A 62,172-nucleotide genomic window follows, 5' to 3' on the forward strand; every position below is an offset into this window, starting at 1 on the left:
TCCACCAGAACTTTCCCATCATGGCATTGATTTCTCTGGTCAAAGCTTTTGGGAGTCGAAACACACTCATCGTGTAAACGAAGTGGCCTCACCTTGGAGGAGTTCTCCGTCATTTAAAAAAATAAATAAATAAATTCCCCAATAATTTTTTTATTTTTTATTTTCTTTTTCTTTTTCTAAAGTGGAAAAAGAGAACGAAAGTTAGCTAACCTTTTAGAATCTTATGATTATATTTTTCTATCTGAACTTGTGGAGTTATGAATGTGGGAAAATCTAACATTCAAAATCACATTTTAGAAGCGAATGATTAATGCATGTTACTAAAGACATTAGATATCATACGTTTACAATTTTTGTACAATTCTAACAATTTTTTTTTAAAATCAACAATTGAATATGTAGGACCAACACGTAGAAAAACAGATCTAATGGTTAGTTTTTAAAAAAAAAATTGTTAGAATTGTATACAAATTATATAAATTACAAAGTTGCAAATATATAATGTTTCCAGTTCATACACATAGTAGCAATAAGACATTAAAGAAAGGGGTACCTAATGAAGCAAATGGTTCAACAATATGAAGTAATTTCCATTTAAAGAAGCCTATACACCACCTTCCCCAAATCTAGACAATGTTGGGGTAAAAATGCGATTACAATTTGCGTTTATTGCCTCTAACTACTAACCGTAATCTTCTTACACGGTTATTTTATTTTTACAACTGCAACCGCCTCACCTTACGTGATTAGCGGTTATTTAAAGCTATAACAACACTACATAACCGCTTTTAAATTTAGACATATTTTTGAGTGTTTGACCTGCATTAGACCTATTTTTTGGGCTTTTTTTAAATGTTTTTTGTACATTTTTTTTGCCATATGTAAGGTGTAATTTTTTAAAATTCCATATAAAACAACATCATTTTATTTTATATATATATATATGGGGGGTTAGCGATTAGTACTCGCTTTTGCCTTCCCTTAAAACCGTTAACTCACCTGTCCTACACGATTAACAATTTTTTTCAACGGCCTAAACAAACAATTAGACAAATAACGATTATCAACCGTCTACCTTTTCACCCTCTTAAACCGTCCCTCATCAGGCTCAACCGGTTTGGTATGAAATGAAGGCTCTTTGTAAACAAACTTGACCTGAATTTACAGGTAGAAATAAAAAGCCCACTTAGGGTTAGAAAATGGGCTTGCAAAACCCCTTCACAGAAAGACCACACTAGAAAGCCATTTTCGTTTGGACAGCACTACCTCACACTATCCATTTGCGACGACAAAAGGCAAGAATTTTCGCAATTTCTATATTGAATTTGATACTTTCAAATCTCAAATTTACCCATCTCCTCCGCCACCACAATAAACTCCGTCCATGTCGATTCTCCCGCCGGAGATAATCACCGACATACTTCTGCGATTACCCGTCAAGACTCTAGTACGTTTACAATGCGTTTCGAAGCGATGGCACGCTCTAATCAACCACTCATTTTTCATCAACAATCATCTCAAGCTCTCCATCGCGGCCAACAGAGAACGCAAGCTCATAGTCCTGGACAGTGAAGTAGATCCGCCGCTGAATTTCTTCTGGGTGGACTTTAACGACGACGACCGATTCGGAGCCCTCGTGAACATCCGCCAGCCACTGCGCCATCCAAGATATATCAACGACATCCTGGGCTACTGCAACGGAGTGGTTTGCTTTGACAACTGTGACGGAGATATTTTGATTTGGAACCCATTAATCAGACGGTACAAGAAGTTGCCGTTTGAGCCGATTGAAAAACCTTCTGGTATAACTGACTGTGAGTCTGGGACGCCTGATTTGTCCTTCGGGCACGACCCGGATAACGACGACTACAAAGTGGTGAGGGTTGTGCAGTTCCATAGAAATTTTGATGATATAAGGGCCTTTGAAATTAAGGTATATAGTCTGAGAAGGCGTTGTTGGAAGAAGGTTGAAGAGGAATGGCCTAAAGAGTCCCGTTCTTATTCGGACTCGGTGTCCTTAAACGGTGCTTTCCATTGGTTGTTTGATACTTTGAGTGGGACCCCGGACGACATGGGCACCATTCTGGCTTTCGATCTAGCCACTGAGAAGTTCCGGGAGTTTACAATTCCGGTTCTACCGGCGTACGAAGATTTTAATCTTGGTTTGGAGGTCTTGAAAGGATGTTTATGTGTTTGCGTGAATGTCGGTGTGACACTCAACGATTTTTGGGTGATGAAAGAGTACGGGGTATTCAGCTCATGGGCTCGTCTTTACACCATTGTGCAAGGGGCAGTACCTTGGACTTTTGAGTACTGTAAGCCTTTGGTGTATTCCAAGGACGGCAAGAAGGTTCTGATGGAGGAGGTTGCTGACGATGATACGTATCACTTTTGGTATGACATAGAGGAGAGAAGGGGCAGGACGGTTCAGTTTTATCCTATGCCAAAATTGTTTAAGACGGCCATTTGTGTGGGAAGCCTTGTTCTTCTCGACGGTGATAGCGTGTAAAATTTTAACTGATTTGAGTGCAATTTTTTGTTTGATTAATTCTTTGGCTTATTATTAAGGACTTAGTTTTTAACTCATGTTGGTCTATGTTTGTGTCAGGAATAAAAATCCAGCGGAGGGCCTTAATCTGCTGGTGGAAGCGATGGAGGAAGTGATACATGAGGAACAAGCTCTTTGATATTAGATTGCAAGGAAAACTGCTTTGGAGCCCGTTTTGGTATCACTCATTTTCTTGGGAATTTTATATCATGTAGAATTTTTCTGCTTCAGCATTTCGAGTTATGCACATCTCTACTTGAGTTCTCTAGACTTACTAAAAACTATTTTAAGTTCTGCGGAGGCAATTTGATTCATAAAATGCAAGTTGGCAATGTCTTTGATTGTCTTCCTCTTGCCATTGGCTGGAATGTACATTTCTTTCGAAAATATAAGGATGCAGATCTTGCTAGTATAGTAGCTGCCAGCAGATTCTGGAGATGGATTCTGATTTCATTGACTGAGATGTTTTAGGACAGCATTCGTTAGAAAGTTGAGGAGTTAGGATCCAGGAGAGTTGAGGAGCTTCAACCTTGCGGGAAAAGGCATAATTCTGACTAGCAAGCACAGGGAGAATAATCTTTGAAGTGCTATTTGGATAATCTTTTTCCCTTTTCACTCAGTTTTAGCTATGATGTCAATTTATGTTATTTCAATGTTATGAAAGACTATCTTTTAGATGCTAGGTAGTAGGTACCTTTGACTGCCTCTAATACCTATTGACTATATCATATGACTTAAACAGGGTGAATTCATTCCTGGTTGCAGAACAAGGGTGCAAGAGTTTTCTTGTTTGTATAAATGCTTTATATTGCTGCATAATAGCAGTTATAGAAGCTAAATTTATATGAATATCATTAATTTTTGCATAGTTTATAAATGAGGTTAGGGTTTGGTGACTTAAATATCAACCATAATTTCCATTAGGAGATTTGAGATGAATCTATTAGGGCTAATGGGTTTACAATTGAGTTCTCGATATGTATGAGGAATTGGCTTACCCATGGAAAAGATGTCTGGTGATGACTTCTGCCTTTTCTAGGAACACGATGATTTCAGGCTATTTTCATCACTCTTTGATCATGCATGTTCATTTATGCTTATTATGGATGGAGATGATTTATGCATGTTCATTTATTTATTTGTTTTTGTTCAAGCTTATTTCTATACCTGGTTTCACTAACTTTTCTCATGGATGCATTTGTCTTTCTCTAATGGGTGGACATTTTTTTACCAATTTTATGTGAGTAGTTGATTTCTTTAGTTTTTCTGGTTCTCTTAAGAGTTCGAGTTTGTTTAACTTGGTTCATAAATTGATGAATACGGCCAGTCTAGTTCTTTAATTCTTACGAATTACACATGATTGTTATGGCATCTTCTTATTTTTGTTTTCGTTCAACTTACTACTTTAATGTCATTGTTTTGCAGGGATGAGTTCATGTCAAAGCATAAAATTGGCCCAAAGTGATAAGTGGTAAGGCAACAAACTTTACCATAATATTTCAATTAAAGACTACTAGAATTAGTTTAATTTAGCCAATCAATCTTAGCGGACAATTTGTTTTTATAGAGACAAAAATAAGTTATTTGACACAACAAGTACGCTGTTTTCCCGAGGACTAACAAATTCTGTCATTTTCCTTAATTTATTACCATTTGTATTGTGTAGTTATTCTTTCATGTTCTTTTTTTAACCCTCAGGATTGATAAAGGAGGTCAAAGGTTACAATTTAAAATATGAGAGTCCAAGGAAAAAATAGTAGAAAAATACCTGTTACAATATTGATTATTTATCATGCTTTTTATTTATTTAGGATTAGTTTGATTTTTCCTGGGCCATATCATGTCTATAATATCTTTCATACATAGATCATGTAAGGGGATTTACACCAATGTTTGTATGCTTTTTTGAAGGGTATAGGCACTTTTATGATTGACTAAATCAAGGCCATTGCAAAACTGCTAATTTATTCTATCTTGAATAAATTTTGAATGGAATGTGAATGGTCTTTGTGGATTTAAAGAATTATGTCTGGTGAAATTTTTATTCGCAAATCATGGTAGTGAATTATGAACTGTGGAGTGAATTCTACCAAAATTCAGATAGAGTTTCTAGTAGAACTAACTTTTACCAATTGCATTGGGTACTTTCCAAAGTCTTTTTAACAGATCGCTTTTGGTTCAAAATGATTGTAGACCTCTCAAACTGCAAACTTTTAATGACTGTAGAATCTCTTACGACTGTTAATATGTAGTCACATTTGTGTCCTGTTTATCTCTAGTATTTTGTTCTATCTTTGATCATTTCAATTTACCCAAGTGATAATTGGTTATTGTTTGCGTGAAATAGTCATAAGGTTAAAAGCATTGTGAATGTGATGTCATCTTTACATTTAAATTTTTGTGCTGTTGAATAGTTGCAATCCTGTGTTGCGAATGGCCTTTTCTAACAGAAGAAAGATTTCATTGTCTAAGCATGGTTATGGATCTTCAATGAACCCTTAACCTTGCTTGATCCAGAACTTCTACTAACGTATATTCAGTAAAAGCAAATCATCTCTCTGTTTTGCTAGCAGTATATTTGAATATTAGCCAACTTTTCGAAACAATATATCGGGGATAAAAATCGGGAGAGAATGCCTGTTTACGTAGTAATTATCCTATTTGGAGCAGCTCAGAAGATCGCTTCATTCGTTTTCTATTTCGAGTTTTGATTCAGTTTAAAGTATGTGAATTTGTTGTGTTTGTTTACGTGGCCATTTTACTTATATTTAAATTTCTTGTTGCATACAAAACAAAAGGGTCTGTCATGTTGGAACCTAAATGGCTTTTGAGGATGAGCCGTTTATGTCTCTGTAGTGCTAATTAAGACTCTTTTCTTGCTTAACGGATGAACTTTTTTGTTTGGTTGGTAACAATAGATTTATGCGTTTCAAGTTTGGCTGCTTTGATTATGTTTATCGTATGCATCAGACAATTTCTAAGAAATAGACCTCTCACATGTCCCTGTACAGTAAATGGTACTTGAAGAAGCATCCCATCAAGAAGGAACCGTTTCATTGTGGGATTGTGAAGTGTTTAAGCATCTGCTTCTTGGGAAAATGGCTCTTTGAACCTTGACAGCTCCACTGGCATGAGGATTTTCACCAAACCAGAATATTTGCACAATTCTGTAAGATTCTCCTGAATTTTACAATTTTGGATGTAAGATTCTACTCACATATTTCAATGTTAAAGGGTTCGAAGTTTATCAGGGACTTTGTTTTACTGTAAAGGGCTTGCAAATCGAATGTTTTTTCATTTTTCGTCGATGCTGCTTCTGCCATGTTATATATGATCGATGATCAGCACTGTAGATCCATCTTCACAGGACAAAATAATGTGATGATGTGTCACGACATGCAACAACGATGGGTGATTTTCCCAAATCGTTGGACAGAATGTTTTACTACATAGGTACCAAAGGTCAGCTGCATATTGATCACTTCATAGAATCATATTTGGTGAACATCAAAATCATGATTCCCTTCAAAGCATCTTCAGGTGGAAGCAGATGTTAATTAGTTCATGGGAATTCATAAATATTCCAACAAGGTTTATAATAATGATGAAACTACTGAGGGCGGACTAGAATAAACACTTACTAAAAGTTAGAAAACCGGATTGAGATTTAGTATTGCACAAGACGAAATACATTTTATTTGAACCTGTTCATTTTAAAAAGAGTTCTTTGGTGGCCAAATCACCCTCTTAGGTCAAGAGTTGGTTTGGCCATGTCAAAATTGGCCAACAAGTGTTGTTGTGGCAAGCCTTGATGGCCTAAGGGTGGTCGGTTGATCTAGTGGGTGCTACCACGTGGGTGGTCGATGGCCACACTCATGAATGGCCGACCATCCTTGTGGCCAATGTAGTGATTCTGGCAACTCTGATAGCCACTCTCATAGACCAAGGGGGTGGTTCAGCCACCTTCAAATCATCTCTCAAGAGTTGTCAAATTATTCATTAGGCATTCTTTCTATCTTTTTTATTTGTTGGCACGATTGAGGTTGTTCATTTAAAATTAATGGCCCAAATAAAATGAACTGCATCCAGTATTAGGGTGTTGCACTGATTCTAGTAGTTGAATTTTGATTGGGTGCAATAGAACAACCTATATGAAAGCATGGGACGAGTCATATATGCTTGACCAAGTGTTCGAACAATCGGTGCGTTACTTGTTCAAATTGTTGACTACCTATCCGAGCGAGTAGGGCTTACCTCTATTCTCATGTAGGGTTGCCCTGTTCTCATACGAGGATGTCCCACCATTAAGAGTTAAGTTGAACTATACTTATAAATAAAAAAGTGAATTACTTTTGGATTGGTCTCAAAGTATTGACATGTCTATCAACAACCGCGTGGCATCCTCACACTCATCAGCATAAGCAGTCACGTGACATCCTCACTCTTATTCTCATAGGCTAATGATTTTTTTACATCACCTTAGTGTTGGTGTACACCAAGGTTCGAAAAATGATATTTTGCCAACCAAAGACACAATTATTGACACAACTATTGACTTTTTTTTTTTGTTATTATTATTTCCTATGAGGACACCCCACCACCGGGAGCTTAGCTGAACTATATACTGATAATTAAAAAGTAAATTACTTTTGGATTGGTTCTGGGAAGCTAAGTGCTTGCGGGATTTTTCTTTCTAAGCCTGCTTAGTGTTTTATCTTATGCTTCCAAACTTTCTATGTCCCCCTCTTAGCAACATTAACATTGTTTCCTATGTTATATCATATGGGATATCTTGTGGGTAAAGTTTTCTTTTATCGGCAATGCTACATACATTTTTGTGCCCTTCTCCAGAACTTTTTTCTTTCAAGTGCTACTTGGATCATGTTTTTCCCTTTTCTCTCATTTTCAGCTATGATGCTAATTTTTGTCTTTTCAATGTCATGAAACACTATCTTTTAGATGCTAGGTACCTTTGACAGGCTCTAATACCTTTTTACTATCATATGGCTTAAACAGAGTGAGTTCATTCTAGGTGCAACAGTTTTCTCCTTTTTCTTATGCCATCAAAATATAATTATGCCATTCAAATTTTATTGATTTATTTATTTATTTATTTTTATTTTAAATAGAACCACTTAACCTAGATGGTGATTTAGCTTCATTTTTGCAGCTTAATCAACCTTCCATGGATTAGGGGGCAACTAGTCCACATTACACTTCCATATTCCTTGATCCACAAATCTTAGCTTAACCACATGGTAGTAGGTTTTTTGAGATTAGGACTGCTAACTATTGGTGCTTAAGAAAAAACATTTTTTTTTATTCTATTATTTTCTCTCCTCTCAATTTTTTTTTTTTTTTTTTACCCCTTTTTGTTGCTCTCTTTTCTCCTCTCCTGTTCTCTTTCTTTCTCTCGTTTGAACCATACTCTCCCTCTTTGCCCGAATTTTTAAAACATATGACTATTATATATATATATATATATATATATATATATATATATATATATACATAAATTTTGAAAAATATTAGTGTTAGGAAAAGACAAATTTCTAAAAATGTGACAATTAAAAAGAAGAAAAAAATTTATAAAAAGTATGACAGTTAGATAAACAAGCCAATAACATGAAATTTAGACCATGGCATAAACGTTCGTGACATAAAACTTTTTTCTAAATGGTCCATTTGAGTATTGAAATTGTTTTAAATAGCCCTTTAGCCAATGTTAAACCTAGTACCAAATTAACTAGTCTTTTTGGATGATAGCGTAGATATGACTGACGCTTTTTTTTGAGTCGTTACAAATGGTATCAGAGCCACCTAGTAATGTCAAGTCATGTGGTGGAACTGACAAGGACCCCAAGAGTTTAAGATGTGGAGTTTGTAACACTCCGGTCCCATATAAGAACGATATGGGTGGCCCATATAGAGTGAGTGATTTATAAAGATAGTCATGAGTGTTAAGTCTCATATTGTCTAATTACTATGTAAAACTGAGGTTTATAAGAAATTTTAGAGAAGTTTCAAATTGAATAGCTCTTTTGAGGTGATAGTGCAGATGCAGCTAGCGTTTTTCTTTAGGTTGTTACAAGAGTTATCTCATGGAACTCATGATTTATTTTTTTTATTTTTTTTAAGTGCACTAACACAAAACATACATTTTATGATTAACTTTTAGTTATTGGATATTGATGTTATTCAGGCCAAAATGTTTCCACATTTATTCAAGTTTTAAACACTATTTTCTTCTAATGTCCTTTGAGAGCTAGAACAAGTTAGCAAATCTAGTCCTAACTGGCTAGAATTTGGATCCTCTCCAATTCAGTTGAACGGGAGAGTATTCAGTTATTTATAGGCTAGGGCAAGGGTATATTTGTCAAAAAAATGTGAAATGATAAAAATACTCCTGATATAATAACTAATCGGATACTCTCCGGTTCAATTAAACTGGAGAGGATCCTATTCAATTGGCTAGGTGTGTTAAAACCAAGATCTATCATTGGCGCAAACTTTTGCGTTGCCTCAACCAAGTTTTCTAATAGCAAATATTCTCTCTTATATTTTTCCTCGACTGAGTCTTCACCTTAATCCTCTCCAACTTCTTTAATATATTTTTTTCTTTCTGTATTTTCTGTTTCTTCTATATTTTCTCAACTTTTGCCTTGCTTCAACCAAGTTTTCTAATAGCAAATATTCTATCTTATATTTTTCCTTGACTGAGTCTTCCCCTTAATCCTCTCCAACTTCTTTAATATATATATATATATATATATATTTTTCCTTTCTGTATTTTCTGTTTCTTCTATATTTTCTCATCTATGTATAAAGCCCACATTAGATGAACATCTAATTAAAGCAATAAATCTAAATGTACATTAAATGTGTATCAATTGTCCATCAAAAAATAGGTAGCTTTTAAAATTAATATTTGATCAAAATCACAATTTGGTCAATCACACGCACAATGGTGATTTTAAAAGCCACCTCATTTTTTTTTTTATAGATACTTGATGGATAGTTGATGTACATTTAAAATTACTCAATTAAAGTAATATAAAGAAACAAAGTAATTCTAAAAGTACATTAATTAAGTGTCCATAAAAAAATAAGATGGCTTTTAAAATCATCATTTGAACAAAATCACCATTTGATTAATCACACGTTCAATGGTGATTTTAAAAGCCACCTCATTTTTTTTATGGACAGTTGATGTACGTTTAGGATTACTCAAAGAAACATGATCGAGTAATTCTTCATGTCATATAAATGTTCATCAAGTGTCCATCAAATAATGATGTGACTTTTAAAATTATCATTTTATCAATCACATGCCCAATGGTGATTTTAAAAGCCACCTTATTATTTGATGAACGTTTATACGACATATAGAATTACTCGTAATTTTATATGTATATTAAGTGTTCATCAAGAGTCCATTAAAAAATGAGGTTGCTTTTAAAATTGCCATTTGATCAAAATCACAATTTGATTAATCACATGCTCAACGGTAATTTTAAAAGTCACCTCATTTTTTGATGGATACTTAATAGTCACTTAATATATATATAGAACTATTCAAGAAACAGATTACAGCAAAGACGCTTAAAATAACATATTTATTATTGGGATACGTATTAAATTAACAAATGTAAATATAATCCAACCGTAAACCAAGTTGACTCGTTCACATTTGCTTCAAATAGGCCAGGATACGTTGATGACTTCAGTTTCTTTTTTTACTTCTTCATCTTCATCCCATTCATAGTTTTCACGCACTATATATATATATTCAGTAGTGCGCGAGTGCGTGGAAGCCATTTCAAAGTCATTCAATTTCTTTTAGAAAGCCGTCAACAAACAAGCAACATCATGATCGCATGGAACAGAAATGTAACAAGGTTGCTCCTAATGTGGCTTATGTTGTCTATGACTGGGTTTAACATTGCCCCGGCAGGTGCGCAGGTCGGGATACATAGACCAGTAACCGTCCAAATCTTGAATGATTTATCGAATGGCATGGAGCTTACCCTTGACTGTAGATCAAAAAACGACTATCTTGGCGTCCACAAACTCAAACACTATGAAGACTTCGAGTTCAAATTTAGGCCAAACTTTTGGGGGAATACTCTATACTATTGCAGATTTGAGTGGAAGAATAACGACCACACGGTTACCGTCTTCAACTATCAGGACGAGTTTGACTTATGCCGTCACTGCTATGTCAAGATTACTGATGTTCAGATGTGTAAATTCAACTATGACACCAAGAAGTACGATAGATGCACTAAGTGGTAGGGGTGAACAAACGGAGCAGTTATATATTAGCTGCTTATAATTGCTATTTTTTTTTCAATATATTTTATGTATTTAAAAAAAATATATATATTAAAAATTTGAATTTGTAATAAATTATTATTATTATTATTGGCTTAATTGTTTCAAACTTCAATCGGGGGAACATATGGGTAGAAAATTCATATTCGTAATTCGCATTGTTTGCCTGTTTGGGATGGAATATGTTACCGAGTTCTAATCTTCCATGTAATTCTTTGAATGATTTTTTTTTTTTTTTTTCCTCTTTTGATAGTGGATTATTCCCATGTCGAATATTATTCATTTCCATCCAAATAGGCAAATGGCCATAGATTGAAGAACTCACATATAATCGAGCCAAAGTAGCTTTTAGAGTGCGTTTGGAATTGCGATTTTGTAAACAAAAAGTGTGATTTTAAATCAAATCGCAGAAAATGAACCATTTAATAATTGCATTTTTAAAAAATTGCGATTTGAAAACACAAAAAACTGCTTTTCAAATCGCATGCAATGAGTTTTTTTTTTAAAACACAGAATTTTAAAAGCTAACTTGAGAGTTTAAAAGTCAAACTGCATTTTTAAAAATTATTTTTCAAGTTGTAGATTTTAAAATCACACTTTTTAAAATCACAAATTCAAACAGACACTTAATCCTTTGCTTTGCCATATGGTAATATGGTTGATTAGTAATATGGTAAGAAATAGGAAAAACGAAGTGTAGAAAGAGTCATACAAATACCATTGGTTTATGAGATGAAATGAGCCACTTTGACTCTGCGTATAACAATATCCCTTTTTACAAATTTTTTTATTAGATTTGTGGAACAATAGATCCATCCGTCTACATACCGAAATTGATAAAAAAAAATAATAAAATAAAAAATAAAAAATTGGAAAATAATTTTTATTTTTTTAAATATATATATATTTGTGGAACAATAGATCCATCCGTCTACATACCGAAATTGATAAAAAAAAAATAATAATAATAAAATAAAATAAAAAAAAATTGGAAAATGATTTTTATTTTTATTTTTATTTTTTTAATATATATATATATATATATATATATATATATATATATATATATATATATATATATATATATATATATATATATATATATATATCAACTCCTAAACAACTACCGGCCCATGGACTCAATGTATGACTCCCTGAGCCCATATCTGATGAAAGCCCTTGGCCCATGTAAGACCCCAAGTCACCGAACTGCCCTCTCTCCATCCCTAACTACAGAACGCACTGTTTGAACCCAAAACTCGAAACACAAGTTTACAACACAATGAATCTACAAGCATCATATTCGAAATTCAAGCCGCAAAAAGAGACGAAGAAGGTATTTCCGCTAGAGCTCATCACCCAAATACTTTTCCTGCTACCCGTCAAGCCTCTGGTACGTTTCCAGGGCATTTCAAAGCCATGTTTTGCCCTAATAAACGACCTAGATTTCATCAAGATGCAATCCACTTTAGCATTTGGGAATAATAGAGTTTAAGACAGCAACAATTGATTGTAAATTGTCTTACAGAGCCCTTACACTTGTTCAGTATTTATAGAGGTTAATATACAAAGAAGGAATATAAATAAAATACAAGCATCAACTATGGGACACGTTAACAACAGAGCAAACAACACGTTAATTGCAGAGAAACAAAACACGTTAGCTTCAGCAGGGAATGGCATGCAGATTTGCGAAATGGCACGTCTTGGAATCAGGCCCACATTTCTTGTTGTCAGTACTTATTTTGGCTTGAAGTTTGGTTGTCTTAGAGTCATGACCTTCATTGAGATTTTCTGCATACTTGATTGGAGGTTGACCTTGTTGCACGTGGTTACCGTGAGATGTGTCTCTAATACCCCGCAATCAAAACGGGTTGGCACAGACCGTGAGATTGGTGCGAAGAGAATTGAATCTGGAGGAGACAAGAGGCTTCGTCAAGATGTCAGCGAGCTAGTCTTTGCTGGACAAAAATTTAACAATGATAGCTTGGAGAGCTACATGTTCCCTAAAAAAATGATAATCAATATCAATGTGTTTTTTGTACGAGCATGGCGAACTGGGTTATAGGACAAATAGGTAGCACTAATGTTGTCACAAAACAGTGTAGGCGGATGAGGAAGGTAAACACCAAGCTCATGAAGCAGATATTGTATCCAGTGTAATTCTGCAGAAGCATTAGAAAAAGCTTTGTATTTAGCTTCAGTACTGGATTGGGAAACGGTAGGTTGTTTCTTTGAAGTCCAAGAGAGAATATTTGGGCCAAGAAATGTGCAATAGCCAGAGGTGGATTTGCGATCATCAAGGCAACCCGCCCAATCCGCATCCGAGAAGACAGCAAGGCGAAAGGATTTGTAGGGCCAAAGGAGCAGACCATGTGAAATAGTAAGCTTCAAGTAGTGTAGGATACGCTTGACTGCTGTCCAGTGGAGATCGCGAGGAGCATGCAGGAATTGGGCACACTTGTTGATTGAGAAGGCAATATCAGGAGAGGTAAGAGCAAGATGCAAGATACTGTAGCACTCCAACCGTGCTTCGGTAGAGAGTGGGATCAGTGAGAGAGAGAGGCCATCAAACTGGCTAAGAGAGGTGGAAGCTGACATATGAGAGGTGACAGGTTTGGCTGTGGCCATGTTGGTGCGGTTAAGGAGGTCAAGAATTTACCATTGTTGAGAAAGATGCAAACTAGTGGCAGTGTGGGAAACTTCAACACCCAGAAAATATGTTAAGTAGTAGTGCGCTAATCGACTACGTGGATTTTAAATTTATAAGTTTACCACTCGCAATAGTACGTATCGATTGTACTATAGTAAGGGTGATCGAACCACAAAGATTATGGGTTGTTTTGTGTAACGGGATATTTAAAAAGTGTATTTAACTTAACTTTGAAGAAGAAAACAAAAGTAAAGGTTGTAGAATTGAAGCTACAACAAGGTAATAAAGACGGAAAATGAAACAAACTTAAAAGAAATTTAGGGTATTGATCTTATCCACTTCTCAACCAATGAAATGCTTAAAGTCTATATGGATCTTCCTAACATGCATGATATGAGCGCATAATGGGCGTCAACCAAGGCCAAATCCTAACCCTTTATATATATTTAGTTTTTTAATTTTTTTAATTGAAAAATGACACGTGATAGGGGTATTATAGGCATATTTCGACAAAATAGATTTTTTGGAAACTTTTTGGTAGTTTGGGGGCCATAGTCAAAGGGTTGGTAGTTTGGAGGGCCGCTTTCAAAACGGTTGGTAGTTTAGGAGTTTAAATGTAATTTGCCCTTAAATATACTTGCATAGTTTAAGCTTATTATTGGAATTAAGAGCCCTAAGTAGGAAACTTAATCAGTAGAAGGTTCAATTGGACTATTGTGACATAATTTACTTAATAATTATATTATTACAATTTTCAAATTACTTCTTTAAAAAAGAAAAAAGAAAAAGGAAAAGGAAAAAGGAAAAAGGAAATGTCAAAAATGTCAAGTTTAAGGAGGACCGACTTCTAATGAAGGTTTATATGTTTAACTTATGGATGATGTAGTTAAGTTTTATCAGTTCAGGAGTGTAACAATATCGGTCAACCTATTTAGACGCAGTATCGAAGATTTTTAAAGAAAATGAATTTATATCTGTGTATAAATGTTGAGAAGTGATGATTTCATCTGGTTTTAAATAAGAAAGTATTTTAAAGAAAATGAATTTGATTCTACCATTTTACAGTTGGAGATTTTCTTACTGAACTTTTTTTTTTTTCGCTCACCCCTTTTTGTTATGTTTTCAAGTTATGTGCAACATGGGTTAGGAGACTTGAATAGGGGCTTAGGAGAACATTAGAGTTGTAATACCTCGATCCCATATAGAAAAGATATGGAGTAGCCCACAAAGAGTGGGTGGTTTATAAAGATAGTCATGCGTGTTAAGTTTAACATTGCCTAGTTACTATGTGAAGCTGGAATTTATAAAAAATTCAAAGGAAGCTTCAAACTAACTAGTCATTTTGAGGTGATAGCGTAGATGTGGCTGACACTTTTTTATGAGTTGTTACAAATGATATCAGAACCACCTAGTAACGCAGGTCATGTGATACTGGAACACTACCTGACGAGTTCGTCTATACGGAGGACGAGGGTCAGACCCTCGTCCGACCCTCGTCCTACGTGGCACTATTTTTTTTTTTTTTATTTTAAAATCAAAGATTAAAAAAAAAAAAGAAAAAAAAAAGAAAAAAAAAAAGACGCGTGAAAGCTTTTCACGTTTCCCCCATTTCAGAAAATACATCTTCCACAAACTTTCAAAATCCCCCAAGCCTTATCCCTCCATCTCCACCGTCCCCCAACCCACCCACCTCCGACCGCTGCCGCCACAAACACGCCAACCAAGCTGATCGGCGGTGCTCGTCGTCAGCTCTGGCGCAGCTTCTCGTCGGACCTGGACGGAGATCCGCAGTGCTCGTGGGCCGTCGGTCTGCTGGGTCCGAGAAAGAGACAGAGAGAGCTGGGAGAGGGATGGTGTCGGTAGGTGGGCCGGTCGTCTAGGTGGGAGGCCCTCGGTCGGTGGGCGGCGATCGGTCCGTTCTGCTGGGTCCGAGAGAGAGAGAGAGAGAGAGAGAGAGAGAGAGAGAGAGAGAGAGAGAGAGAGAGAGAGCTGGGAGAGGGATGGTTTCGGTCGGTGGGCCGGTCGTCTAGGTGGGAGGCGCTGAGCTGGGAGAGGGATGGTGGTCGGTGGTCGCTCGGTCGGTGGTCGGAGAGGGTGAGAAATGGGGGGAAATTTTGGACCCCATATTTGTCTGTAAGTCTCTTGTCCCGCGTTTTCATTGTTATTGTTTTTTTTTTTTTTTTTTTGATTAAAAAAAAAAAAATGACGAGGGTCGGACGAGGGTCTGACCCTCGTCCTCCGTATAGACGAACTCCTACCTGACATAACACTGACAAGGACGTCAGGAGTTTTTTAAGAGGGGTGAGTTTGTAACACTCCAGTCTCATAAAGGAACGATATGGAGTAGCCCACATAGAGTGAGTGACTTATAAAGATAATCGATCATGACTCATGAATGTTAAGTCTCACATTGCCTAGTTCCTATGTGAAACTAAGATTATAAAGAATTTTAGGGAAGTTTCAAATTGACTAGTTCTTTTGGAGTGATAGCGTAGATGGGGCTGACACTTTTTTCTGGGTAGTTACGAATGGTATCAGAACAACCTAGTAACGTAGGTCATGTGGTACTGACAAGGACGTCAAGAATTTAAGAGGGAGGAGTTTGTAACACTCCAGTCTCATATAGGAAGGATATGGGTAGCCCACATAGAGTGAGTAATTTATAAAGATAGTCGATCATGAGTGTTAAGTCTCACATTACCTAATTACTATATATGTGAAATTGAGATTTATAAGGAATTCTAAGGAAATTCTAAATTGACTAGTTTTTTTGGGGTGATAGCGTAGATGTGGCTAACGCTTTTTTTTAGGTCGTTACAACAATCATCTCATGAAACTCACTTTTTCTATTTTTTTTTTTTTTTTAAACAAGTGCACTAACACAAAACATACATTTTTATTATTAATTTTTAGTTATTAGATATAGATGTTATTCATACTAAGATGTTTCCACATTTATTCAAGTTTTAAATTGACACTAATCTCTTCTCATGCCCTTTGAGAGAACAAGTTAGTAAATCTAGCCCCAGCTGGCTGGGAGTATTAAAATCAAGGTCTATCATTAGCACAAACTTTTGCGTTGCTTCAACCAAGTTTTCTAATAGCAAATATTCTCTCTTATATTTTTTTCTTGACTGGGTCTTCCCCTTAATCCTCTCCAACTTCTTTTTTTTTCTTTCTTTCTTTCTTTCTTCTATATTTTCTCATCTATATATAAAGCCCACATTAGATGAACATCTAATTAAAGCAATCTAAAGAAATAGATTACAACAGAAACGCTTAAAATAACATATTTATTATTGAGATACGTATTAAATTAGCAAATGTAAATATAGTCTAACCGAACACCCCCTTTTTGGGTAAGTAAATCAAGTGAGTAATTCTACATGTATATTAAGTGTCCATAAAAAAATAATGTAGCTTTTAAAATCACCATTAGACGTGTAATTAATCAAATAGTGATTTTGATCGAATAGTAATTTTAAAAAGCACCTTATTTTTTGGATGGACATCTCATTTTTTGACTCGTTCACATTTGCTTCAAATAGGATACGTTGAGGACTTCAATTTCTTTTTTTACTTCTTCGTCTTCAACCCATACATAGTTTTCACGCACCATATATATATATATATATATAGTAGTGCGTCGAAACCATGTCAAAGTCATTCAATTTCTCTTAGAAAGCCGTACGTCAACAAACAAGCAACATGATGATCTCATGGAGCAGAAATGTAACAAGGTTGCTACTAATGTGGCTTATGTTGTCTATGACTGGGTTTGACAATTTCGCGGCAGGTTCGCAGCTCGGGATACGTAGAAAAGCATCCCTCCAAATCTTTAATGGTTTATCTAATGGCGTGGAGCTTACCCTTACCTGTAAATCAAAAGACAACAATCTTGGTGCCCACACACTCAAATACAATGAATACTTCCTGTTCAAATTTAGACCGAACTTTTTGGGGACTACGATATTCTTCTGCAGATTTCAGTGGAAGAATAACGACCACTCGGCTGAGGTCTACAACTTTGAGATCGATAATGACATATGCCGTCATTGCCTTATCAAAGTTACTGATGATCAGTGGTGTAAATATAGCTACGACACCAAGAAGTACGATGTATGTAAGAAGTGGTCCTAAATACATCGTTAGGCGCCCGTTGATGATTACAAGCCCTCACCTGCACTATTCATTTTTATTTTATTTTATATTTTTTAGTTTTAAACATGTCCACATAAGAGGGGAAGGAGAATTCGAACTAATAACCTCCGTTTCATGAAGCGTAATCACCAGCGGAATGAACTATCCTTTGGAGACCTATTCATTTTGTTATGTGCACTATGAAAGACAAGAGTCATTTCGATTTATCTTATAAATGAATAATAATAATAATAATAATTATTATTATTATTTTTGGCTTAATTGTTTCGAACTTCAATTGGGGGAACATGGGTAGAAAATTGATATTCGTAATTCACATTGTATGGGATGGAATATTATGGTTATATTGCTGCGGAATGGCAATAATTAGAAGCTAAATTTATATGATTATCATTAATTTTTGCATGGTTTGTAAATAAGGTTAGGTTTGGTGTGGGTTTAAATGAGTTCTCGAAATGTGTGAGGAATTGGCTTTATCCGTATTGGCTAATTGTTCAACATGATCATATTGAAGAACTTCAAATTTTCATGAAACTGTGGACCTTTTACTTGGAAATAGAAAACTCAAAGTTGTGCACTTGCTGTTGTCTTAGGAAAGCAGAAGTAATCACCAAACCTCTTTTCCAATGGGCGAAGAGATGCTAACCAGCTTAATTTCCTAAGACAATAGTAGGTGCACAACTTTGAGTTTTGCTTATATATGACTTTTGCTTGGTTGACGGGAAAATTATGGGAAAAAAGAAAAGAAAATCAAGAGAATTAAGGAAGAAGACTGTGTTTGTGTTATTGCTTGAGAGAGAGAGAGAAAGGGTTCGTTGTGTCCTCCATGTGAGTGTCAGATTCCCATTTTACCAGTAGGTTTATGCAAAAATTTGGAAAGGCAGCAATTATTAGTTAACCTTTGACCGGGTTGATATAAATAGCATTTGGTTTTTATTGATTTCTTGATATGTAGTCTCTCTATTGGAGTTGCAATTTATGATTTCCTTATTATATTGCCCAACTGCTCAAGGAAGTAGTCCAAATTGATAATATATGAATTCATTTTAGTTATACAACTAATGCTCTTCTTTCAAAAAAAAAAAAAACTAATGATATGTTTGTTTCAGCGTAAAACGATTTTTAGAAAATGATTTCGCTATTTTTTAGTGTTTGGTAGGGGCAAAAATATTGGCCAACCGAAAAATAATTTCCGTTTGACAAAAAATACTTAATAAATTTCGGAAAATGATTTACTCTTTTTAAAAGCGTAAATCATTTTTCGTAGATGGTAGATGCAGTCGACTCTCTTTTAAATAACGCAATCGACCTTTATGTTTACTATCGCTAGATTCCAACAAGCCAGATTCCGACACCGATTGGTACCGAAATCAGACAAATTAGGCCGGAATCCGGCAACCGTCGCCGAATTTCGGAGGTACCATGCCAGATTCTGGTCAGCCTGGCCGGAGCGGCTGGATCTCCGGCTATCTGGCCTGGATACTGGCCGAATTCGGCTGGGATCTGGCCAGAACGGCCGAATCCCTGGTCATCTGGCCGGGATCTTGGACGGATCCGGCCATTCTGGCCGAATCTCTGGCTAGTCCCGCCAAGATCCTCCCAAAACGGCAGGATCTCGGCCAGCTGGCTAGAATCTGGCCAAGACGGTTGGCTTCCGGTCAACTGGCTAGGATCCCTCCGTTTTGTGCCAGATTCCAGCAAAGGTCACCTGAATCCGGTACAAATGGCCTGATTCCAGTTATGTTTGCCGGAATTTGTATGTGCCAAATATAAAAAAAATAAAATAATAATAAAATAAAATAAAATATATATATATTATTTTTTATTTTGTGAATAAAATTTAATTTTAAAAAAAATTAATATGATTAAATTAAAATATAAAAATTATTTGTAATTTCTCGTGTGCGCCAAACACCAAAAGAATAATTTCGACGAAAAAATATTTTTTTTAAAAATGGCTTCCCTAAAAATATTTTTCTGGAACTAATTTGGGACCGTCTAGAGAAGATCTGTGAAGATTGAGAAGCAGATGAAGGAGAAATGATAGACAGGGACATAATATTAAAATAATATATTATATAAACAAAAAATAAAAAAATCAGAAAGGATAAATAAAAAAAATATATAATATATTATTTTAATATTAAAAGATGGTCAATGGACGGTCAATCATTTCCCTCAAACCTCCACCGTAGATTGCGTCCCCCAGCGCACCGGCACCACCTCCACCACCACCACCACCATCAACGCGATCATCACTGCCGTCGATCAGCCGCCGCTCTCGTCGAAACGCAAACTGGACGACTTTGGTGACGACGAGAACAACGACGTTTTCTCCGAGTTTGTCCAGACCGAGTTGACTCAGTCCTCGTCGCGGTTACAGTTCTTCATAAGGATGATTTCCGAGGGGAAAACTACGGTAATCCAAGCCAACACGCACGACACCGTGCAATCGGTCCACGATCGAATCCAATTGCACACCGGGATTCTGGTGCACGAGCAGAGACTGATATACCGAGGAAGGCAGCTCCAGGAGGAGCAATCTCTCGGCGAGTGCAACATCCAAAACGACGCCGGACTGCAATTGGTTGGCCGTATGCGCAGCACAGAGCACCCCCACGCCTGGCAAGTCATCAACGAGATCGTTTCGGTGGTGTGCCGCCTCTGCCGAGGCGAACCGTTCCCTACAGCTGCGAAATACATCAACGTCAGGATGCTTTATATTTATTGTGCACCTATAGTTTTAGAGTTTTGTAAGTTGCTTAGAAGAGCTGCAAATGAGGATCCTTTATATTTATCGTGTCGGAGTACACTTCGGTCGTTGTTGGAATCGATTGCGTCCCCGAAGAGCACTAAGGGAGTGATTGTGATGCAGGAGATTTTCCCGTTTGTTAGTGAACTGGCCAGTAATTTGTCTAGGGACTTAGGTTTGAGTATGGGATCACCCACAGGCATGGGGCCGCAGTCGGGTGATGTTAGCGATTTTGCTGCTTTCTTGCTCCCTCTGCGGACTGCAATCACAGAACTATTGGGTCCGAATCCCGTGTCGGCGGGTGGTACAGAGCCTAAGCATCCATCGTATGGGGAAGAGATTGAGTTTCTTCATCTTTTGTTTATTGATTTGTTGAAGAGAATGGGGGAATGCCTCCACAAGATGGAGGAGTGCTTGGCTGTAAAACACGAGGAGGAAGGTGAGAATATTTATTCTGGATGGTCTCAATATCTTGCCATATTGAAGGAGCTGCATAGCATTTCCAAAATTTATCAGGGCGCTGAAGATGAATTTTGCACAGTTTTGAGGCTAGGAAAGTCTTCGCTATGTGCTCTGATTGTCAGATATGCAAAGCGAACTGATGATCTCTTGAGCGAAAGGATGTGACTGATTTTGAATCTAGGAGGCATTTGGCGATGATGATGTTTCCATAGGTAAAAGAAGACCATGAGGAGCTGCATGAGATGCTCATTGACAGGTCTCAATTGCTGGCAGAATCGTTTGAGTATATAGCACGGGCAGATGCTGAGTCTCTACATGCTGGTCTCTTTATGGAATTCAAAAACGAGGAAGCTACAGGTCCAGGTGTATTGCGGGAGTGGTTTTTGTTTTGGTATGCCAAGCTATATTTAATCCACAGAACCCGCTCTTTGTGGCCTGCCCAAATGATCGTTGAAGGTTTTATACGAGTCCAGGTAAGCTTCAGTTGGCTTTTAATAGATTGTGTAATTGTTGAAAGATGATATGGGCATAGACTGAAGAATTTGGCATTTAAAAATGAAGATTTGTACACTCCTCCATGCTATGGCTGTGGAGGTGGGGCCGCCGCCTACCTTGGTTTTCTAAGGAAAGTATCCCAATTATTTTTTATGGGCCTGCTGAATCTGAAGTGGGATTGGTTGATTTCTTAGAACGGTGTAGTTTACTTAAAGTTTTTAAACAGATACTGGTCTATCAAATAGAGTAGTATGTCTTTTTACTAGGGTGTTGTATCTATAAGAGAATTTTTAATCCGTTATGATGTTGTATAATCCCATAGAGCCACATAAAATCATAGTCATACTTATTTGTTAATCTTCATCTAGCTCAGTGGCGTTTGTTAGGAGCAAAGTGTGTTTGACATATATGGTTAATTTATGGGGAAGTTGGAATTACGACTGGTACTGCAGCCAGAAGACTAATTATGGGCATGTTTTTTATTATAAGTTGAATCTTTTTGTGTTCATTTTCATTTGCTTAAGTTCTATGTATGATTAGAATCATATGGAGAATGGAGATTATATAAACGTGAGTCTTGTGGAAGTCCTTTGTTTGTAGTGCTAGGTGCTATGGTTTTTTTATGTTGACAAAGGATTGAAAGATGATAGTGACGACTATTAGAGAGGTTCTTAGTAGATAGTGGTTATGATATGTTCTAGTTCTACGAGTTAATGTAAACTTGGGGTAGATGATACTTTATTGATACACAAAAGCAATGCATCAATGTCACGATTTAAGAAAAGTGTTGGTTAAATTTGCATTATTATCTTAAAAGAACTAGTCAAAGTTATAATTAGAGCTCTGCAGAGTCACTTATATAGCTTAGTCGCATCTAATAAGGAACTAATGTGGGATGTAGCGCCCATATAGGGTGAGTTTATTCTTTGCAACTTGTGTGTGCATATGCTTATATTTGTAGTGCTGCATAATAATGCAAGTTAGAACCTAAATATATGATTATCATTGATTCTTGCATGGTTTACAATATGAAGTTAGAGTTCGATGAGATGAATAATAATCACAATTTTTACAATATGAAGTTAGAGTTCTATATACAACATTTTTACATACCTTCTTAAGGTCATGTCGTTGAGTAGGAGGTTCCGTTGTTGAGGCTATTCGCAGTTGAAGTAGGTCATGATTGATGAGGTTGAGAAGTACTTCTAGAAAATCTTGTGACATATTTGAGCAACATATACATTTAAGGACACAGGACTGATATGAAATTCATTGCTATCACAGCTTTTTTCTTGTCGTGCTCAAATTATCTTTTACACAGAGGTCTGCAAGGAAGTTTTTTCTTAACCATATTTGCAGTAACTTCTTTTTGTTGGGTTTAGTTGGTTGTGTTAGATTGGCTCCTTAATAAGAGGTTAACTATATGATGGACTTGATGAATGTGTTGTGGTTTGCTATAGCCTGGAAATGGTAGATCACCTTGGAACCATTGTTCTTTGCCTATCAGATCTGAGCTTCTTGTTATGCCTGAACGACATGACTTGGGACCTTCAGTTCATCCAATGTTGATGGTGAAAATTGTGAAGAATGACTACCTGAACCTTTTTTTATTTTTTAATTATTTGGAAATTGACTTTTTAAAGATTGAAAATATTAAGGTGGTACCTTAGGCTAATGGCCATTGGCGCCAAATGGCATCTCCACCCCCATAACAATGGGGGTGGTGGGTGCAATCATGGGATTATGTCCCGTGGGTGTGTTAGGTTCTTATCAATAAAAAAAAGGGGTCAAAATATGTGATTGAAGTTTTAAAGAGGCTTTAGTGGCACCCTTATGTTGTTTTATTGTTGCTACTAAGGCTCCATTTGTTTCGGCATAAAATGTTTTCCGTATTTTTTTGTGTTTGGTGCAACTGAAAATGATGATCAATAATTAATGTAGCCTAACTCACGTGCTTACCATTAGATAATTAAGCGTTTATGTGCCTGATAACTAGGGGTGTGCACGGGGCGGGGCGGGGCGGATTTCCGCCATTTTTGCTCCCGCCCTACAACCATACGGGTGTAGAAAATCTCACCCGCAACCGCAAATTTGTTCACTGTATCCACAAGGTCGCGGGGGGCGTGGTGCGGGTTTTGCGACTTTTGCAAATTTAGAGTAGATCTACTCATATCAGTGTAGATATGATGGGGTGGGCTTGAAGAGAAATGAAGAAAAAAGTGAGGGGTGACTGCTTTATTTCGTGGGTGTCTGCTTTCTCGACGTTGTCGCCATCAATTTGCGCGAGGAAAATGCCTTTCTTGGTTCCTAAAAATGAGTACCTTACTAGAGGAGAAGTCAAATACCTAAAGAGAAGACTCTGGTGAGGGGAAGAAGAGGGGGGAAAAAACTAGAAAGAAGGAAGAGAGGGGGCGGAAGAGAGGGGAAGAATTGAAGAGTGAAAAAGCTTCAAGAAAAGAGAGCGGCGTAGAGAGGGGAGTGTCAGGGTTCTTTTTGTTCTTAATTTGGGGGTGCGGGGCGGGGCAGGCATTCGGGGTTTTTTAAAACCCCAATCCGCAACCCAACCCGCCCCAAAATTCAACCCGTGTCCGCAAAAAAACACCTAATATCTGGTGTATGCGAGGCGGGGATGCAGGGCAGGGCGTTTGTGCATTTTTTAATAGCAAAAAAGTCAAATAAGTATTTTTAGAGTTTTTTTACCAAACAGACATTTTTATTGTGCACAATTTTCTGTGTTCAAAGTACTTTTTAAGTTTCTTAACGCAATCTCAAACATGTCCTTAGCTCCCCTTCTGACTCTTTCTTTCCTTGGAAGAGCAATGGAAAAATGAGACTCCTTCGAGAGTAGCGTTCTTTGTGTAGACAACAGCATGAAAGAAGATTTTGATTATGGATAACTTGAGAGGCATGTCATATTGATGGATTGGTTCTACACGTGCAAGAAGGGCGGGAAATCTATTAATCATTTGCTTCTCCACTATGAAGTGGCTAGAGATTTGTGGGTTTCAGTTTTCTGTCTTTTTGCGATAGAGTGGGTCATGCCCTAAAAGGGTGGCAGAGTTTTTGGTTGGTTGGAGTTATTAGTTTGGCAGCCACTGCAAAATGGAAGTCTGGAAGATGGTTCCCTTGTGCTTAATGTGACATATTTGAAGAGAAAGCAATGCTTGAAATTGGAGATTGTGAGAAGACGATGATAGAGTTAATAGCTATTATATTTAAATTTATTTATATTTGGATGACTTTTCTCACTTAATAATTTTTTAGATTTTTTGAATTTGTATTCTTTTTTCTTTTTGCTAATTGGTTGTCTTTGTTATATACACCTTGTACTTTTTTTCTTTTCTTTTTTTCTCTCTCTCTCTTAAGCAATATTGAGAAAGGGCTGGGGGCAGGGGGAATTACTACATGTGTATTTGGGTTGCACCCTGATGCACTTTCTAAAAAATAAATGCAATTTTGTTATGATAATTAAATCTTCTCATGCTTTGCCTTTTTTTTTTTTCTTTTTTTTCTTTTTTTTTTCTTTTCTTTTGGGTCGTTACAAATAGTATCAGAGCCACTTACTAACGCAAATCATGTGGTACTGGAGCACTACATGACGGGACACTAATAAGGACGTTAAGAGTTTAAGATGAGGAGTTTGTAACACTCCAGTCCCATATAGGAACGATATGAAGTAATCCACATAAAGTGAGTGATTTATCAAGATAGTCGATACTGACTCATTAGTGTTAAGTCTCACATTGCTTAGTTACTATGTGAAATTGAGGTTTATAAAGAATTTTAGAGAAACATCAAATTGACTAGTTCTTTTGGAATGAAAGCGTAGATGTAGCTGACGCTTTTTTCTAGATAGTTACAAATGGTATCAGAGCCACCTAGTAACACAAGTCATATAGTACTAGAGCACAACATGACATAGCACTGACAAACAATGATGTCAAGAATTTAAGAGAGGGGGAGTTTGTAACACACCAATCCAATATAGGAAGGATATGGAGGAAGCCCACATAGAGTGAGTGATTTATAAGATAGTCAATCATGAATGTTAAGTCCCACATTACTTAATTAATATATGAAACTGAGATTTATAAGGAATTCTAGAGAAGTTTTAAATTAACTAGTTTTTTTAAGATGACAGCACAGATGTGACTAACGCTTTTTTTTGGGTCGTTACATCAGTCATCTCATGAAACTCTTTTTTTTTTCTTTTTTTTTTTAAACAAGTGCACTAACACAAAACATGCATTTTAATTTATTATTAATTTTTAGTTATTAGATATTGATGTTATTCAGACCAAAATGTTTCCACATTTATTCAAGTTTTAAATTGACACTAATCTCTTCTCATGCCCTTTGAGAGAACAAGTTAGCAAATCTAGCCCTAACTGGCTGGGAGTGTTAAAACCAAGGTCTATCATAAGCACAAACTTTTGCGTTGCTTCAACCGAGTTTTGTAATAGCAAATATTCTCTTTTATATTTTTTCTTGACCGAGTCTTCCCCTTAATCCTCTCCAACTTCTTTAATATATATATATATATATTTTTCTTTCTTCTGTATATATGTTCTCATCCATATATAAAGCCCACATTAGATGAACATCTAATTAAAGCAATCTAAAGAAACAGATTGCAACAGAAACGCTTAAGATAACATATTTATTATTGGGATAAGTATTAAATTAGCAAATGTAAATATAATCCAACCGAACAATACCCTTTTTTTGGTTAAGTAAACTATCACATTTCCTTCAAAAAGGATACGTTGATGACTCAACTTCTTTTTTTACTTCATCTTCAACCCATATATATATATATATATAGTAGTGCGTGGAAACCACGTACGTCGAAGTCATTCAATTTCTCTTAGAAAGCCGTCAACAGGATGTAGCTAGAAAACAGGTTGCAGTTCAATTTACCACATGGTGAGCACAAAAATTTGTACTTTGATTGATTTTACGAGCTGCCCAACTACTAGAAGGTAGAATTGTGGAATGAATAACAGAAATAGTGGAAGCAATTCTTCAATCTTGAGTAATGGCGGGCAATTGAAGAGCTTGTGTAACCATAAGCAAATCACATTCCAAAATAAAGTTGAATAAGCAAAAAAAAAATCGTCAATCGAACTGCAAAGAGAATCTTTTACAAATTTATTATTAGATTTGTGCGACTCCCACAAATCTAATGATAGATTCTTCCGTCTACGTACGGAAATTGAAAAAAAAAGAAATAAAATAAATAAAAAGGTAGGAGAATGAATTTAATCTATTCTCTTTGAAAAAAGAATAAAAACAAACAAACAAACAAACAAACTTTTCAACTCCTAAACAACTACCGGCCCATGGACTCAGATGTATGACTTCCTGAGCCCAAATATGATGAAAGCCCTTGGCCCATGTAAGACCTCAAGCACTGAAGTGCCCTCTCTCGTCTCTCCATCCCTAACTGCAGAACCCACCGACTGAAGCCAAAACTCGAAACACAAGTTACAGCCCAATGAATCTACAAGCATCATATTCGAAATCCAAGCCGCAAAAAGAGACGAAAAAAAGCATTTCTAGTAGCTTCATCAAATTTTACTCATCAAAGTAGTTAAAAATCATTTTTCTCTATTTTGGTGAGCCACTTTTTTTATCTCAGCAGCCTCACCATTTTAACTATTTATTATCACTATTCTATTTAAATAATTTTTTCTTTTTTCATATTTCTTATTCTTTCTCTATTTAATCTTTTTTTACAAAGAATCCTTCGTATCCATGAAATAAGGACATTATCATGTGAGAGAGATGGAAAATGGGAGAAGAAAATGAGAGAAAAAAAGAAAAAAGTGTGCTGATCATGCATGTGAAAGAGAAATGTGAAACAAAATTTGGTGAGTGAGTTGGTGAGTGAATATCACTCATCAAAATTGGTGAGTAATTTCACTCATCAAAACTTTTTGGTTAAAATGGTGATGCTGCTGGGAAAAGCTATTTTGATGAGGCTACTAGGAATGGTCAGATTGGATATTTGATGGTGGTATTTGTAATGAAATAATAATAAAAGACAATAAAACTAATAGTTTTGACACTTCGAGGGGTTAAATTCTCATTTTCACTCTAACGTGCAGTTAAGAGATGAACCTTTGGATAATTTTTGAGGGAAAATGATACTTACACATCACCCTTACAGGAAATGATAGACAGGGGACTGTCCATTTTTTAATATTAAAATAATATATATATTTTTTTTTCATTTATCCTTTCTAATTTTTTCATTTTTTGTTTATATAATATATTATTTTAATATTAAAAGATGGACAGGGGACGGACAACCGCCCCTTGTCTATCATTTCTCCACCCTTACAACAACTACACTCACATAAGACATATTGAGGTGGGGTGTGTCTTGTATGAGTGTAGTTGTTAATGCACAAGAAGTGTAAATATAATTTCTCATTTTTTAGTTGCCGAATTAAATACAAGAGACAATATAAATTAACTAACTATCAACTAACCCATTACTGCATTACATAATAACTGCTAAACTACCCACTAAAATCTGGCCCACTACTCAGCCCCGTCTACCACTACCCTTCAGCTAGAAAGCAGTAACATAATATTCATTAGCTACTTCAAGTCTCCCACACGTTCACTTCAAGTCTCCCACCTCCACTTCACATATTCTCCACACACATCTTCCACATATAGCTCATGACAACTATGCCCATAACATACTCCCATTCTTCAGAAGACCTTGCCCACAAGGTCTGAAATTTAAGATTTGCAAATGAGTACTTTTGCAAACCAAAATTGTCAAACATCAGCATTCCAAGATAATCACCACTGAAGTAATAATCTATCATGGACTGAGAACCCAACTACTTGAGAACTGGACTACAACTTGCATTTAACCATGTAAATTCTTCTATGTTCTGAACTTGGATTGTGGCTTTGCCTGGTGGATTTACCAGAAACAACATCCTCATTGCCGCATAATTGAGCCTGTCTGTAGCAATGTGACACACATGCTTCGAAGGGTGCTTACCGTGTGTAACAGTTGAGTTTACAACAACTGCTGCTGCCAATACGTTAGCATAGTGGTACAACTGGGAGTCTTCTATCAACACTGATGGTATAAAGGCAGCATGGATGTACAACAGTGGTACCTTCCCCATATCCTTGATTACTGTCCAATGATACCATGATGCAGATTCCCAGGGAAATGGACAAAAGAGCCTCCTAGGGACTTCATTGGGGACCTTATTGAGTACTGCATAAGACAATGCTGACCACAACAAGACCATAAGGGGAACCCCATATGCTGCAACAAAATCACGGAACCATCCTGTGCCATATCCCTATGATCTTGCTCTTCTGTTTTTAAGGGCAGTGAAAAGTAGGCCAAAAGAGAAAATGATCGCCTTCAACAATTGTAAGATTCCTCTGTTGTCTATCTCTTCTTTTCCTGGTGTACGACTCCCCTTCCTTCCCCCAGTCTCAGGCCTCTTAGACCCCGGTTGCACCTCCTTCGCTGCAACTTCATCCTCTTTTTCCCGTATGCTAGCCTCTTCTTCCATCATCATAAAGAGTTTGGTCTCTCCAATCTGCGGGATTTTTTATTTTTTTTTCTGCACTGTGCAACAAGTTCTTCGCTTTGGACCACTGGATGTTCCTTGGTTGCAAATACTGGCTCTAGCTCTTGAGCTGTTTCCTTTTGAGTTTGGACTTGGTCTTTTCGTTCTTCAAGCACTTCTACACTTTCTTGGATCTTATCATACTTTTTTGAGTTTTGGTTTCTCCGTAGCACCTCCTCTTCGTGTAATAGTGTAAACCCAAATTCCGCTTGCAATGAGGTTGGCTTCAACACAGTGAGCAGTACTCTGATCTCCTCATTGAGTCCACTGATGAACGTATTAACGCAAAATTCATTAGTCAAATATTTGAGGATCCCAATGGATACTACCTGGAATAGTACCTCAAACTTTCTTTCTTTTTTTTTTTTTTTTTTTTTTTTTTTTTTTTTAACAAAGAAGCATGTGCTCCTTACATTTCTAAAAGCCCATAGGCATTACAGAGATAGAATGAGAGATACAAGACACCCCAACATTCAAAGTCAGACACAAATCTGACAAAACAGTTGTCTAAACAATACACAAATATTACATAAACAACCCTTAAGCTCCACCACTACAAATAAGTCCAGTAAGTATTTGTGCACTACAAAGACACTGTGAGACACACAGTCAATAAGAGAAAATATACAAACAGCACAGAAAAGACTCAAAACAACAGAGCCACCGTCGGGGAGGAATTCCGACGCCGGAGAGACAGCGCGTGGAGGCCACGCGCCATCCCCGGAGTAGTCCCTGCACGACTGACCACCAGAGAACACCGGACAGCACCGAACGCAGCCGGAAAAGCAGAATGTGGCCCACACGCGCGGCCCAAGGCGGAAACCCCCCTGACGAGTGCAAGCCATGCGCCGAGCAAGGAGGACCCACACGGCCGTGGTTGGTGGCGACTGGACCGGAAGAAGACTGGGAGGCCAGTGGAGGGGCGCGTATCGTGAAGAAACCGGCAACAAACTGTAGATCTGACTTGGAACGCCGGAGACACAAGAAGAAAAACTTCCCCAAAAGCCAACTCTTGATGAGCTTTTCTGCCATAACAACTAAGAAAAAACAAAGAAAACAAACTTAAGAAAAGCTCCATAGTCCCAGAGGACTAGGAGGAGATCAACTCCACTGGAGACAAACCAAGGAGAACAAAACTCCCCTGGAACAACCAGGAGAGAACAAAAGCCTCCATAGCCAGAAGGGTTAGGAGGAAAAAACACTAGGGAGGAGGGAGGCGTCACGCCTCCCCCTTCACTGTGAAACCGAGGCCTCTTCCCCTTTGAAGGAAAATTTCTCGAGAGCTTCTCTCTCTTCAGCAGAGAGAGAAGCTTTTTTGTACTGCAAAACGGACCTGGTCAACTCAGTACCTCAAACTGTGATAGATACTTCTCGACTGATGATGTTTGTTTAAGATCAATGAGAGCACTAACAGAATTATCAAAGACATTGTCTTCTCTGAACATAACCATTGCTTCTACTAACTTAGAAATTCGTGTGCCTTTCGCCATTCTCGCAGGAACGCGATTCTGATACCACTTGTTATGAGCCTGAATATTTGATGGTGAGATTTGTAATGAAATAATAATAAAAGACAATAAAAGTAAATGTTAAATAGTCCAATGGTCCCTGAGTTTTTGAAACTTTATTTTTTAGTCCCTAAGTTTCAATTTGTATCACAGATGATATATCAATTTATGGAAACGACCAAATTAGTTCGGTTAACTTCTCCGTCCAAAAACTAACAGCTCGCCACATGTCAACTTTAGAGGTTGACACATGGCACTATATAAAAAATTAAAAATCTTTAAAAATTAATAAAATATATATATATATATATATATATATATATATATATATATATATATATATATATATATATATATATATATATATATATATATATATATATATTAAAAATTAAAAATTAAAAAAAAATTGAAAAAATAAAAAAACAAGGGGGTGGCTAAGCCACCCACCTTGGCCACCATGGGGGTGGCTAGCCACCCCCATCAGCCATCCCCTTGGCCGGTCTGTGATGGCAGAACCACCCCCATGGGTGGTTCGGCCATCCTTTGACAAAAAAAATAAATAAATAAAGATCGGTTTTGACCCTTGGGGGTGGCCGGACCACCCCCAAGGGCCAAACCCTCCAAAATTTATTTTTTTCGTTTTGCCCTTGGGGTGGCTGAACCACCCCCATAGGCTACGGGGGTGGTTCGGCCACCCCCAATGGCCAAACCCTCCAAAATTTATTTTTTCTATTTTGCCCTTGGGGTGGCCAAACCACCCCCATAGGCCACAGTGGTGGTTCGACTACCCCCAGACCGGCCGATCTGAGGGTAGCCGAACCACCCCCGTGGCCCTTGGGGGTGGTTCGGCCACCCCCAAGGGCAAAACCTATCTTGCCTTCTTTTTTTTTTTTTTTTTTTTTTGTCCGGAGGTGGTTTAGCCACCCCCTTTTTTAAAATTTTTTAATTAATTTTTAAAGATTTTTAATTTTTAGTTTTTAATTTTTTTTATATAATGCCATGTGTCAACCTCTGAAGTTGACACGTGGCGGGCCGTTAGTTTTTGGACAGAGAAGTTAACCGAGGTACTAATTTGATCATTTCTCAAAATTGATATATCATCTGTGATGCAAATTAAAACTTAGGGACTAAAAAAATAAAGTTTCCAAAACTCAGGGACTAAAAAGGTGTTTAACCGTAAAAGTAATGGTTTTGACATTCCAAAGGGCCAGATCCTCCTTTTCACTCAAACACGCTGTTAAGAGATCGACATGTGGATAATTTTTTGATTGCCTTTCATTCATAACAAAGCTGAATTAAATACAAAGAGACAATCTAAATTAACTTAACTGCCCACTCACCCATTACATAACCCTTTAAAATCTGCTAAACTACCCACTAAAATCTGCTCACTACTCAGCCCCGTCTACTACTACCCTTTAGCTAGAAAGCAGTAACATAATTCATTAACTACTTCAAGTCTCCCACACGTTCACTTCAAGTCTCCCACCTCCACTTCACATATTCTCCACACACACGTCTTCCACATATAGCTCATAATAACTATGCCCATAACATATTTCCGCTAGAGCTCATCACCGAAATACTTTCCCTACTACCCGTCAAGCCTCTGGTACGTTTTCAGGGCGTTTCAAAGCCATGTTTTGCCCTAATCAACGACCCAGATTTCATCAAGATGCATCGCAATCGCTCCATCGAGATCAACAGAGAACGTATTCTCATTTTGGAGAGATATAAGGGTGGTCGGACAAGGGATTACTACTTGGTAAACTTTTCCGATGAGGATCGGTTCGGCAAACCGGTGGAGATCTTCCCACCATTCCACCATCCAGAAATATTCACCAGCATCATAAACTGTTGCGACGTCTTGGTTTGCATCAAACTTGACGATGAAATTGTGATTTGGAACCCATCAATCAGAAAATACAAGACATTACCTTTGAGCCGATCATAATCGCTCTTGGTTTCCACGGTCTCCACAAGCAACCCACTTTTGCATTCGGGTATGACCCTGTCAACAACGATTACAAGGCTGTAAGGATTGTGGTGTTTGTGGGATTGACAAATGAAGTCGGCGAGGTTAAGGTATATAGTCTGAAAGCTCATTCTTGGAGAAGAGTAGAAGACAGAAGGCCTTGCAAGAATTCGCTTCTTTCTTTTGAGATGGCTTTCTCTAACGGTGCTTTGCATTGGTTGGTTGATGTGTGGGTTGATGAACGGTACCGAAGGAGGGTTATTGCATTCGATCTCACCACCGAGAAATTCCAAGACCATACGCCTCCAATTGAATCAGATTCGAATTATATTGGCACTTTGGAGGTTTTGGGAGGATCGCTCTGTGTTTCCACGGATGCACGACTCATTCATGATGAGCCACGACAAGCTGACATTTGGATGATCAAGGAGTATGGGGTGACGAGTAGTTGGAGTTGGCTTTATACTATTTTTGCTCTCCTTTACCGTAAGTCTGTAGTGTTTTCGAAGGATGGCGAAGAGGTTTTGATACAGCACGGCACGGTGGTAAATGAACCTGTTTGGTATGGCATAAAAAAGAAGACACGCAGGAATGTTGAGCTTGATAAGCATATTCCCACTGACTCGCTATCTTGGATAGTGACTGTTGTGGGAAGCCTCGTTCTGCTGGATGGTGATAGTGTGTGAGCAGCTTGTATTAATCATATCTTTTTTTTATGCCTTGTCGATTATGTATTTTCCCATTTTTCTGCTTGCTAAATGAGAATGACCATCAAATGACTATCCGTGTTTTCTCTTACGCTTCCATATTTTCCGTATCCTCCTCTTAGCAGCATTGAGATTGTTTCATATGGATTAAACAAAGTGAGGTCATTCTAGGTAGCAAAAGAAAGGTGCAAGCGTTTTCTCGTTTGTACGTACGTGGATGCTTATGATTACATTACTGCGGAATGGCCATAATTAGAAGCTAAATTTATATGATTATCATTAATTTTTGCATGTTTTGTAAATGAGGTTAGGTTTGGTGTGGGTTTAAAATTGAGTTCTCGAAATGTATGAGGAATTGGCTTTATCCGTGTTGGCTAACTGTTCAACATGATCATATTGAAGTACTTCAAATTTTCATGTAACTGTTGAAATTTTACTTGGAAATAGAAAACTCAAAGTTGTGCACCTGCTAATGCTATTGTCTTAGGAAAGCAGTGGTTAGCATCTCTTCACCCATTGAAAAAGAGATTTGGTGATTACTTCTGCATTTCTAAGACAATAACAGGTGCACAACTTTGAGTTTTGCTTATATATGACTTTTGGTTGGTTGTAGGGAAAATTATGGGAAAAAGGAAAAGAAAATCAAGAGAGGGCTCTGGGTCAAGGAAGAAGACCTTGTGTTTCAGTGTTTGTGTTATTGCTTGAGAGAGAGAGAGACAGAGAGAGGGCTGGTTGTGCGGTTGGTTGTGTCCTGAATGTGAATGTCAGATCCCCGTTTTACCAGTAAGTTTATGCAAAAATTTGGAATGGCAGCCATTACTAGTTAACCTTTGACCGGGTTGATATAAATATGATTTGGTTTTTATTGATTTCTTGATATGTAGTCTCTCTATTGGAGTTGCAATTTATGACTTGCTTATTACATTTCCCCACTGCTCAAGGAAGTAGTCCAAATTGATAATATATGAATTCATTTTAGTTATACAACTAAGAAGAAAATGTAAAGAAAATAGCATAATATAAACTCTCTAATGCATCATGATTTTTTTTTTTGGTAAGCAAGATAAAATTTTATTTAGAAAAAGAAATATTGTATACAAGGAAGCGAGTAACCCAATACTATAAACATAATGTTATAAAAAAAATCATAAAAAACTTGAAACGGGTCAACAAATTGGTCTGATCCAATTAATAGCTTCTTGTTCCATTGAAAACAGAAGTTTTTAAAACATTCTAAGTATGAGGTTTTTAAAACATACTTGTAGTGAAAGGGCAGCCAACTATGTAATAGCTAATCTATTCATGGGTCTATTCCTGCGGACCGAATGTGAAGTTATTATCATTCTTTCGGTGGTGATATTTTGGGTTGGATTCTGGGGTCATACATATCTCCTACTTTGTGCGACACCGCAGTCATAGGAGCAGTTCTGGGCAGTGAGTCTAAATGAGTTTGAAACAAGCCAATTTGGCAACCAAATGCTCTTTTCTATAACTAGATAAAGTTTAAAAAGAAAAAGGTTTCTTTGATTAAGAATCGCCAGTAATCTTTCCTCCTCTTTTTTTTTTCCTGCAAATTGCTTATCATCGTGCTGTGTCTGTAGAAAAAAGGTTTTTTTTTTTTTTTTTTTTTTTTTTTTTTTTTTTAAGGTTATCATTGTTAGGGAATATTTGTCCCCTATCCAAAGTGGGGCCAGATTTGCCCTTCAGATTAGTCCTCGGATCCCGGACTCCGGATTGGATCTTGGGGCTTGATCCTTGGTCACTAGCAACATTCAGTATTTATTAGACCAGTCAAATGAAGTCAAAAATGATATCAGATGTCTACGTGGAGCCTTGTGGTTGACAGGGGCAAAATGGACATACAACATACAGGGGTATAAAAGGGGGTATTAGAATCTTTTAGACAGACTAACTTTTCTCCAGCTCTCTCTCTCCCCCCTTCTTTAGACACCTGACTGACTTGACCGTCGGAGGAGGCTTCGCCGGCCAACCCCGGCGGGTCTTTACTGTTTTGCAGGCCGGCCAAGACACGGGCGAACGAACGTCTCTGATGATGCCACGTCACCGGACAAAAATTGGTATCAACAATCATGATGAAGATTATGTGCTTTCAATTCCTATACAACCTCAAGTACAGAAAATCTTCATGGGATGTCAAAATCACAATGGCATGGGTACTCGTACAAACTAACTACAGAATCGTTGACTGTGAATGAGACCGCATTGCCTCCTTTCCACAAGATGCAAAGCAATTATATCTGGAACAAGCCGTTTGATATTGTGATATCAGTTCAATCGCAGGGTAACTGCCATGGAATCTGTTTGGTATTGCTCTTTTTTTCGGAAGTCGTATTCTCATGCAGAATTTCCTTGCTTTAGCTTTCTGAATTATGCTTCTATTTCTGCTGGAATGTTCTAGACTTGGTAAAAATTATTTCATGTTCTGTTTTAGTAATTAAATTTTGTGGAGGCATAGAATCTTTTTTTTCCAAAGAGAATTATGATCAGTTCATCCATTGTCTTGTGCGTGCAGCATCTAAGGTGGATCCCTTGCACCTTGACTATTTCAAGTTCTCTGGTCGGGTGATTGCATTAGCTTTGATGCACAAAGTGCAAGTAGGCATTGTCTTTGATCGTGCCTTCTTCTTGCAATTAGCTGGAAAGTACATTTCCTTGGAAGATATAAAGGATACAGATCCATGTTTGTATAGTAGCTGCAAGCAGATTCTGGAGATGGATTCTGATTTTATTGATTTAGATGTTTTAGGACAGCATGAGGGATTAGGATCCTGGAGAGTTGTGGAGCTTTGAGCCGGCGGGAAAAGCATCATTGTAAATATCAAGCACATAGCTAGAGGTAATATGTTAAACTTTTATTGAGCATCAATCAGTGAATCTATCTCAGAACTTTGACATCACATTTAGCGCAAGACTTTCATGATATTCTTTGCAAAGTTTAGAGCTTGAAGATCTTGATTGGATGCCTTATGGAAGCAAAACTGCTATCCATGTTTTCTCTTATGCTTCCATATTTTCCTTATCCTCCTCTTAGCAGCATTAAGATTGTTTCATATGGCTTAAACAGAGTGAGGTCATTGTAGCCTTTCTTGGTAGCAAAAGAAAGGTACAAGAGTTCTATCGTTTGTACGTGTATGCTTATGGTTATATTGCTGCGGAATGGCAATAATTAGAAGCTAAATTTATATCATTATCATTAATTTTTGCATGGTTTGTAAATGAGGTTAGGTTTGGTGTGGGTTTAAAATTGAGTTCTCGAAATGTGAGGAATTGGCTTTATCCGTATTGACTAATTGTTCAGCATGATCATATTGAAGGACTTCAAATTTTCACGCAACTGTGGAACTTTTTCTTGGAAATAGAAAACTCAAAGTTGTGCAATTGCTGTTGTCTTAGGAAAGCAGAAGTAATCACCAAACCTCTTTTGGTGATTTTCCCCTACCCATGAGGTGCTATGAATCTCCTCTTTTGGAATATTAGGGGATTGAATATGCCCCTAAAACAAAAGGAGGTTAAGAAGATGGTGAAAAGACTTAGAATTTCCATTCTTTGTCTTGTGGAAACTCAGGTGAAACAGGAAAATTTCTTGAGAATTATTGCTTCCATGCTTCCAGGGTGGGAAGTTATTAATAACTATTCTACTCACATTTTAGGGAAGATTTGGGTTTGCTGGGACCCGGGTATCTCCTCCCTTAAGATTATGGATATCCATAAGCAAGTTATAACTTGCCAAGTGGACTCTGGTGTTACTGGTTGTTGATGATATTTCTGGGCCGGTGACGTGGCATCATCAGAGACGTCCCTTCATCCGCGCCCTGACCTGCAAAACAGGAAAGACCCGCCGGGGGGTGGCCGGCGGAGCCTCCTCCGACGATCAAGTCAGTCCAGTGTTTGTAAGAAGAGGAGAGAGGGAGAGAAGATCTCAAAGAAAAATGAATTGCCCTTTAATAATTTCTATACTCCCTTTTTATACCCCTATGTGCTATATGTCTCTTTTACCCCTGTCAAGCACAGGGCTCCATGTAGACGTCTCATATCTTCCTTGACTTGATTTGACTGGTTTCATAAATATTGAAGGCTTCCTGCGACTAAGGTCATTGTCCGGGGACCAATCCTTTCCGTTGTCCGAAATCCCAATTGGAGGGCAAATCTGGCCCCACCTCGGGTAGGGGAGGAATATTCCTCAACACTGGTTTTCCTTGGGTGTTCTCGGTGGTTTATGGTGCTAATCAGGGACTGGACAGAAGAGGTTTGTTGCAGAGATTGAATTGTCTTAAAAATTCTACTGGGAGTTTTCCTTGGCTCATAGCAGGGGACTTTAATGTAGTTCAGACAACTCATGAAAAATGGGGTTCAACTGGGCTTAATTGTTATGAAAAGGAGTTTGATGATTGTGCTATAAACCTGGAAGTGGATGATTTAGCTTATTCTGGTTCTTTTCATACTTGGACAAATAAGCAATCAGGTCCAGCTTTTGTCTCAAGAAAGTTGGATAGGGTTATGGCTAATATTCATTGGTTGCAACAGCTTGGTAACTCCTCTGTGGAGTTTTTGGAAAGGGGTTTATCTGACCATTCTCCCTCTTTTGTTTCTGTGGCAAGGTATGTTAGCTATGGGCCTAAACCCTTTAAATTTTTTAACTTCTGGGCTGAACACCCTCATTTTCTGGATTGGGTTAGTAATGGTTGGAAGGTTGTAGTTTCTGGCTATGCTATGTTCAGATTGTATTCTAGATTAAAATCTGTTAAGGGCATTCTTAAGATTAAAAATCTAGAGGTCTTTGGTGGCCTTAGTCAGAAGGTTATTCAAGCAAGGCAGAATCTTGCTGCTGCTCAAGCTGCTTTCTTATCTTCTGGGGGGAGTTTGGAGTGCCAACGGAAGGAGAGGGAGTGTCTTCATCACTTCATCTCAGTCTCTACTGCAGAAGAAAACTTCCTTAAGCAGAAGTCCAGGAATAGATGGTTGAATCTGGGTGATGGAAATAACTCTTTTTTCCATAATTCAGTTAAGGTTAGGAACTCTTCAAATCTTATTAAAAGTCTAAAGGATGAGGATGGGAATTGTATTTCTGATTTCCAGCAGATTAAAGAGGTAGCTTCTGATTTCTATCAAAAGCTTATTGGGAGCTCTAATCATGTTTTTTCCCAAGCTAAAGCTAATAGGATTTCTGATCTTATAAAGAAGCAGTTTTCTACAGCTACTGTTGTTGGGATGAAAGCTGATATAACTAGAGCTGAAGTGCAGAAAGTCATTTTTTCCGTGAGCAAGAATAAGGCTCTAGGCCCGGATGGGTTTTCTGCATGCTTTTATCACAAAGCTTGGCCTATCATTGGTGATGATGTGTGTGATGCGGTGATGGAATTTTTTCAATTTGGCCATCTGCTTAAGTAGGTCAATTCTACTATTATTACTCTTGTCCCCAAGAAGAAGAATCCATCTACTATGGGGGATTATCGTCCCATCTCTTGTTGTAATATCATTTACAAATGTATTACTAAAATTTTGGCTAATAGGATGATCCCGGGGTTGGAGGAAGTTATTAGCTCTAACCAAGGTGCTTTCATTCCTGGTCGGGGTTTAGCTGAAAACATTTTGTTGGCACAAGAGATTGTGACTGATTATCACAAGGAAAAGGGGAAAGCTCGTTGTACTCTAAAGGTTGATTTAATGAAAGCTTATGATTCCTTGAGTTGGGAGTATATTTTGCATTGCCTACAAGTTTTTGGAGCTCCTTCTAGATACATTGGTTGGATCCGGGAATGTATAACTAGCCCTGGCTTCTCTATTTCCCTTAATGGGACGTTGGTTGGTTACTTTAAAGGAAAAAAAAGGTCTAAGGCAAGGGGATCCTCTTTCCCCTTACCTTTTTGTGCTAGCTATGGAGGGCCTTTCTCTCTTGTTAGGAGAGGCTAGTTCCAGCTCTCTTTTTAGCTATCATCCTAGGTGCAGTTTGTTAAAACTTACTCACCTTTGCTTTGCGGATGATCTTCTGATCTTCTCTAGGGCTAATTCAGATTCTGTGCAGTGCATCCTCAAAGTGCTTGCTGAATTTGAAGACATTTCAGGGTTAAGAGCTAATCCTTCTAAAAGCTCGGTCTTCATAGCTGGTGTTCCTCCTATTGTGAAGCAGTCTATTCTTCATTTGCTGCACATGCCGGAAGGTGTTCTCCCTGTGAGGTATCTTGGCGTTCCTCTCATCACCAAACGACTCTCTGCTAAGAATTGTGATTGCCTTATCTCAAAAATTTCCTCTAGAATCGATTCTTGGTTAGTAAGGAAGCTGTCTTTTGCAGGAAGATTACAACTTCTTTCCTCTGTTTTGGTTAGTCTGCAAATGTCTTGGGCCCGAATCTTTGTTTTGCCTAAGAAGGTGGTACAGCTTTTGGAACAAAAATTTAATAGGCTCCTTTGGTCTGGCAGTGATGTAAAGGCAAAGGCCAAAGTCTCTTGGGGTAATCTTTGTTATCCTAAGAAGGAGGGAGGGTTAGGGCTTAAAAGAGTTGCTGATTGGAATCTAGCCTCTATGTTAAATCATATTTGGAGTTTGTTTACTAAGGCTGGATCTTTGTGGGTGGCATGGATTAATTTGAATTGGCTTAGAGGTAGAAGTCTTTGGCAGGTTCCAGTTCCACAATCTTGCTCTTGGAGTTGGAAGAAGCTTCTCAAGATAAGGGAGGTTGCCAAGACTTTTATCCGATTTCAGGTGGGGGATGGGAGTAGAATTTTTCTCTGGCATGATCATTGGCACCCTGCAGGTTATTTGTTGGAGAGCTATGGTTATTGTGTGCTATATGATTCTGGGCTTTCTAAGGATGCTAGACTTTCTTCTATTATAAAAAATAAGGACTGGTTTTGGCAAGGGGTTAGATCAAATGACTTAGTTGCCAGAGTCGGCTTCCTGAAATTACATTTGGGGTTTCTGATGTACCCCTTTGGAAGTCTAGTAATGGTAAATACTCATGTGCTGCCACTTGGGATAATCTTAGGAATAAGCTTCCAGAAGTTTATTGGTGGAGATTGGTTTGGTTCTCTTTAGCTATTCCTAAACACTCTTTCCTTTGCTGGCTAGTTGGGGGTTTAGTGGTAATCTGAACTATCTTTTTTGTTATGGTTGCATTGAGTGCAGAGATTATATTTTTTTTAGTTGCAGCTTCAGCCGCAGGATTTGGAGGGCTGCTATGAAGGCTTGTGGTTTTGCTGATCCCCCTTGCTGTTGGGATGATGTTGTGGATTGGGGCATCTCTAAATTCGATGGTAAGAGCTTGCAGGCCTATTTAAGACGTTTGTGTTTTAGCTCGGCGATGTATCATTTCTGGAAGCATCGAAATGATCTCCAGCATGGAAATATACCGAGTTCAGAGGAAGCCATTTTGATCCAGATTTTCTGGGATGTTCGAACCAGAATTCTAGCTAAAGGAAGGTTTAAAAGTTTATCTTCTTGTTTAGAGTTGGTGTATAGGTGGAATCTTCATTCATTGTTGTAATCTGGATAGTCTCAGTTGAGTAGTTGTTTGAAGTATTGTAACGACCCAAGGAAAAGCACTAGCCACATCTGCGCTATCACTCCAAAAGGACTAGTCAATTTGAAGCTTTTCCAAGAATCCATTATAAAGCCCAGTTTCACCTAGTAACTAGGCAATGTGGGACTTAACACCCATGAGTATCTTTATAAACTACTCACTCTGTGAACTATTCATCTCTTCCCAATATGGGACCGGAGTGTTACAAACTCCCCTCCTTAAACCCCTGACGTCCCCGTCAGGGTCATGTCATGCGGTGCTCCAGTACCACATGACCTGGCGTTACTAGGTGGCTCTGATACCATTTTGTAACGACCCAAGGAAAAACACTAGCCACATCTGCGCTATCACTCCAAAAGGACTAGTCAATTTGAAACTTTTCCAAGAATCCATTATAAAGCCCAGTTTCACCTAGTAACTAGGCAATGTGGGACTTAACACCCATGAGTATCTTTATAAACTACTCACTCTGTGAACTATTCATCTCTTCCCAATATGGGACCGGAGTGTTACAAGTATACTGCTTGTTTGTTGCAGTAGGAGTTTTTTGGTTGGGGTCTGCTGTTCGCTCCCATGTGAGTCATGTTTGTGGACGCGGGCCAGATTTTTTTCTGGCGTGTAATTGTGGGTGTGCTTGTTCTATAAAATTTTGGTTCATCTAAAAAAAAAAAATCACCAAACCTCTTTTCCAATGGGCGAAGAGATGCTAACCAGCTTAATTTCCTAAGACAATAGCAGGTGCACAACTTTGAGTTTTGCTTATATATGACTTTTGCTTGGTTGTCGGGAAAATTATGGGAAAAAGGAAAAGAAAATCAAGCGAAGGAAGAAGACTATGTGTTTGTGTTATTGCTTGAGAGAAAGAGAGATAAAGAGAGAGGGCTTGTTGTGTCCTCAATGTGAGTGTCAGATCCCCGTTCTACCTGTAGGTTTATGAAAAAATTTGGAATGGCAACCATTACTAGTTAACCTTTGACCGGGTTGATATAAATAGCATTTGGTTTTTATTGATTTCTTGATATGTAGTCTCTCTAATGGAGTTGCAATTTATGACTTTCTTATTATATTGCCCTACTGCTCAAGGAAGTAGTCCAAATTGATAATATATGAATTCATTTTAGTTATAGAACTAGGAAGAGAATGTAAAGAAAATAGCATAATATAACCTCTCTAATGCATCATGATTTATTTTTTATTTTTGGTAAGCAAGATAAAATTTCATTTAGAAAAAGAAACAACGTATACAAGGAAGTGAGCAACCCAATACTATAAATATAATGTTATAAAAAATCATAAAAAAACTTGAAACGGGTCAACAAATTGGTATGATCCAATTAATAGCTTCTTGGTCCATTAAAAACAGAAGTTTTTAAAACAATCCAGTGATTGGACTACTTGAAGGTAAATCTTGGGTGTTTGCTAGGGGTCAAAAGGAGGGCAATTAATAACCGTTCTAAAATTGGTTGGACTAAAACCATTAGAGACCGCCCTGCCCCACGACAATATTGCTAGAGCAAGGTGGAGCTCATTTGTAAATATGCATGAGACATCCAATCTTGCACATCTCCATGATGATAAAAAAAAAATTAAAAAATTAAAAAAAAATAATAATAATAAAATTTTAAAAAGGAGCACTTGCAATTGAGAAATAGCAAATTAAGGCAAAAAAAAAGAAGAAGGTGAATAATGTATAAAAATGTCATAGATTTGTAGTGTGAGGGCGGTGCATTAAACACATACGTATGGGAAATGGCGCACAGGGCGCACGCACAGTGAAAAAGGGGTGGAGAAGGGGGACAATAGGTGGGTGATGGTGGTGGGTAGAAGGCAATAGATCTCGTCTTCAAAACAAAGAAAAAGTATGAAGAAAATAAGAAGAGGGAAGCAGCTCAACTTGGCCTGGCAGGAGATCGACCCCTTGTTCCACTTTTAATCCATCTCAATTTTGCAATGTGAATTCGCGTATTGCGGATGTTGTTGACTATAGTGCTTCCACCTGGACCTACTTCTCCAAACAAAAAAACCAAAAAAAAAAAATCCTCGACACCTCTATTTCACAAAACTATTCCTTTAGGTGGCAGCTTGCTCATATTTATTAGTGTATTCAATGGGATTTTTTTTTTTTTTTTTGACTATTCACTTTTTCAAAACAACTAACATCTCTTTTTATCTTAACTATCAATTTTTATTATTTTATTTAAATCATTTTTTTTTTTTTATAAAAGCACTTATATTTCAAAGTGACGGACCTTGTTCATGTCTTATTAGGAGTAAAAAGGGTTTTTTTATAATTCAATTTTTAGAGTAAAGTAACAATAAATATACAGCTAAATTTCACCAAAGTCGCCAAAATCAATATTTTAACCTGCTAAAATAACCAATGACTAGATGTGTGAATGTAAATTTATAAACCACAAAAATTTGTATAAAATTCGAACCGACTAATTTGAAGGATCTCGTCCTCTGGCTGAGTCTGGCATAACTTCCTTGATAAGTAGCGGTACAGATGGTATTTACGGTGATTTCAGAGTACATATTCTTCTACATATGATCGAGAAGAGAAAAATCTACGTAGAAATCATACAAAAACACCGATCATCTGCGTGCCTACTCAGCAGATAGTGGCCCCCCATCTCCTATGTACTCCAATTCCAAGAAGTCTATGCAAATCAACGGTAAAAAAAGGCCCAAACAATCAACCATATAAGCACCCACGAAAAACCCATGTGTTCCGCTCATACCTAAACAACTCCAAGTACTCTCATTTAAGCTAACCTTCAATTTCTATATATATATATATATACAATAGCGTAAGATGACAGTCTTTGTTGAAGACGGCTGTGAAACTAAAAGCCCAGACGGCAATTTCGATCAATCCGTCTTACTTTTTTCCTCTCTCCAAGAGAGAACTGATCTCCCTAGGTTTTCCCCTTGGCTAAGCTTTTCCATGCGCTCTCCCGCACCGTTCCTCTGACTACTCCTTCACTGGCGGCGGGGGCCCACCGTAAATGTCTCTCGTGCAAACCTCCACCGTAGATTGCGTCCCCCAGCGCACCGGCACCGCCTCCACCACCACCACCATCAACGCGATCATCACCGCCGTCGATCAGCCGCGGCTCTCGTCGAAACGCAAACTGGACGACTATGGTGACGACGAGAACGACGACGTTTTCTCCGAGTTTGTCTCCGTCAGAATGAGGAAAGACGAACCCAACGCCGTTCACTCCTCTTCCGACGCGCCATCCCACGCCGTTACCGCCACCAACGCCACAACCTCTCAGTTCAACCCTAGGGTTCCCGATGCCCGATCGGCCTCGCGCGCGTGCGCGGTCCAGACCGAGTTGACTCAGTCCGCGTCGCGGTTACAGTTCTTCATAAGGATGATCTCCGAGGGGAAAACTATGGTAATCCAAGCCAACACGCACGACACCGTGCGATCGGTCCACGATCGAATCCAATTGCACACCGGGATTCCGGTGCACGAGCAGAGACTGATATACCGAGGAAGGCAGCTCCAGGCGGAGCGATCTCTTGGCGATTGCAACATCCAAAACGACGCCGGACTGCAATTGGTTGGCCGTATGCGCAGCACAGAGCACCCTCACGCCTGGCAAGTCATCAACGACATCGTTTCGGTGGTGTGCCGCCTCTGCCGAGGCGAACCGTTCACTACAGCTGTGAAATACATCAAAGTCAGGATGACGGAGTTCTTGACAGTGACGCCGAAGGACGAGGAGCAATTGGCCTCTGGCCATTTGCAGATATTCTTATTATCTTCGGCTCCGGCAGCGTTGGTGATGCTCTATATGTCGCCGATTAAAGGTAACAAAGACTGTGCCGAAAGCTCAATTAGGCATTTTTTGAATTCAAGCCGAAATTCGTTGCCGAAACAGTATCATAATTATTGTGCACCTATAGTTTTAGAGTTTTGTAAGTTGCTTAGAAGAGCTGCAAATGAGGATCCTTTATATTTATCGTGTCGGAGTACACTTGGGTCGTTGTTGGAATCAATTGGGTCCCCGGAGAGCACTAAGGGAGTGATTGTGATGCAGGAGATTTTCCCGTTTGTTAGTGAACTGGCGAGTAGTTTGTCTAGGGACTTAGGTTTGAGTATGGAGTCTCCCACAGGCGCGGGGCCACAGTTGGGTGATGTTCGCGATTTTGCTGCTTTCTTGCTCCCTCTGCGGTATGCAATCACAGAACAATTTGGGTTTCGGGGACCAAATCCCGTGTCGGTGGGTGGTACAGAGCCTAAGCATCCATTGTATGGGGAAGAGATTGAGTTTCTTCACCTTTTGTTTATTGATTTGTTGAAGAGAATGGGGGAATGCCTCCACAAGATGGAGGAGTGCTTGGCTGTAAAACACAAGGGGGAAGGTGAGAATATTTATTCTGGTTGGTCTCAATATCTTGCCATATTGAAGGAGCTGCATAGCATTTCCAAACTTTATCAGGGCGCTGAAGATGAATTTTGGACAGTTTTGAGGCTTGGAAAGTCTTCACTATGTGCGTTGATTGTCAGATATGCAAAGCGAACTGATGATCATCAGTGGCTTCTTGAGCGAAAGGATGTGACTGATTTTGAATCTAGGAGGCATTTGGCAATGATGATGTTTCCAGAGGTAAAAGAAGACTATGAGGAGCTGCATGAGATGCTCATTGACAGGTCTCAATTGCTGGCAGAATCGTTTGAGTATATAGCACGGGCAGATGCTGAGTCTCTACATGCTGGTCTCTTTATGGAATTCAAAAACGAGGAAGCTACAGGTCCAGGTGTATTGCGGGAGTGGTTTTTTTTGGTATGCCAAGCTATATTTAATCCACAGAACGCGCTCTTTGTAGCATGCCCAAATGATCGTAGAAGGTTTTATCCAAGTCCAGGTAAGCTTCAGTTGGCTTTTAATAGATTGTTTTTGTTGTTTTGTTTTGTTTGAGAGGGGGGTGGGGATATGCTACATGATAAGTGATTGAGTTAAACCTGTTGCATTGCTCTTATGTAATTGTTGAAATATGATATGGGTATAGACTGAAGAATTTGGTATTTAAAAATGAAGATTTGTACACTCCTCTATACTATGGCTGTGGAGGTGGGGATGCCGCCTACCTTGGTTTTCTAAGGAAAGTATCCCAATTATTTTTTATGGGCCTGCTGAATCCGAAGTGAGATTAGTTGATTTCTTAGAACGGTGTAGTTTACTTAAAGTTTTTAAACAGATACTGGTCTATCAAATAGAGTAGCAAGTCTTTTTACTGGGGTGTGTTGTATCTATAAGAGAATTTTTAATCCGCTATGATGTGGTATAATCCCATAGAACCACATACAATCATAGTCATACTTATTTGTTAATCTTTATCTTTGCTTAGTGGCGTCTATTAGGAGCCAAGTGTGCTTGACATATATGGTTAATTTACAGAGAAGTTGGAATTACGACTGGTATTGCGGCCAGAACACTAATTATGGGCATGTTTATTATATGTTGAATCTTTTTGTGTTCATTTTCATTTGCTTAAGTTCTATGGATGATTAGAATCATATGGAGAATGGAGATTATATAAACATGAGTCTTGTGGAAGTCCTTTGTTTGTTGTGCTAGGTGCTATGGTTCTTTTTATGTTGATGAAGGATTGAAAGATGATAGTGATGACTATTAGAGAGGCTCTTAGTAGATAGTGGTTATGATATGTTCTAGTTCTACAAGTTAATTTAAACTTGGGGTAGCTGATACTTTATTGATACACAAAAGTGATGCATCAACGATTTAGGAAAAGTGTTGGTTACATTTGCATTATTATCCTAAAAAAACTAGTCAAAGTTATAATTGGAGCTTTGCAGAGTCACTTATATAGCTCAGTCTCATCTAATAAAGAACTAATGTGGGATCTAGCACCCATACAATACCTTCATAATCCAATCCACTTACTCAATGTGAGAATTATTCTTTTGGGTTATCACTATCTCCTTTGCTAAAATCCCGACGTTCACATCAGGGCTTACATCACGCCATACTGCCCCATTGCAACTTGGTGTTACTAGATTGATTTTCATATCATTCACCCAAAAAAAAAAAAAAAAGGATTGATTTTGATATCATTTGTCATGAATCAAGGAAAGCACTAGCCATATCTGTGTTATTATTAAAAAAGGACTTGTCAATCCACCCACGAAATGTGAGACTCAACTTTTTCAAGAGTCACAAACAAAGTTCCAATAACCAAAATAGAAGTTTGGGTTATCACAATCTCCTCTACTAAAATCCATAACATTCACATCAAGGCTTACATCACGTCACAGTGCCCCAACGCAACTTGGTGTTACTAGATTGATTTTGGTATCATTTGCCACGACTAAAGGAAATCACTAATCACATTTGTACTATTAATCGAAAGGACTAGTAAAATTTACCATTGAAACTCTCTAGAGTCATTTATATAGCTCAATCTCATTTAATGAGGAACCAATGTTGAACTTATAACCTATGCAATACCTTTGCAATCCACCCACTGAATTTGAGACTTAACTTTCTAAAGTGTCACAGTCAATGTTCCAATAACAAAATAGAAGATGATTATCAACAGAATCAAAATTACGAAAAATAGGTTTAGAAGTGAAATCAGTTCTAATATGTACATGGAATGTATATTTATTAAAAATAATAATAATAATCTAAAATTCATGTAGAATGCAAGGTTATCATGATGAAGATTATGTGCTTTCAATTCCTATACAACCTTAAGTACTGAAAATTTTCATGGAATGTCAAAATCACAATGGCATGGATACTCTAGATGCATGGTACAAACTAACTACAGAATCGTTGACTGTGAATGAGACCGTATTGCCCCCTTTCCACAAGATGAAAAGCAATTATTTCTGGAACAAGCTGTTCGATATTGTGATATCAGTTCAATCGCAGGGTAACTGCCATGGAATCTGTTTGGTATTGCTCTTTCTTTTCGGAAGTTGTATTCTCATGCAGAATTTCCTTGCTTTAGCTTTCTGTATCATGCTTCTATTTCTGCTGGAATATTCTAGACTTGGTAAAAATTATTTCATGTTCTGTTTTAGTAATTAAATTTTGTGGAGGCAAAGAATCTTTTTTTTTTTTTAATCCAAAGAGAATTATGATCAGTTTATCCATTGTCTTGTGCGTGCAGCATCTAAGGTGGATCCCTTGCACCTTGACTATTTCAAGTTCTCTGGTCGGGTGATTGCATTAGCTTTGATGCACAAAGTTCAAGTAGGCATTGTCTTTGATCGTGCCTTCTTCTTGCAATTAGCTGGAAAGTACATTTCCTTGGAAGATATAAAGGATACAGATCCATGTTTGTATAGTAGCTGCAAGCAGATTCTGGAGATGGATTCTGATTTTATTGATTCAGATGCATTAGGACTAACATTTGTTAGAGAAGTTGAGGAGTTAGGATCCAGAAAAGTCGTGGAGCTTTGCCCTGGTGGGAAAAGTATTGTTGTGAATAGCAATAACAGAGAAGAATATGTTAGACTTCTTATTGAGCATCGCTTTGTCACATCTATCTCAGAACAGGTAAAACATTTTGCTCAAGGTTTTGGTGATATTCTTTGCAACTTCGGGCTCCAGAAGTTCTTTTTCCAAAGTTTAGAGCTGGAAGATCTTGATTGGATGCTTTATGGAAGTGAAACTGCTCTCTGTGTTGATGATTGGAAGGCACATACCGAGTACAATGGCTACAAAGAAACTGATCCTCAGATATTCTGGTTCTGGAAGGTAATTGCTTGCTGGATTTTACTTTTATTAACTCTACATTGGTTTTCTTTGAAAGTCTAGTTAGTCTTTTCTCTTGTGTTTCCAGATTTTCTATTAATTTCTTTTAGCAAATGTTAAGATTAGTTCCTGTACTTAATAATGTGGGCTGCTTTTTGGGTGAAGTCTTATTTGCGGGGAAGGTTACATGCGTTTTTGTGCTCTTCTCCCAAATATTTTTCTTTGAAGTCGATTTGGTTCATCTTTTATCGTTCTCTCTCAGTTTCATGATTGGCATTTCATGCCTGCAGCCCTGCCAGACCTTTCCTTGTTTATCAAGAGATCCACTGATTATCATGTACCGCCTTTCTTTCCTCTCGCTTAATGTTATGAAACATATCTTTTATATGCTGGGTTCCTTTGAATGCCTATAATTCCTTGACCATTTCGTATGGCTTAAACAGGGTGAGTTTATTCTTTGTAACTTGTGTGTGCATATGCTTATATTTGTAGTGCTGCATAATAATGGAAGTTAGAAGCTAAATCTGTATGATTATCATTGATTCTTGCATGGTTTACAATATGAAGTTAGAGTTCGATGAGATGAATAATAATCACAATCTTCATTAGGAAATTTGGGGGGCTACTTTGATTCTATATGCAACATTTTTACATACCTTCTTAAGGTCATGTCGTTGAGTAGGAGGTACCGTTGTTGAGGCCATTTGCGGTTGAAGTAGGGCATGATTGATGAGGTTGAGAAGTACTTCTAGAAAATCGTATGACATATTTGAGCAACATATACATTTAAGAGCCAAAGGGAAAAGGTTAAAAGATGGACATAGGACTGATATGAAATTCATTGCTATCATAGCTTTTTTTCTTGTCGTGCTTAAATAATCTTTTACACAGAAGTCTGCAAGGAAGTTTTTTCTTAATCATATTTGCTTTTACTTCTTTTTGTTGGGTTTAGTTGGTTGTGTTAGATTGGCTCCTTAATAAGAGGTTAACTATATGATGGACTTGATGAATGTGTTGTGGTTTGCTATAGCCTGGAGATGTTAGATCACCTTGGAATCATTGTCCTTTGCCTATCACATCTTAGCTTCTTGTTATGCCTGAACTGGATGACTTGGGACCTTCAGTTCATCCTATGTTGATGGTGAAAATTGTGAAGAATGACTGCCTGAACCTTTTTTTATTTTATTATTTGGAAATTGACTTTTTAAAGATTGAAAATATTAAAGGTGGTACCTTAGGCTAATGGCCATTGGCGCCAAATGGCATCTCCACCCCCATTAGAATGGGGGTGGTGGGTGCAATCATGGGATTATGTCCCATGGGTGTGTGAGATTCTTATCAATAAAAAAAGGGGTCAAAATATGTGATTGAAGTTTTAAAGAGGCTTTAGTGGCACCCTTACGTTGTTTTATTGTTGTTACTAAGGCTCCATTCGTTTCGGCATAAATTTCTTGAAAATGTTTTCTGTATTTTTTGGTGTTTGGTGTGTGGCCGAAAATGATGGTCAATAATTGATGCAGCCTAACTCACGTGCCTACCATTAGATAATTAAGCGTTTATGTGCCTGATGACAAGGCAGTAGCATTTGTTCCAAAGAATTCTCTCTCAATTTAGTGTATAAGAAGACATAAAATGATTAAAATGTCAAATGACCTGTGTTTAGCACACTTTAGGCAAACAATCAACAAATGTTGAACTCAAAGTAGCTGGAGTTGTCTCTATTTATTGACCAATGTTAAAGTTATATCTATTGAAATGCATTTGGAGTTTGGGGTGTGGACAGTTTTGGCATGATGTATGGTGTGCACATCAGACATTGAAGGCATCTTTTTGGGTGTTCTTTAGTATTGCCCGTTGAGCAATTTTCTAACCACACTTTACAGTGGAATATTACTATATCAAATTAGTGTATGATTGGGAGGAGGACTTGGTCACCTTTTCTTTAATCTTTTGTATTCCTTCAGGTTGAGACAAGGTGACAAGTATAAAATTTGTCGGATCCCTTCCAAAAGGCGGGCGCTCGAAGGAAGATCTTTTTATTGTGCACTTAGAGCCTGTTTGGAATTATGTTGTGAAATAGAGCTTTTATAGCCAAAAGAGCTTTTAAGAAAAAGCTCCATTTTCAAGGTTTTCCTAAAAGTGCGTTTGTGCATTTTTAAAATCAAAAAAGTCAAATAAGTACTTTTAGAGTTTTTTACCAAACAAACATATTTTTGCTGTGCACAACTTTCTATGTGCTAAAAGTACTTTTAAGTTTCTTAACGCAATCCCAAACAGGCCCTTAGCTCTCATACTAGCTCTTTCTTTCCTTGGAAGAGCACTGGAAAAATGAGGCTCCTTAGAGAGTGGTGTTCTTTGTGTATACAGCAGCATGAGGGAAGATTTTGACTGTGGATAACTTGAGAGGCACGTCATATTGCTGGATTGGTGCTACATGTGCAAGAAGGGCGGGAAATCTATTGATCATCTACTTCTTCACTGCGAAGGGGCTAGAGATTTGTGGGTTTTGGTTTTCTGTCTTTTTGGGATGGACACTGGTCATGCCCTAAAAGGGTGGTGGAGTTTTTGGCTGGTTGGAGAGATCAATTTGGCAGCCACTGCAAAATGGAAGTCTGGAAGATGGTTCCCTTGTGCTTAATGTGATGTATTTGAAGAGAACACAATGCTTGAAATTTTGGAGATTGTGTGAAGACGATGATAAAGTTAAAAGCTATTATATTTAAATTTCTTTTATATTTGGATGACTGTTCTCACTTAATAATTTTCTAGATTTTTTGAATTTGTTTTCTTTTCTTCTTTTTCCTTATTGGTTGTCTTTGTTATACACACCTTCTACTTTCTTTCTTTTTCTCTCTCTCAAGCTATATTGGTAAAGGGCTGTGGGGCTGGGGGGAATTACTACATGTGTATTTGGGTTGCACCCCAATGCACTTTCTAAAAAAGAAATGCAATTTTGTTATGATAATTAAATCTTCTCATGCTTAAATTTTTTTTTTCGCAGATTGTTGGAGGTATGTCTGCAGAGCAGAGAAAGATTCTTCTCTTTTTCTGGACCTCAATCAAGTATTTACCAGTGGAAGGTTTCCGCGGTTTGGCTTCCCGGCTTTATATATACAGGTCTGCAGAGCCTCATGATCGCCTGCCTTCATCTCACACATGCTTTTACAGGCTCTGTTTCCCACCATATCCATCAATGGCTGTCATGCAAGATCGCCTTCACCTTATCACCCAAGAACATGTTGGCTGCAGCTTTGGTACTTGGTGAAATTTCTACATCTGCATCCGGGTGAAAAGCGTTTTTGACTGCACATAAAATTATGCACTCAGCTTGTACATAGATTATAGGATAATTGTGTTTGTCATTAGACTATGTAAGAAGCTGCTGTAGTTATCTTTATCTTTGCTTGAAGATTCCAATGCCATTTCTCTTTTTGTCGACTGTTTGTATAGCTATAGTATAAATAAAGCAGCAGGGGGCAGGAAAAAAGAAATCTCTCTGCTTCCATGGACTTCTTTCTAGTATTTTAGATGTTGGCTTATCATGACATGTAAAAACACAGGGATTACGCAATGACATGCAGGTCTGTCTTCTCTTTGATAATCTTCTGATTTATATCAATGTGTGATTTGTTTTATTTAGAAAATATTTAGAAAGTAGACTAGAGCCATTTCACTTGTTCTTCTGCAGATGTAATGTCTAATTTGTGTAGGAGCAGCGGCCACATCCCAATTGTCAAGCATCAATCAGCATTATGGCAAGAGTATCAATTGTAATCACTCCCTGTCTTTACATTGATCATGCTGTGAATTTTATTCAACTTTTGTATTGTTCCCTTGGTCCTCAAGTTCTGACCCTTGGGCAGCTGGTGTGGCCACCACCGGGCAGGGATCCCCTGTCAGAATTACCAAAAACAATTGCCTTTCAAAGCTTTAAAATTTAATTTATTTCTGCATGGTACTTTCTAAGGGACTAAATGAGTTGTTAAGAGATCTCTCTTATTTCTGAAGGGAGAAACTCTCGCATCTTTCTTAGTAGAGTTCTCCTCTTTCTCTCCTAGTAAGAGCCCTTTACTCCCTTATGAATGCCCATAATCAGGAGGCTTCCTCTTATTCTCTCTCCTTTTTATTATTCTTTTTTTTTTTTTTTTTTTTTTTCTGAAAGCTAGATTTCCCCGCCATCCACCCATGTGTTCCCCACCCGCGACCGTCACCATTAGTCCCTTCTTTGTCCCCCCACCCTTCACCCACTACGCGTGCATCCCAAGTCCATCCGTCGCACGCCGATCTCACTTAATGCCTACCTAGGTAGTAGATCTTTCACCTCCTCCCACCTCCTTTCACATTTTTTGTCTATAGAGATTGGAATATTCAATCCTATCCGCCCAACAATCATTGAACACCTTTCTCGTCAGACATCAGAGTGGAAACCCTTTTTAGTACCTTTAGCCTTATATATATCAACCATCCAAGCTCCCTCTTGCTACCATTACCGGAAGTAGCTCATCCATTGGGCTACTTAAAAAACCACCAATCCGACACTCCATTTCTTGACCTTAAAGCCAAAAAAGACATTGAATTAGACCAAGTTTGCGGTCAATTTTCAGTTCTTTTATGATTTTCTTGAACTCTATCTTGACTTCATCCGGGTGTTTGTTGGGGTCTCCTACCTCCTTTTTATGTACTCATATTACATTTAATGAATTTTATATTTGAGAAAAAAAAAAAAATATATATATATATATATATATATATATATATATATATATATATATATATATATATATATGAGCTGTGAAGAGAACAATCGTTGTGATAGTTATCGTTGGTAATGCCAAAGATAGCATTGCCACTAAAAGGTGTTTGCTTAGTGGACAACTTGGTTTTCAAATGGGGAAAATTTTTGGAGTTGATTAAAAGGCAACCAGGTCGCTTTAGATGACCTTTCAGGTAACGATGGAGGTAATACCGTTAAGAAAATGTCTACAATGTTTACCAAGGAAACATACATACCCTTGTATAAAGACGATGAGTATTGCTTGAAGAAAGTGTCAAATTTATTTTGAGGAACCTAACTTTTAAATATCATAACTTTGCAGTATGTTCTCTTTATCGGTTGAAGAATATATTTTTTTAAAAAAATTCATATAGATTTTTGAGATCTATGAGCTGAAAAATAGATAAAAAATTAAAAAAATGCAAAAAGAGAAAGAGGAATACATTGAAACTTCGAAAGTCTGTGTTATAGCATCTTGACTAACATTTCTCATGTTGATCATTATCTTTCTTTGCAACAATCTTATTGTTCTTTTCAACGTATAAATGTTATATGAATGATTTCGCAAACAAGTGATAATTGTTAAATTCTGAGGGAATATAGACTTTAGATTCTAAAAAAACCTAGACCTTTTAGATTCTAAAGAAACTAAAACAGTTAAACATTTTCAAACACAAGATTTGTAATTAATTCTACGAAAGAATTACATGACTACACGACTCAAACTGAATTAAACTAGATTTGGAGATAAATTCCTCCAAGTACTCAACTAAAGATTGCACGGTAGTGCGCGCTACAAATAATTAAAAAACTGACTTAAATAAATAACTATCCTTATTTAATTATAATACTCCTGCTCTAATATAAACTACTTTAAAGATAACTTCAAGGATTCATAATACACAAGCAGTCTCGTGTCCTGCCGACATCTTCTACTTGCGGTAGAATTCTATTTTCATAACAAAAAATCTTTTAACTTCTTCCTGCTTTGCCTAATGGAACGAAACTGATTGATAGACAGGGCATGGAATCATTTCATTTGCTTAACAACTTTTTTCTTTTCTTTTCTTTTCTTTAACTCCTGCACGTTAGTACGTGACAAAGAAAGAGCAAAAGTTTTTGAATAAAAATTAAGTTTTAGAGCTACTTGAAGTGGAAGGGCTAGAATTGACATAAATTAAAGATAAAAAATATTAGACCTAACACACCCACTTCAAGTAGTTCTTTTTCTTTTTGCTTTTTTCTTTTTTTTTTTTAAAAAAACTCCTGCACTTTAGCACGTGACAAAGAGAGAGCAAAAATTTTGAATGAAAATAAGTGGTCTAATCCAGCCTATTTATAGGCAAAGTTTTGGGGACATAACTGGTATTTTGGTAAAAGAATCAAAACGGTGGACATTTTACATTCTTTCCAAAGTATACGACTTACGAGTGCCATGCAACAGTACTGTTACGTTTCAAAGTCTGGCGTGAATACTTTTACTGCAGTTTTTTTGTAGAAAGCTTGAAACAAAGCTTTGTAGAATCTACTAATCTAGTGTAAGGGTGTAAGATTTCTCAAGGATTTTTTTTCTTTTTTTCTTTTTTTTTTTTGAACATTCACGTAAACAAGCTAAAACAAAATATATAGAATCTATTAGAAACTGGCTGCAGAATATGTCCTCTCATTTATTCTCTTTTATTTATTTATTTTTAAGTCAATCTCATTATTCAAATCTTGAATGTCAAATTATTCATAATGCGAATTAGAGCCTAGCTAGTTCAAACTGTCCACTTCTCATTTCAAATTGATGATATAAAATTAGACATTAAATATATTTTACAAATATATTTGATCCAATTACTTAAAAATTATATTATTTATAGTAAAGTAAAAGCATCCTAATAAATTTATTATGTGTTAGTTACATTTTCCATTAGTTTTTTCTATGACATTTCTTGTCCAAAGAAGTAGGGGTACGGGTAATAATAAGGGGATATGAGAGGGTTCTTGCCTGAGCAAAGCTCTCGTGTCTGAGTGGGCTCCTAACTTAGACGGAATTCCCTTGCTTAGACAAGAGAGCCTCTCTCACATATCCCTATCCAAAGAGGAGAGGACAACGGTAATAACAGGTAGGGACAAAACCATAAATTTTAATCGAGGGATGCCAAAGCATGAAGACAATAATTCTGCAGCCTATGGTCTTGCAGTAGTACTAAAGCTTCTCTTTTTTTAATGTACTATTTTTTTCTCAGTTGTCTAGGTTTTCTTTTTCTTTTTCATTTCTTTCTTTTGATGGTTTCTCATGAACTAAAAACTATTATAGTTATCAAATAACAATTAGAAGACATTGTAGTATGCAATCAATTGAGTTAAGACCCGTTTGATTATTTTGGTTTATCTTAGGTTCTTTTGTTTTGGTGCCATATGATAATGTATTTCACACAGTGAAATCATCAATTGATCACTTAAAGACCCGTTTGATTTCCACACAAAAACTTATTTAAATTAGACAGATCTTTAGGTGTAAATAGTAAAAGCATATATATGCTTTCCCATAACCGTACCTCAATATGTTTATCGGAGCTTCTGACATTTCAGCATGTAATATTCCTCAACAATTAATTCAATAGCAATAGAATTCCCCAAGGCTATTAAAGTTTTTCACGTAGAAAGCAAAGAGAATTTTTTTTTTTTTTTTAACCCAGAAAACAAAGAGAATTAAACAAAAGAAAAGCGAAAAGAATCAAGCAGTGATCGATCCATTCAGAAATATAGATTTTGTATAATCTTAATCTTTTAGAATCAAGCAGTTATCCATTAAAATGAATGAAGCCAAACTTAATCTTTTAGTCCAAACTTCATAAGAGGCCCCTCTCTTGGTTCGTATCTATTCAGAAAACATGATAAAGTTCATTAAGCATTATTCTTCCACAAAAGACACATTGAGAAAAGAGGTTTGCTCAAGGCTTATAAAGCCCACAATCTAAATATACATTGGCAATGTGGGACTCTTAACATACCCCATCACGTGTAACACTATTGTCTAAACACATGTACAACGGGAAAAAATGTTCAACATTGTCTAAGGCCCTGAAGCTCTGATATCATGATAAAGTCTATTAAGCCTTACTTTTCTACAAAATGCACCTTAAGAGAAGATGTTTGCTTGAGGCGTATGAAGCCCACGACCTAGATATACCTTAACAATATGAGACTCTTAACAAAAATACATTTATGTGTTGTCTATGCAACATTTCACTTCTCATTCCTCTACGGAGATAATGTATAATTGATGTTGGAGCTGTCCACATCAAAGTTTTAAGCATATCTTTGATAAATTACATGGATAAATATGAGTAGAAATTAATAAAATCTATATGATAAAATATTCTAAAAATTCTAGAAGATTTTAATGTGTGAATGACATATATAAATGGAATATGATTAAACTATTTCATGGTCCAAATTAAATTTTACATATTTAATGGTATATGTAGATGATATTGTGATTACTAAGACTGAGTCAAGCGATATTGCTAGATTGAAACAGTTTTTACCCATCGATTTCATACCAAAGACTTGGGCAAATTTGGATATTTTCTTATTATTGAAATTGCTAAGTCTCGATCATGAATTAACTTATCTCAAAGGAAGTACGTTTTTGATTTGTTAGATGAAATGGGCATGTTAGGCGCTTGCACTATGTGCATCATTAGATGTAACAAAATAAAATTTAGACCATAAAATAATTCATATCCATTTCACTTGAAATTAAGAGAATCTTGATCCCAAATTTGATAACAGCTTAATAAGCATCTTGCGCCTTTGACAAAAGGAAGCAAAGTTTGAATCGCCCAATTAGATGTCCAAAATAAAAATATTAGGAACATTTGTTGACTTATGTAACAAAAGATATGGCATTGGTTCAGACTTCTAAGACATTCTCATGAGAATCAAGTATAGCGATTCAAGAAAATTACTAATCACATCTGCATTACTATTTTAAAGTTTTTAGTGAAGTTGCAATTGAAATTCTTTAGAATAGGTTGTAAAGTTTAGTATCCCTTAATAATAAACTAATGTGTGACTTAGCACTTATGAACTCATTTATAATCTATTCATTTTACGTGAGCTAATCATCTTTTCAATATAGGTGCGTATGAGGTGTTAGGTCAAGAATCTAATAGAGATAAGCATTGTATTATTAAAACAAAACAAAAAAAAAAAAAAAACAAAAAATAATAGTAATATCATTATTCAAATCTAGAGATCACATCTCATATCACACCATATCAAACTCACCTGAACCCTCCTGGAACCAACATCCACACACCCCCACCAATTAAGCACACTTCATCCTTCTATATGTAAATCACCCAGAGTTTCTCCCATCTTATGCACCATTACAAATATTAGGCAAGTGGAAGAATGCTGGAGTGGATCCAAGTGCTTACACTGACAAAGCTTGGAAATTTCAAACCCATCCAAAGACTAAGTACCTTAACCATAATCATAATTAAACTAAATAAATAGAAGAAAAATAGCAGACCAACGCTAAAACCATCCTCGATCGATCTCCTCTAGTTTCACTTCATTTAATAGAACTACTCCTCAGTCTTCTCAACTGGAACTTCAGTAGTGCTAGCTTCCTCTGCTGCCTCAGCTGGCTTCTCTTCCACAGCTGGTTTCTCTACCTCAGCCGGGGCTGCTGGCGCCTCAGTGGCTTCGGTAGTCTCTCCTTTGGGCTCCTCAGCTTTCACTTCTTGAGTCTCTTCTTCTGTCTTCTCAACTGCCGGCTCCTCTGCCTTTACCGTGGCTTCCTCTGTCACCTCCTTGGTCTCAACCTCAACAGGAACTTCAGGTTCTTCAGCCGCAGGTTGCTCTGCTGCCGGGGCTTCAGGTGTTGCTTCTTTTGGTTCTTCAGTGGCTGGCTCTGGAACAGTGGGTGCTGCGACTGTCTCCTCAGTCTTGATCACCTCAGTTTTCTCATTCTCTGGCAATGCTACCGGAATCGATGAAACCTGAACAAACCATATGGGAAAAAAAGAAAAATCTTAAACAACTTTAAAAGATTTCATGCTTTAATTTGTTTATCAATCAGTTGCACTCCTTTATGCAAAGCTGAACAGAAGCGAAAGTTTTAGGATTAATTCATTGAAGAGAAAGATATAAACATTACAACATCAATTTTTATATAGTTATCAAATGAGGTGACAATCCAAAAAAAAAAAAAAAAAAAAGGATTGATCAGATCGAAACTCTATTATCAAATTTGATGATTTGATCTATCAAAATAATAGATTTAGTTTGAGATCAAGTTAGTGGTTCTATATCATATATGATTACACAAAACTAGCTGAAGATGAATTGATTCGTCACTTGTGAAAGCTAAAGTGTTTTCAGTAACATACCAAAAGATTGAATTTTTTTGTCTGATCATAATAAAAGCAAGGAAAATCAGTTCTATTTCCATTACTATAATATATATTATGGTATGGATCAACCACTACTCAGGTTGATCAGATATTATAGACATAGACGGGTCTGTTGGAAACAACAAATACTTTGAGCACTGTCAAAGGTGGAATTGCAAAACGATCTCTATCAGAAACTGGATGCAAATGGGTTCCACAAAACACAGACAGTAAAAGCAAAAGTGAAATATTATGATCAGTTGATCAATACCTCAACAGTGGCCATTTGGGATTCAAAGAAAAGTAAAAAAGAAGATGAACAGAAAATCGAAAGAGGTGAAATATATCAGGGAGAAAAGAGCAGTTATCAGTGAGGTGAGGAGCTGATCAAAGCGAGAGAGCTATATATAGAGCCAAAGGAGTGTGAGTGCCTGAAGAATCTTTGCAAGAAGACGCCTCACGTCACTGACACTAATTAAAGGACACCACGTACAGTCTAGCTGTATGTTTTTCCTTCGTATTTTTAATGAATTAAAGTAGATTTAGATAAGTTTTTTCTATTTGATCGCTTTGTAAACCATTAGTTGTAAATATCAAATGGTGGAGGCCATATGTGATATCTGTATCATATCTTATAAGTGGGTTTCTCTGTGTTCTGTGCAGTGGGGCATGCAGGTTAGCTGGCTGTATCATGGATTCATGTTCTTGCTTCTATTTTTTTCCCATTGTTTTTGTATTATCATAGACCCACCAGAAATAAGCTCACTTTTAGATACTACTGTCATCACTAACATAAAGGAATATTACATTTTGCTTTTGGGACCAAATTAACCAACATTAATTTACCGTAAGGATTTGATTCTTGTACAACACCAATACAACAACTGCACAATAACCCTTCACATGAGGGTGGGTCCCACATACTGGGGCTCACCCTCATGTGAGGGATTGTTGTACAATTGTTGTATTGGTGTTGTAAATCTAACATTTTCCTTTACCTTATGTATGTCAAACGAGTGAATTTATCATTTAATTAATATTTTAACACCGCATATAAAGTGTACTGAGAATCATGCTGCATGCATAGATTTAGGAGCGTAATCAAGCCTAATAAGAATGGCCGGTCAAGCTCGTTTTGTTTAATTTTGTTTTGGATACGAGTCGATTTTAAATTGATAGAACTGAAAAACATGTACAAATTCAAATTATAAATGTGAAAAAAAAAATGGTATATGAAAATTAGATTGTTCTTGGTTTTAAGAGGAAAAAAGGAACAAAAACTAAAAGAAAAGAGAAAGACGGGGCTTCTGTAATCGTCAAAAAATTAGGAGCACTTTCACTTTAGTAGTCACTTTTTTTGTTGATGAATCGTTTACAACTATTTTTTAAGGTTTTTTTTTTTTTTTTTTTTTTTTTTTATTAATAATAAATAACACCACTCTTTCTCAAAAACCAAACACATTCCATGATTCATGTAATGGAGATGAGCCAAACAAAAGCCAACAATGGCTGTTAAGGGCGGTGCCCAAAGTGGGGGGCCCCTGCATCACCAACTGCGATCATTACCGTCCATTGAGCCCCACACAAATTTGAAATGCTATCGTGGCCAACTTTTCCTTCCTTGATTCACCCCCTTGCTCCTGCCTTTGGGAACCGCCCTCTCCAAAAGATGAACCTCCGTGGGCCCACTTGTAGATGCTTTCCAGGTCGGACTCTCGTGCCTTGGGACCCACTTGCAGCCGTCTTTATTTGCCACGCCGGATCACAGTCCCATTGCTCTTGTCAATGTTGTCATCACCTCGGAAACCCACGATGTTACCAACAATTACCCCCACTATGCCTACCAAATTATACACATTTCAAGGCCATTGCCGGTATCTTTTACAGTTTCAAGGAAATGTGTTTTTACGTGATATGGAGATAAAAGTTATTCCAAGTATTTTTAGTTTTGAATAATTTGTTATTATTAAATTCTTTGTCAATCTACAAGTAAATTTGGTACCATCATGTGAAGAGGTGTTATATTTGTTGTGTTAGTGTTACAAATCTAACATTTTTCATTTTTAAAATATCATAATCTGGAACTTGCTCAAACGTGGAGGCTCCTTCTTGGACAAAGAGCCCATGTCCACAACTCCTGCAATAACAGAGGAAAAAAAAAATCCATAATTATAAACAATTCCGATCCAAATTTAGTACACTTATTGTCGTACGTAAATCTCTATAATAAGAAAGTAATACATGCACAGATTTACTTGAATTTTGGACGGAATCAATGATGCCACGAGAGCCGTGTCAGCAGGAATCATGTTTGTTCGTGGGTTCTCCTTCTCCACCGTGCCGTGTCTTTCATCTAAAAGATGCGATCGATATACATTATTTTTCTGTTTTCTATTTTTATTTTTTAGAAATTATGATTAGATTTGTAGAGTTTATATGAAGGACCTACGTAAATTTTAGAGATTCGATCAATGATAATTTTCAAAAATAATAAATAAATAAATAATTTCTCTTGATTTAACGTCTTGTTTTGAGCAAGAGAGTGTGCACACATTATGGGGTTCGCCCATTTTGGCTGCCATTGTTGCAAGTAGATTTACCCTGGCCTGTAAAGTGAAAAAGTTGATGGAAAGTTGGACGGTGGAGAAGGGTCCCACTGGATCATGGTTCCCCACAACGATAACCTAATAGTAGCATGCCATGTGTAATGCTTAGAATCATACTATACAGCATAGTCTACTAGGCTTTTATGGTTGCCACTTGTGGACGTGACCCATTTGACCTACTATGAACCATCTAAATGGAATTTTTCGGCTTACAAAGTTCTCATCATATTTGGATTTGGATGTTATTCTGTTAAAAAATTTTATATATATATATATATGAAGAATGTAATTTTTATATATATGTTAAAAAATTTAATAAAATTTTAAAAATTGGTTGATGGGACATCAAATTTTAAGTCAATAGAACTTGCAATAAGAAGGAAAAAATGTATACGGAGTCACATCGCTGAGGATGTTGGAAGAGTACTTCAATGTCTAAATTATGATTTGCTTAGTTAATAGAAATTCAGAGAGTTATTTGTGAAGAGAATGATACGTACTTTGTGAATGAATCATTCTCCTTTTTTGTATGGAGTATTTCTTATGTGGTGGTCGTTTTGGGAGAGGAGGGTCCAAGATCAACTGATTTATTTCTTAGGACCCTACTCTATTGGGTGATTGGTCTCTCATGTCATGTGAATATCAAAGTGTTAAGGTATAAGTAGCCTGGCTATTATTTTTTATAAACATTGTTTTTTTTGTGACTGATACACCTTTGTCTAGGGCATGTTCAGACTTGGGTTGCTTGTAAGATGAGTTTTATTAGGTCAACACCTTGAGCCTAAGGCCCATGGGAGATTATTCTTAAGAAGCTACGTTTTACAATGAAATTTCTTTCGCTCCTTAAAAAAAAAAAAAAAAAAAAAAAAAAAAAAAAAAAAAAACTCTATTTTTCAGCCCAA

General features: G+C 37.2%; 4 protein-coding genes, 1 long non-coding RNA gene and 1 pseudogene across 5 annotated transcripts; 5 read left to right on the top strand and 1 right to left on the bottom strand.

Moving 5' to 3' along the window:
* Positions 1-1,146: 1,146 nt before the first annotated feature.
* LOC133867626 (F-box protein CPR1-like) lies at positions 1,147-5,857 on the top strand. The gene is made up of 4 exons (XM_062304378.1): positions 1,147-2,505; positions 2,609-2,726; positions 3,974-4,019; positions 5,560-5,857. The coding sequence occupies exons 1-2, from the start codon at positions 1,385-1,387 to the stop codon at positions 2,685-2,687; spliced, it is 1,200 nt and encodes a 399-aa protein (XP_062160362.1). The 5' UTR covers positions 1,147-1,384; the 3' UTR covers positions 2,688-2,726; positions 3,974-4,019; positions 5,560-5,857.
* Positions 5,858-19,118: 13,261 nt separating this feature from the next.
* Positions 19,119-21,919, top strand: LOC133868189 (E3 ubiquitin-protein ligase UPL5-like; annotated as a pseudogene).
* A 10,288-nt stretch (positions 21,920-32,207) lies between these two features.
* LOC133868190 (F-box/kelch-repeat protein At3g06240-like) lies at positions 32,208-33,193 on the top strand. The gene is made up of 2 exons (XM_062305011.1): positions 32,208-32,402; positions 32,453-33,193. The coding sequence occupies exons 1-2, from the start codon at positions 32,208-32,210 to the stop codon at positions 33,191-33,193; spliced, it is 936 nt and encodes a 311-aa protein (XP_062160995.1).
* A 10,374-nt stretch (positions 33,194-43,567) lies between these two features.
* On the top strand, positions 43,568-52,095 carry LOC133869581 (E3 ubiquitin-protein ligase UPL5). The gene is made up of 3 exons (XM_062306616.1): positions 43,568-45,633; positions 47,908-48,497; positions 51,496-52,095. Exons 1-3 carry the CDS (start codon positions 43,761-43,763, stop codon positions 51,757-51,759), a joined length of 2,727 nt encoding a protein of 908 aa, XP_062162600.1. The 5' UTR covers positions 43,568-43,760; the 3' UTR covers positions 51,760-52,095.
* LOC133869582 (uncharacterized) lies at positions 48,509-51,235 on the top strand. Its single transcript, XR_009900479.1, has 2 exons — positions 48,509-48,831; positions 50,459-51,235. It is a non-coding gene; the product is annotated as an uncharacterized LOC133869582 (long non-coding RNA).
* A 5,383-nt stretch (positions 52,096-57,478) lies between the features above and the next one.
* On the bottom strand, positions 57,479-59,089 carry LOC133869362 (major latex allergen Hev b 5-like). The gene is made up of 2 exons (XM_062306339.1): positions 58,936-59,089; positions 57,479-58,271 (listed from the first exon to the last, which is right to left on the bottom strand). The coding sequence occupies exons 1-2, from the start codon at positions 58,948-58,950 to the stop codon at positions 57,855-57,857; spliced, it is 432 nt and encodes a 143-aa protein (XP_062162323.1). The 5' UTR covers positions 58,951-59,089; the 3' UTR covers positions 57,479-57,854.
* Between the last annotated feature and the right edge of the window lie 3,083 nt (positions 59,090-62,172).

This window comes from Alnus glutinosa, chromosome 5, assembly GCF_958979055.1.
Source record: "Alnus glutinosa chromosome 5, dhAlnGlut1.1, whole genome shotgun sequence".
In the NCBI taxonomy this organism is placed as follows: Eukaryota; Viridiplantae; Streptophyta; class Magnoliopsida; order Fagales; family Betulaceae; genus Alnus; species Alnus glutinosa.

Bases quoted from the DNA above. Each gene is read 5' to 3' on its own strand.
- LOC133868190 (XM_062305011.1), top strand. From the start codon at position 32,208: ATGCATCGCAATCGCTCCATCGAGATCAACAGAGAACGTATTCTCATT. The intron at 32,403-32,452 runs GTTTGCATCAAA...CCCATCAATCAG, and splicing joins TAAACTGTTGCGACGTCTTG to AAAATACAAGACATTACCTT.
- LOC133869581 (XM_062306616.1), top strand. From the start codon at position 43,761: ATGTCTCTCGTGCAAACCTCCACCGTAGATTGCGTCCCCCAGCGCACC. The intron at 45,634-47,907 runs GTAAGCTTCAGT...TTGTGCGTGCAG, and splicing joins AAGGTTTTATCCAAGTCCAG to CATCTAAGGTGGATCCCTTG. The intron at 48,498-51,495 runs GTAATTGCTTGC...TTTTTTTCGCAG, and splicing joins AGATATTCTGGTTCTGGAAG to ATTGTTGGAGGTATGTCTGC.
- LOC133867626 (XM_062304378.1), top strand. From the start codon at position 1,385: ATGTCGATTCTCCCGCCGGAGATAATCACCGACATACTTCTGCGATTA. The intron at 2,506-2,608 runs GTAAAATTTTAA...TGTTTGTGTCAG, and splicing joins CTTCTCGACGGTGATAGCGT to GAATAAAAATCCAGCGGAGG.